The sequence below is a fragment of the Psammomys obesus genome, unplaced genomic scaffold (assembly GCF_907164565.1).
Source record: "Psammomys obesus unplaced genomic scaffold, mPsaObe1.curated_primary_1811, whole genome shotgun sequence".
Taxonomy (NCBI): Eukaryota; Metazoa; Chordata; class Mammalia; order Rodentia; family Muridae; genus Psammomys; species Psammomys obesus.
This window is the reverse complement of record NW_026592710.1, coordinates 61212-130147: the sequence shown is the minus strand read 5'-3', so window position 1 is coordinate 130147 and position 68936 is coordinate 61212. Positions and strand designations below refer to the sequence as shown.

The window sequence follows — 68936 nt, the reverse complement described above, 5'->3', positions numbered from 1 at the left end:
GAACTGGAGATACCCAGCTTCTCTGCTACTTCAATGCTGCAATGGCCTCTGCTAAGTAAAAAATCTTAATAGAGGTAACATATTATTATTGTTGTTTTAACATGTTTATTATTATTATTATTATTATTATTATTATTATTATTATTATTTGCGACAGGATCTCATGGTGTCTTGGGTTGGTCTTGAATTTACTATGTAGCCATACTACTTTTGATCCTCTTGCCTTCAGTTCCCAAGTGTTTGGATTACAGGATTACAGGTGTGCACCACCACACCAAGTTATATTATAATGGAGATAAAACTTAGGCTTTGTTCATGCTGCACAAGTACGTTATCAACTGAGCTACATCCTTAGTCTCTTAAGAGGTAACTTTATTTGTGGGTTTGGGTCTTTTGCCTTCCTGCATGTCTGTGTACCACATTCATGCAGTGCCCTCACAGGCCTTACCCCCATGGAATTGGAGTTACAGACAGCTGTTATGTCGGTGATAAGAATTGAACTCAGATCCCCTGGAAATGCAGCCAGTGTTTTTAACCACTCAGCCATCCCGCCTGGTTTTGTTCTTTGAGATAGGGTTTCACTCTGGCTTGGAACTCACTAGGTAGACCAAACTGTCTTTAAACTCACAGAGATCTCCCCACCAAATTAATTCTTTATTGTTGTTTGTTTGTTTGTTTTCTCTGTGTAGCCTTGGCTGTCCTGGAGCTTGCTCTGTAGACCAGGATAGCCTTAAACACACAGAGATCTACCTGTCTCTGTCTCCCCAGTGCTGGGATTAAAGGTGTGTGCCACCACTGCCAGCCAACTTTTTTGTGTTTTAAGAGATAACCTTTATGGTAAAAAATATTCCTCAAATCTTATCTTGGACTGATTGATTTTTAAGTACCATCTTGTGAGTTAACGTAAGTTTGTTGTAAAAGGGAGATGACTAAGTCATCTCTATAGTCAACACTATAGTTATAGTGTTCTTAGTTAGTGGTTAAGAACACTTATTTTTGCAAAGGACCCAAGCTGGGTCTCTAGCAACCACATGCCAGCTCATAATTATCTACAACTCCAATTCCATGGATCTGATGCCCTCTTCTAGCCTCTGTAGGCACCAAGCAAGCACACATGTGATATAGTTAAAACATTCATGTAAAATAAAATAATCTTTGAAAAAAATTAAAAGGGATGTGGACATAGTTCATGTGTTTACCTAGGATTCACAAAGCCTTGGGTTTTGTCCCTAGCCATGTATAAATCACAACATGAGCGAGATGGAGAGATGGCTCAGCAGTTAAGAGCATTGGCTGCTCTTTGAGAGGACCATGTTCTATTCACATGGCAGCTTGCTTCTGTAATTGTTACAGTCTATAACTCTAGTTCCAGTAGATCTGATTCTTTTCTGGTCTCTGCAGGTGCCAGGCATGCTCATGGTACACAGACATATATGAGGACAAACACCATGTATGTTAAAAAATATTTTTTTTGTTTTGTTTTCAAGACAAGGTTTTTCTGTGTAGCTCTAGATGGCCTAGAACTAACTCACTCTGTAGACTAGACTGAGTCTGCCCTGGAACCCAGAGATTCAACTGCCTCTTTCTCCTAAATGCTTGGATTAAAGGTGTGTGCCACCGTGATTGTTACTATACATTTATAAGCTTGGGTATTACTGTGGACCATGGTTTTACATGCTCTTGTTTTCCCAAGTTCATAAACACTGTATCACTGAGAATTCCCAGTGAACCCATGTCCACTCCTACCTTCTAGCTACCCACAAGGAAACCAAATCTTTTTTTTTTTTTTTTTAAGATTTATTTATTATTTATACAACATTCTGCCTGCACACTAGATCTTACTATAGATGGTTATGAGCCACCATGTGGTTGCTGGGAATTGAACTCAGTACCTTTGAAAGAACAGCGAATGTTCTTAACCACTGAGCCATCTCTCCAGCCCCTGTCAAATCTTGTTAGTAGTGCTTAAGATGTGATTAGGGGCCTTACTAGGACAAGTGTGTGTGTGCATCCTGGAAAATTAGAGGTACAGTGGTCTTGCTTTCAGAATCCTGACAACATGATGTTTTTGGCAGGAGCACAAGGTCATCCCTCTCAATCAAGGCTTTGCCCACTTGTCTTGATTCCTGAGTTTTGAGCCCTAAAACTAAGGTGTGCAGTGGTCAGGTCTCTGAGGTCCCCACAGTCCTGTCTCTTCTGACAACTGATCCCCCGGTGAGGAGCCTATATCTGTAGCTCTCATCCTGGAGGGACAGGTAAGGGTGCTTTGACTACATCATTGCTTCCCTGAAACATTGCCCCACCCTTTCCATTAAAGCCCTGCCCTCCCTCCCTTGATCCCTACCCTCCCAGTTATGCCTCTCTCAGCCCCACCCACCCTTACCAGTACCTTCTCCATGCACACTTTTCTGTCTTGCAGATCTCCCTGTCAGCTCCCCAGCATGGCAATGCAGTATCTCATGCTTTTGGCTGGTCTTCTGATGGGAGGTCTGAGCAAGTCTACAGAAAGCAAGGTGGGTAATCCTGTGCCCAGTGACAAGTTGAAGCCCCCTCAAAGACAATGGATCTTTACCCCATAAAAATCTCAGTCTTTGAACTTAAGGTCTACTGATGTTAGTCTAACCTGATAGAATCCCCTTGGAGTCTACTGCTAGGATTGGAGGTGTCTGAACTGTACCTATCACCTGCTTTGTTCTGCTTTCTAGAAGTTTCTTTGCCAGACCTACTTTTTGCTATAGCTGACCTAGAATCCCTGCAGAACCACTCTCCAGTGCTGCCTCAGTTGTTGCTTACTTTGGAGAGCTAATGACTGGTAGGCACACATGGTCAAACATACTAGTTCCCACCAGAAGTAGTTGAACATAGCCCATGACACTCCAGTAGGCTGAGCTTTGCTATATCAAATGGAGGTGCCATTACTCTGCTCTCCAAGCCAAGCAGGATGGGGCCTCATTATTTGGGGGTAATGGTATAGAGAATCCCTTACTGACTTGGCCAAGGATAATGAGAAGGATGGCTTGTGTACAGGGCCTTGATTCTTCCCATGGTGCTGTGGATACTCCCCTGTGTCCCTGTTACCCTTTAGACACTCCTTACTATTAACCAAGCTTAGATCATAAAAAAACAGAATTACCAGGCATGGTCATACAAACATGTAGCCTTTTCCCTCGGGAGGCTGAGACAGTAGGACTGAGTTATACAATGGATCCTTGTCCTTTTTCTTTTTTTCTTTCTTTTTCTTTTTTTTGAGATAGGGTTTTTCTGTCTGACCTGGAGTGGAGGTTGCTCTATAGATCAGGCTAGCCTCAAACTATAATAAACCAGGTTAGCCTCAAACTCAGAGTTCCAGAGTACTGGGATTTAAAGGTATGTACAACCACCTGGCTGGAGCCATGTGTTGTTTTTTTTTTTTTTTTTTTTTATTAATTTTTTTATATTAATCACAGGTTATTTACTTTATATCCCAGCCATAGAGCCATGTCTTAAAAACACAAATAAACAGGGTCAACAAGATAGCTCAGCAGGTGAGGGACACATACTGCCAAGCTTGATGGCCCCGTGTTTGGTCCCTGGAACCCACAGTTGAAGGACTCCCAAAAGTTGTCCTCTGAAGCTGGACGTGGTGGCGAAAGCCTGTAATTCTAGCATTCAGGGAGGCAGAAGCAGGCAGATGTCTGTGAGTTTGAGGCCAGCCTGGTCTACAAAGTGAGTCCAAGACAGCCAAGGCTTGGAAAAAAAAAAAAAAAAAGTTGTCCTTTGACTTCTGTGTACATACCCATACTCATATACACACAATAATAATAAATAAAAAAATCTGAGTATCATGGCACATGCCTTTGATCCTAGGACTTGGTAGGCAGAGACAGGTGGCGGCCTACACAGTGAGTTCCAGGCCAGCCAAAGCTACATGATGAAACTGTGCCTCACAATAAAACAAAAATAATAATAATAAATAAAATTTAGAAATTAAGAATAGGGAAAAGACAAACTAAATATAAGTTTTACATTTCTCGAGAATTTGTTTACCTAGGATGCACAAAGAAATAGGGACACATGTATATTTATTTATATTGGGTTTAGGGAAGAGGGGTGTTTCTAAAAAAGTGTGATTGGACAGAGGGTATAATCTGATGGTCATTAATTAGAGACCTAATCAGGCTGCTGTTCAGATTCTTGTTCCTGTAACTTCAGAGACAAGGACTTGCCCTTTCAATACAGGGAGGGCACTGCTCCATGAGGGCCTTAGCCTGTCCCTGTCCTCGCAGGTAACAGGCAAGAGATAGTCAAAGACTCCTTTTGGGCTCTCTCCAGAGTCTAAGTATTCAATTTTAGGGCAGTTTGTTCTGTGCCACACCATGCCATACTGTCCAAGGCCTAGGCCCCAGGCCAGTTCATGTAAGTTTATTAGTTCTTACCCTTCCTGGCATTTGAGGGACTAGGTAGCTAGTGTTGGACACACCTGGTCAGATTCTAGCCTTGTAACTTGGTGGCTTACTCACTCATCAAATGTTTACTGGCCACAGACTTTGCAGCTTAGACCCAGAACCAGTGGGAGAAGGACCTGTTGGGTAGTGATTCAAGTGATGTGACAGGAATCTAATCCAGATGGATAGGTAGATAGCCCCAGTTTGTATCAGTAACTCCCAGTTTTGATCTCTCTGTCTAGGGCTAGAATTTTCCCAGTGCTCTGCCAACATGGGCTGCAGTAGGAGTGGAGTGGGAATACTCACTTGTTGAAGGGATGTCACTTGACCCTAGAGAATTTGAAAGTTGTGGGTGATGAGAAAGATAAGGCCCTGTTATGACCAATGCTGTGCTTCATGAGCTAGGCACTTCCCACCTATCTCACTGATATCTCTCCTCCAGGCCCAGCAACTTGAGTGTTGTATGGATGTGGTAGACTTCAATACTACCTGCCCAAGCACAGGTCTGTGTGGCCCAGGTAAGCGTCACTGTTAGAAGTACATAGCAGACCAGTCACCCCGCCAGCCTCCCTAGATGTCTTTTACTCCTCAGTGGCAATATAGTTGAGAGAATGGTGGAACTTGGGATAGCGCAGACTGTGCCATTGTGCAAAGGAGGCCTACCTGGGCTTCCTTTCTAAGCAGCCTATCCATACCCTTGTCTAGTCCATGCAAGGACGCTTTGGAGGACATATTCTGTGAAGAGCTGAGGCACAGGAAGGAGAAGGTTCAGAGGAGGAGGGGGCATGGGGCTCAGAAAGAGACTAAGCCAGGATAGTGCTTCCAGGAACTCAGCAGCTTTTAAAGTATCTTTTAAAAGATTTATTTTTATATTATGTGTGAGTGTTTGCCTGTGTATTTATATAGATGGTGCATATATGTATATGTGTATGTATGTATGTATGTATGTATGTATGTATGTGTACCACATGCATACCTGGTACCCTCAGAATGCAGAAGAGGGTACAAGATTCTCTAGAATTAGAGTTATGGACGACTGTGAGCCTACATGTGGGTGCTGGGAACCAAACCCAGGTCTTCGTTAAGAATAGTAAATGTGGAGGCTGGAGAGATGGTTTGGTGGTTAAGAGGACTGCCTGTTCTTCTGAAGGACCTGGTTCAATTCCCAGCACCCACATGGCAGCTCACAACTGTCTGTAATGCCAATTCCAAGGAATCTGACACCTTCACACTAATACATTAAAAAAACAAACAGACAAGAAAAAAAAAAAAGAATAGCAGGTGTGCTTAACTACTGAGTCATCTCTCCAGAACCTCTTGCGGTATCTTGACCTTGGAATATCCAACAATGTCTGGAAGCATTTTTGGTCATCACAACTGGTGCTAAATGATTTGAGAAGGTCTAGCACCTGGAGGTGGAGGCCAGGGTGCTGTTGACTAGCCTCAATGCACTAGATGACTCTACCACAGAGGACAATCCAGCCTCAGTGTCAGCATACCAAAGGTGAGGTCCCTGATCCACAAAAGGTTCTAGGAGGCTATGAAGATAGGACTTTCTGAAAGCAGCTGACAGAGGTCAGGGCTGGTGAGAGAAGTCCAGCTGGTGAGGGGCATCCAGGAGAGGAAGACCAAAGTGAAATATCAGGACCATTCACTATTTTGGCCTGTCTTGAGGCAAGAAGTCTTTGTGGGAAAGAGATGACACAAACCCAGAGGGATTGTTAAGAGAAGCAAGTGGCCCAAAACATCGGTCGGGTACTATGGGAAGAGGACATGGACAAGATGTTGAGGCTGGAAGTGGGGCAGGGGTCAAGGTTGAGTGTGGTGACAAAGGGAAAAGGACATTTTTCTTTGGTGGGCAGAGAAAATCTGGTGATGCCAGAGGGCTGTCATCAGCCCTCTAATCTAAAGTTCTGGCAGCTGACCTTTCCTAGGTTTCTTCATATTAATGGAAATACCTGGGACCTTGCATCCCTTGGGGCTACAAACTGTCTTTGTCTCCCAAGGGCTGGATGAAGGCAAGCACTGCCTGTTCAGAATCTTTGTGTTAGGTTTTGTACTGAGGACTCCACGTTCCTTGGTCTTGCTTTTCGTAGACACCCATACCTCCAATGAGATCTACTCATGCCTTGAACTGATAAGAGGGGAAAAATTGGGCCACTGTAGGAGTCATTCCTCATTTTATGATTCCTGTTTGAGCAGTATTCTTCCACTGAAGTAGAACTGCGAAGTTGGACTTTGTTCCTGTGTGGTCGTTTGCCCACAGCATTGGCAGAGCTAGAATGCTGGCCCTCTTAGACCATTTATCCATTGCTGTTGGTACTATCTCTGCCACCACAGAAAAGTTTCCGTCTTACCTCAACCCTGTTCAAATCAGACATTAAAAACCATTGATTATTAAGGTTCAGTGACCCATGGTTTAGCTCTACATACTGCCCAATATTTGGCGTCTAGTACCCAGTCAACATATATATATAACATGTTTGCTTTTCTTCTGTGTTGGGGATGTTAGAAGTACAGGTATGCCCTGACCAGAGGGGAAACTATTCACTGCCAGTATAGGCTGGGTTACCCCAAGTATGTAGATGTGTCTTTGGTCAGTACCAATCTGGGATAGAAATTTGCCTTGATCCTGCTATAGAAACGCTAGGAAATGGCACAGGGACAACAGACAAACCTATGAGCACCTCCCCCCATGTAGAGGCCCAAGTGAGAGTACACTGCTATACTTATGACCTTGTATCCTGGAGGAAGTGATTCTGGTACATAGTCTAGACCTTCACATAGTACCTATTAATTTTAGGTTGGAATAGTCTCCTGAGGCATCCAGTAAAATGACTGCCTTAGTGACAGGCATCCACGGGAACTTGGTTGAGAGTGCTATGCTTCCTCTTGAGTTTACTTCTTTTTCTGGAATTGGAGCCTATGCCCTACAGACTTCCACAGCATGTTAGGGTTCTTGAGTTGAAAATTACCAATTCACTTCCAAAGTAAGGGGAACAAGGACTATTTCTAACAGGATCTCAAGGGCAGGCTCTTTGACCTCCCCCGCCCCCCAGGGGAGGAGCAGTCTGTTAGGCCACAGAGGAGGACTTTGCAGCCAGCCTTGAAGACACCTGATAAAACAGGGTCAAATGAAAGGGGAGGAGGTCCTCCCCTAACAGTAGACTTGGAAAGGGGCAGGGAGGAGACCAGGGAGGGAGTTGGGGAGGGGGAGGGAATGAGGGAGCGGGATACAGCTGGGACACAGAATTAACAAATTGTAACTAAAAAGAAAAATTAAAATTAAAAAAAAAAAGAAAGAAAAAGAAATTTAAAAAATGAGATAACTGTCAATTAACTAATCTTGACTATTGATGTGCCATGGAACTGGTGCAGGGATAAAACCCTTGTAATCCAAATTTTCTGTAACAATTCTTATTTCAAATATTCCTTGTAAATTATGAAAAAAATCTGTAACTTTAAGCTTTAAAAACAGTAATGGAAAGAAGCAAATAAAGGAAAAAGGTATGTGCCAGACACAGAGAAAAGAGTGAAATCAGAGGTCCAGGCAACAGTAAGGTATATCATGAAATCCAAAATATGTTTCTATGTACATAATGTTGAGTGTATATAACATGTTTTTCCCCAAGACAAAAATCATGTTAAGATTAAAAAAGAAAAAAAAAAGAAAATTACCAATTCACAATACAGAAAAGCTTGCAGAAGACAGAGCACCTTGACTTACTTTGGCTGAAAAACCCTGTCTTCTGGTACAGGTTGCTACAGGCACTGGAATGCAGATGGGAGTGCTAGCTGTGTCCGATGCTGGAATGGGACCCTCCCAACATACAATGGCTCTGAGTGCAGAAGTCGTATGTTTTTTCAAGCTCTCTTGCCCAGTTCCCTTATACTTCACAGGGGTCCTTATGTCCAATTTGGGGAGAAATCAAGGGAACCACTGTACTTGTCCACTCCAACGGCAAGGACAACACTCACCTTGCCCAGCTGTATTGTCTGTCAGTGAGCAGTCCCTTGGATTCCTCTCTGCGTGTCTGTTCACTGAGGACAGCTGTGGGTGAGAACTGCTCCTCGCTTTCTCATCTCTAACTAAGATGTCCCTTTAGGACATATGTGGAGGCCTCAGTAGGGTCTCAGGCATGGCCCAGGCCTCCCCTCAGTTCTGCTCTCCCACAGTCACTGGTCGGGGCATGCAGTTTCCCATGAACAGAAGCACAGGGACACCTGGACAGCCACATTTTGGTAAGTCTCTTAGCTCCTAAGTCCAGAACTGTGCCTGTGCCTGTGCCTGGGACCTGGGGCTGGGGCACATCATTAGAGTTGGTACTGGTACCAGTGTCTGTCCTGAAGTTAAATATTTTCTTCTAGGAACTCTGGTCAAGGAAAAGGTCTGTAGAGAGTCCAGTATCCCCTGGGGCTGGGGTCATTTGGCTTGGGTATGGGCATGTGTGGGGATGGCATGTGAGTAAGATACTTCATGGTCTCCAAAGAGCCTTAGTTAATAACAGCCCTCACTACTACCTAAGTATGCTTAGCCTTTGCCTCACTCCATGTCCACTCTGGCCCTCATTGCCCCATCCCAGCTGGCTGTTGTAAGATATAGGCCTCTGATGAGACTGCGAACACACAGGCCATATGTCCTGATCTGTTTTCAAGGAAGGGACAGGCCCTATCATCTGATGTTCATATCTCCAGAACCTTTAAGCCCACCTTAAATGAAGGCCTGGGGAGTAAAGGATGGAGGAATATGTCTGTGGTAGCAGTGTGGCCAGGCAAACAGGAGAGGGGACTGGGCCTGGTGCTGCCAGAGAGAGTATGTCCAAGGCAGAGGAACCCCATATGTCAGGGAGCTGGTCTGAGCTCCAGTACAGACTGCCTTTTCTGAGGTAACTGAGTCACTTTAGGGACACAATGCCCTGAGGTGAACACAACCTTCAACAGTGAAGGAGTCCTGGTTTTTTTGTTTTTGTTTTGTTTTGTTTTTCTTCTTCTTTCTGTTTTTTCAAAACAGCGTTTCTCTGTGTAGCTTTGGCTGACCTGGAACAAGTTCTGTAGACCAGGCTGGCCTGGAACTTAACGATCTGCCTCTGCCTCCTGAGTACTGGGATTAAAGGAATGCACTGCCACAACCCAGCTTAGAGGCCTATTCTGAGAGGGTTCAGTTCTTTCCCGGAGTCGTAGAACCCATTCCTCCTTTCAACCAGAAATTGCACTCCAAAAAGGTTCTGTTCTCAACAGTGGAAGCCAGTTGTACAGAACAGTGTTGTTTAGGGTGGGTTAGTATAGATAGGACCGTAACCATACCTTTTGCACAGTATCAATGAGATAGATCAAGGTCCACAGCATCTCAGTAAGAAAAATAGCTCCTATAGCTGGCAGTTAGACTGTTACGCCAACCACCAGCTCCCTAGTATGTGTTGACCACAAACAAATGAGATGAGCAGGAGGTGACTTCATGTATCAGAAGTGAGATGCAGCAAAAGTACCTGCTGCCAAGGCTGGAGGCCTTGACTTTTACTCCAGGCGGCTGAGCCAGTCTAATGGAGATAACCCAGGACCTGAAACTTCTAGAGCCTGAAATTAGCCTGGGTCAGGAAACTGGCTAATGTGTCCCTTATCTTGTGGCTAGATGTGTTGGGCTTGTGGAGGAGCCTGAGGGCACAGCCTTGCTCTGACCTATGGCTAGCACCTAGCAAATGCTCAGGTATGTTTGGGAAGTGGTGGGCACCAGGCTCTCCTGGCAGCTTTTGGTTTGTCTGCAGGGGGTCCTCATGTGGCAGCTTCCCTCTTCCTGGGGACACTCTTCATCAGCACAGGCCTCATCCTCTGTGTGGCTGGGTTCTTCTACCTCAAGCGCTCCAGTAAGCTTCCTGAGGTTTTCTACAGGAGAAACAGAGGTACTTTCTCCTGTGGCTGAATTTCCACCTGCCTAGCTTCAGGGCTGCTATCCAAAGTCTATCCCTATGCAGGGCCTTGGTGGTCCCCAGCAGGTACAGGGATTCCGCTGTGCCCATACCCACCAACACAGGGTGCCTTTGGGTGCTGTTGTAGCTGAAAATATGAGGTTGGGCCCTGCTGCTTAGAATTTCCCAGGTAAGAAATGTGGCTGTGCAGCTGTCCAGGCTCAGGGTGCTCAGGGCAGCACTCAGAGCTGAGGCAGCTGCTGAGCAGCAGAATGACATGGCCTTTTCTTCCCCAGCCCCTGTCTTGCAGACTGGTGAAACAGTAAGTAACCTGCCCAACTAGGCTGAATTGGGCTGAGGGTTGTGTGTACCTGTGCCACGCCAGCCAGATCTCACTCTGCCCTTTTCTTTTCAAGGCTTCAATGGTCCCCCTGCCACAGTCTTCAGGTACAAACTGCAGCATGTTATGGGAATTGGGTGGAAGGGTTTTACTGTGGGCCATCTTCAAAGCCTATTCTGTGGTTTATCCCCAGATATAAAGTTCCCTCTCTGGGACCTGACCTGCCTTCACACATTCTAAATAGACTGTCCCATAATACAGGGACAAGGACAAGTGCTCAGCAGGCTCTACTCTTCTTTCTCATCAACCCACATGGTTTCCATATGATCTCCCTTCCTTGGCATAGGGCTAGACTCCCTGCTTCTCCTGTAGCCATGTCTGGCTCTGCTTGAAAGCTGCAAGGAACAGGACAGTTTGTTCTTAAGCTGTTTTCTGCCAGGCCTATCTGAGCAGTTGTAACCTACTGTATAGAAGAGACCATGAGCAGAAAGGTTGACTGGCCCATGGTTACATAGCTACAAGTCCCAGAGAGGATATGCTTAACCTCTTTTCCCATCTCTTTGTTTTCACTGTGCAAAGGTCTAGAATAGAGAACCAGTGACAATGTTTCTCTCTTTTTGAAGATAAAGTAGTTCCTTGATGAAATTAGACATACCTTGTTCCAATTAATACCTGTCTCAAGTTCTCCAAAGCAGCCTTGTCCCCGAGGACCTTACAGGTGTTGTCAGTGACTTGTACCATACAACAAAATACACACACTGGCCTCTTGAAGAAAACTGTCCCTTGATAGTTCTTGGAGCCAGAAATTACGATGTGGGGGTGAGAGACATTCATTCCAAGTTCTGGTGGATGGGGAATCCCTCATGTCTCTTCCAGCTCTTAATATCTCATACCTCCTGTGGCTTGTCTCTCTTTTTCTGTAAAGAGGATACTAGTCATTGGTTTCAAAGTTCACCTGATTAATCTAGGATGATCTCACATCCTATCCTAATAGAATCACATCTGCACAGAGCTTTTTTCAAATGAAAAAAGGTTATGTTCATGGGCTTCAAAGCTCAGGGTATGGCCCTGTCTTTAGAGAGTGCCATCCAACTCGTTGTAGTGTATAATGCAGATATGGTTTGTGCTTTTGTCTTAAGGAATAGCTGGGCTTTGATCCAGGCCCAGGGCCTGAGGTGTGAGGTCTGGGGATCTAATAGGAAATAGGTGAGCTCATGGGAGCCTCCATCAGAAGAAACTGCCTTTGTACAAGTGGAGCATCACTTTCTTGTTAGAATAAACACCATACGTGGGCTTTGTGTCCTGTGGCTATTCACTATGCTCCTGAGAGCCAACAGCGCAGGCAAAGACCTGAACTTACCTATCTCTGACTCAACTTGTCTCTGACCCCATTTCAGTGAGGAAGCCAAGATACATCAGGCGCGAGCAGCACCCAGACAAGAATAGGAATCCTTCTGCCTTTTCCACAGTGGAGGCCCACATCAGCAACGTCTGACCTAGAGGTCAACTGAGACTTCACAGTACTGCAGTGGAGACCCAAGGCTCCCCTCCATTGAGCTCAATACACTAAGGGCCTGAGGCTTAAGATAGGCCAGAATTGGCTGTCAGTGACAGACACATACAAATGCTAGGGGGCTAACCTCCATGCCATGAGATTGTGGTAACAGGAGTAATCATCTGTTTGTGAGACCTGAGGACTCAAAAGCAAATTATGTGGGGTCTGGGCCCCTTAGGAGTCACAGCAAGGTTCCAGCATCTGTAACAGTTACAACACAGGCCTGATCCCAATGGTCAAAACTTCTGGAGGCCACCAACTGGAACCCATAGTAGACAGAACTCTCTCCATCACTACCAAGCTAAGAAGAGTGAAACCAAGCCCCTGAAGGTGGAGAAAACAACCTGGAAACTGGTACCAGAAATGGGTTGCTCCAGCATCTGCCTGCTAATTTAGCTCAAGACACACATTTCTGAGAGTTGAAAATTGAGTGTGCTGCATTTCCTGGTTCCAGACAAGCAGAACCTTGTCTCCCAGGGACAGACTCCCATCCAGCTACTTTTCAGGCTGGGCACACAAAAGTAATAGGTTTACCCATGGTGCCTCCATCTCTGAACCCTTCACCTTACTGTCTCATTGGGTGTGTAAAGATGCTGGTCAGTGGCTCCGTCTTTGCTGTTTCAAGCCCTCAGAAGCTATGCCTGTGAACTACTAGTGTGGCTGGTGGCATTGGCCATGTGCCTTCTGTAGAAGAGGGTGCCGTCCTAACAAATGCCAGCCTCCGTGTATGGGCCAAGGGTGTCTAGCATCTTCAGCATCAGGCACGCATCTGATATTACTAACAGTGGTATGAGCTTGCTTTCCTGCACTTGAACCAGTGGCTTGGGTAGCAGCAGTGATTTAAAGTTGGACCAGTTAAACTAGTCTAGATCTTCTTTCCTCTAGCCTTATTGTCCCAAGAGTCATCTATTCAGTGTGTGGGAGCCATCTACCCCATTGCCATATTCAGGGGACAGAGAGTCAGGTAGGTAAAGAGGAGCCCCTCAGCAGGATCCAGTACCATCTGTTGTCCAGTGGGACTGGCAGTGTAGCACAACCCATCCCCTTGTGCCTTTGGCCGGGACCTGTATCACATATAGCCCCTCCCATTTCAGGGCACTGTCTTGCATGGGACAACAACCCCAGCTCCTTAGTACCTGAGGTAGAAGGTGCCAATCAAGCACGGCATGGTCCTTCAGATAAGACTACAGATACATCACTAAGCATTGTGGGGCCCCTGACAATTTATGGGTCTCAGTCACCCTTGAGAAAAGCAGAGCCCTCTACCCTGGCCAGCTGAGTCCAGCTTAGTGGTCACACTCAAAGCCTGTATGGAGATGTTTGTCTGCTGATTAGTGGTGGAACTGGTTAAGGAGTGCAGAGAGCACAGGGATTCTGGAAGTCCCTGGTGGTTTGAATGAGAATGCCTCCCATAGGCTTATATACTTGAATGCTTAGTCATCAGGGAATGGCAGTACTTGAGAGGGATTTGAAGGTGTGGCCTTGTTGGAGGTGTGTCACTGGGAGTGGGCTTTGGGGTCTCAAAAGTTTAAGCCAGGCCTAGTGGCTTTCTCTTCCTGCTACCTACAGATCTGGATGTAGAACTCTAAGCTCCTCTTCCAGCATCATGTCTGCCTGTGTGCTACCATGCTGATAATGGACTAAACCTCTAAAACAGTAAGCAAGGACAAATTAAATGCTTTCTTTTTTATAAGACTTACTGAGGTCATAATGTCTCTTCTCAGCAATAGAGCACTTGCTTTGTAACTTCCATAGGTCTCTATGTACTGGCTAGAGGGCTGTGGCCCAAGACATCTGTGGAAATCTGAAATGAGTTTCTTGCCTGAGGCATCCGAAGGGCATGTGTCTGCCCTAGGCTATATTTTAGAAAAATGCTGGGGAATAAGATCCTGTCAGGTTAAGATGTAGGTTTCCAGGCCCAGATTCTTTATTCTGAGACCAAAGACCTTGCCCTAGAGACAGGATGTGGAGTAGCATAAGCAGCTTGACACTATTAAGTCCTATAGTAGGGTTGGGTGCCCTAGCCAACATGAAACATCTTAAGGTTTAGGGTTCCCTAGTATGCTGTCTAATGAAAAGTAGAAAGAGATGTTGACAGCTATGAGGGAAGGCAACATGAAAAAGTGGCTACCAGTCTGGCTCCCTGGGGTCTCAGATAGTTCCTTTGTCAACTTATTCTGAGTAGCCAGTGCTCAGGCACTCCAAGGTAGAAATTCTGGGTCACCCATTCCCCCATCTCTCCACTTTCTGTTCCTCGCACCCTCATTCCTTTGTGTGCTCAGTATTTTTCATTCCGTAGCACTGAAAGTGTTCCAAAGCCACCCCACTAAGGATGGGTGAGACAAGAAAGGACCAACACCAGTATTAGGTGGGTGAGGCCAAGGACCACAAGAGTGATAGGACAAGGGGTTGGGGCCTTGGTCATGAACACTGGAAGAACTGACACAAGAAAAACCCATAAACAAGTCATAAGTAAGAGGCTTTCATACAGGTCTTTGGGGACCTTGTCCTTACTGCTAGGTACAGAAGGATACCAGTGTTCAGGCCATCTTATATCCAGACAGTATAAGACCATGTTTACATCCAGGCCCAAAAGATGGGGCAAAATACTGAATATGGTGGCTCACATGCCTTTAATCCCAGCACTGGACGGCAGATGTATCTCTGTGAGTTTGAGGTCAGCCTGGTCTACAAAATCAATTCCAGTACAACCAGAGCTATTACAAATAGAAACTATCTGAAAAAAAAAAACAAAGGGAGGGGCAAAGAGCCCAAAATGCCAAACCCAGTGGCACCTTCTACTCCATCCTAGCACCCATTGTGGGAAAACCAGTTTATTTAGCTAGCAGCTGAGGCCTTAGGAAGAATTCTGGCCACAGGGCAACTACCAAATGAGAATGTGCATATCTAGCCTTTTATATCCATTGTTTGGGGGACAGCTCAATGGCCAGTAGAGGTGACCAGCACCAGGCACAGATAAGGGATTGGCCTAAGACTAAGAACCTAAGAAAAGTCCTGGTCCTAAAAGACTTCATGCACTAGCCATGTCTTGTCTCAGCAGCGCTTCATCAGAGATCTACAGCCAGGTCCACAGCCTTGGTAGTGAGGGCTGTAATCATGGTAGGTTTTGTGATACTACTGAGAGAGTGTGACTAGTTTGGTACAAGGATGGGGTCAGTTAGGGCCTCACCCATAGACATGGAGCTGGTAGAGCTGTGGGACCCAGAGTGAGAACATACTAACACAGCATACGTGTGCACAATGGTAGTCGTATGTTGATGTGCACACCCACATTCACTGCTTGACAGTTTTTGTCACTTTCCTGCTGTGCAGGTGCCCTTGTATTTGTGGCATAGATATTCAGGATTGTGATGTCCTCCCAGTGGATTTTTTCTTTAATGAGAATGAAGTGTCCCTCCCTATCTTTTTGATTAATTTTGATTGAAAGTCTTTGTTATTAGATATTAGGATGGCTACTCCAGCTTGCTTCTTGGGCTCCTTTGCTTGAAAAACCTTTTTCCAGCCCTTTACTCTGAGGTAGGGTCTATATTTGTTACAGAGGTATGTTTCTTGAATGCAGCAGAATGTTAGATCCTGTTTCCACAATCATTCTGTTAGTCTGTATCTTTTTATTGGAGCATTGAGTCCAATGATGTTTATAGATAGGGTCAAGATGGACCCCACTTACTGTCCTAGACAGTGTAGTCCAAGTTCTTCCTATACTAGTTGGGGCTCCTCCAAGTCCTGGTCCCTCTGCCAGCTGGGAGTTGACTTCCCCTGAGGTCAGGACTGGAAGAAGGCCAGGACTGTGTGAGGCCTGGTAGATTCCTCAGTCCTCACAGCACATTTGCCTCTGGACATTGACTGTTCACTGGGTAGCCTTGGTGACATCAGAGCTTGGATATTTCCAGGAGCCCTCTGAAGATTGTTCCTCAGAACTCTGGGACTCTAGCTTCCTAGAGGTAGCATGTGACACAGAGTCATACTCTATACAGATCACTTGGGCTGGGCCCTCAGCAGCATTCCCTCCTTAGCACCCTCATGTCTTCTCTAATTCTAGACCCATCAATATCCCTTCTTATACCTTTAGTTACCCATCTCCTCTCTAGGTCTTCATTTTTCCTCAAGCCTCTATTTCGCTGGGCCCCATTTTTTGGTTCTTAGTACTCATGGAATTAGGCTCCTCATACTCACAGAATTAGGCAGGGGACTCTTTATCCTTCCAGAGCTCAGGCCCCTTCCTCTGATAGGACATTGTCCCCAGGTTCCCACAATCCCCCATATGTTACTCCCTTGAAAGTTGGCATTGAGCATAAGGATATCTAGGAGCAAAATTGTGGCAGCTTCTGGGGATCTGAACCATTGGATAGTTGAGTGTCTAAGGCCATTCCTCCCACCAAAATGAGGCTCCTAGCAGCATACCCTCCCCACAGGCCTGTGTGTGAGCTCCTATCTCAGAACCCTACAATTCAGTGTGCCAGAAGACAGCCACTCCAGAAAGATAGGAAAGAACCTAGCCTGACCAAAGTGGGAGGGGAAGAGAAATATCCTCTGGGGTTATTGAGTCTAGTCAGCAAGGATATCTCAGATCAGTGGGCCTGGGGAAGACCAGGGGCTGCCTATGCACAGTCCCAGTCCAACCCATTCCAGTGTGGCACTCCCTGCCCAATGTTAGATATTCCTTGACCACCAACCCTTTTGAACAATACTGTTACCTGGTCAAAGCTTTTGAGACCCCCCATCTTTCCAAGCACACCTGAAGGTAGGGGCTTCCTGAAGTATGGAACAAATGGTACCCAAGCAGATACTCAATGTATTATGGCCAGCCTGGGTCCCTAATATTCTTAACTGACCCAATATCTAGGCTGTACCCCAGGCCTGCCTAGCCCTGACCTTGCACCCCTTCTTCCAGGACTCCAGGGCAAGGAATTTCCCTAAAGCTGTAGGGTGCTGAAGCAGCAGCAGATGAGGGTTTTGCATTAAGCAATTGTGAGAATGCAGGTTCGATGAAAGAAGGAACAGGACATTGATGGGCACAGATAGAGATAGGGAGAAGGGGGCAAACTGGTTTGTGTCTGGGAGTGTGCAAGGCTAAGTGAAGGATCCCTGCTGAGCATACTTGGGACCAGTTGAGCACACTTCCTTTCCAAAGGGAGGTTTTTGAGTATGTGAGCATCTGTTCTCAGTCTGGAGTCCCAAGACCAGAGACCTGTGTTGATACTAGATCCATCCTGACTCTAACCCTTCCTGTGGATCCCCACCCTTTCTGAGCCTACCAAAGAAGAGACCAGCCAATCTCTGATGTTCAGGGCATTCAGGGCCACACCCCCAGCCATCATGACCTGGAGGGTATAAATAAACCTGTTTCAAAGCTCATGGCCTGAGAATTCACACGTGTCTCAGTCAGCCAGCTCCTGGGTGAAGAACACAGGTATCATACCTCCCATTCCCACATACGCACAGAAGAGGTGTGCCAGCCAGACCGGTACCACAAGAAGGCTGTTGGCTGCTAGCCTGTGGAGGAACACCTGCCAGGTGGAGCAGAGGTTAGGCTGGACCTGGAGGAGGGGGAACAAGCTCTTACTGAGCTGGTCAGCCTAGACACACAGAGCTTTGCTGTGGCCAGTGGAGAGGATCATGTCCAGGAACTGCTGACCCCCAGCTACCAGGTAAGGCCAGCTCAGTCTGTTGTCACCTTTCACCTATGCTGTCTCAGAGTGAGGCCCTTTCATGAAATGTGAGGCCTAGTACCAAGGAACCAGTCCTATGAGCAGCACAGGTTAGGGGAGGGTAGACCCAAGGTCCTATCAGACCTTGCCAAGACCACTGCTGCTTCCAGGAAGTGGTGGCATTGAATGTTGGGGCCCTCATGATGTCATGGTGATGATTCAGCAGTCTTTCAGCCATTCAGCTCACTCACTTGGAGCTGACCAGTGAGAAGGATAATCTCTGTTGTACTGCTGGCCTCCATGGGTTATAAGGCTAAGACTTTCATGGTTAATATTCTTCTCTGCTCTGAATGTTTGTGGCTCCTGAGGTATAGTCCTGGCCGAGGGGAGGTTAGCAAACAGTACTTAGTGGTCAGTGTGTTTCTAGGATTCCTCTCAGGGAAGTAGGGTGAGCTATCAAAAAAGAAGGCCTGGATCTTCTACATTCCACCTTCTCCTTGACAGGCAGCTGTGTGACTAATCTGGTAGAACAGGGTAGGGGTGTTCTCTGGACAGTGGCTAAGGAGCATTTTTAATCCTTGGCCTCAGGCACTTGTCCTTATCCCTAACAAACAAGCTGGCCCCAGATTCCAGGTGTCAAATGTTCAAAAACTTCTTGGGCCTCAACTAAGGCCCTCACTTTCTCAGAGCTTTATGGGCCCAGCTGCTCTCCCAGAGACCCCAGATTTTTCACACAGCTGCTGGCAACTGAGATGTATGCCATACAAATCAGAGACACACTGGGACCAAGTTCAAACCCCTTCCACACAGCTCAAAGCCACCAGTAGCTCATGGGCCTATCAGGGCCCAGCTTCCAATTGACTCTGGTCCGGAAGACCCTAGTTAAGTCACTCTAGCTTAGAGCTGCCTTCTCTATATGGAGAAGCTGTTATGATTATTCTGTGGCATGGGTTCAGCCTTACAGAGCCTTAAATAGTAGCTGCAGTAGGCCATTCTCATCAGCACATTGAAGGATGGACAATAGGTGTCCAGCTATCAGTGTTGACAACTCCTAGCACATAGGCTTTATTCTTGAAGTCTGTCTGTACTGTCCATGCCTGGAGCATGGGACTTTTGACCTTGTAATAAATGTGATAGGTTACAGTTTGGACATGGGTGGAATTTTGTGGCTACTTGTAGATAGTGTTCTTTATTGGAATTTTTGGGTCTGATACTGGGTAAGAAAAGAGGGGGTGTGACAGGCTTTTTAGAAAAAGGGTATCTCATAGTGTCCTATCTCTATTCCACAGCTCAGAATCATGTCAACAGGCCGGCAGATATGGCATACACCCATGCCACCCCGCCAGAGCAGCTCCACAACCACAGTGCCCAGGTCCCCTGGCTCAGTTGGCAGTCCCAGGTCCCCTAGTACTCCTGGCTCAGAGAAGGTAGCTTCTCCACTGGAGTGTTCCATCTGCTTCTCAGGCTATGACAATATCTTCAAGACACCTAAGGAACTTTCCTGTTCTCATGTCTTCTGCCTTGAATGTTTGGCTAGACTGGCAGCTGCCCAGCCTGCAGGCCATCCTGGCAGAGAAGCTGTGCCTTGTCCATTCTGCCGGCAGCCCACAACTGTGCCTGCTGCTGGGGCTCCTGCACTACGCACTAGTCGTCAGCTGCAGGCCAAGATGCCAGTGCACCTACAGAAGGAGGAGCCTGTATGGCTTGAGGGCACCAAATTGTGTTGCCGCCCCTTGCCCACCACTTCTGACCAAGAGGCCAGTGGCTTTGTGTGTGTGGATGTAAGCCTGAACAAACCAGCTGAGCCCAACTTACCGCCACCTATCCAGGAACCTGCACCCAACCGAGGCTGTCTGGCCCGCTGTTGGGCACGCTTTGGGGACTGGCGTCGTGTAGCTCTGGTTTCTGTACTGTTGCTAGTGCTGTTTTGTGTGGTACTCTGGCCCGTGCAATGTGCACTCAAAACTGGAAATCTGCGCTGCATTAACCGGCCACTTGTCGCCACTGCCACTTTCACTGCCACCACCGATGCCCTCTCCCTTGGGCCCTTAGCCAACAACTAGGGTCACCACGTTGGCCAGGCTAGCTATTCTACCAGATCCATGGATGGGTCTCTGACCCCCTGAGGTTAAGAACACAGCAGCTTCGGAAGTTAGTTGATCCCCTAGAACCCAATATAGGACACATATGTGTCCCCCACTCTCCAGGACTAGGTGCCACTGGGGACTAAAGTCCTCAAAGCCTTTAAGAACTACAGGCTTCTAAAGGTCTTAGAAACTGTCCTGGGACCCTGTCATGAGGAAAGAAACCCAGGAATGGCTAGCCAGGCCCCTGGCCTCCCTGAATTGTCAAAACAGCAGAAGTTTGCCATCCTTGCTTTCTTAAGACATTTTATCAGGGTCCTCCCCAGTTCCTTTCTCTAGGAAGGGCTAGACCCTTCCACTTGGTGGGAATGCTAAGCAGCTAGTTCTCTAATTAAGAGTGAAAGTAAAAAGGCAGGACACCTGCTCATGCCACATCAAGAACTTGCTAGCTCTCCCTGGCTGTTATGAATGGTACCTTTTAAAATAAATTATTTTGTATAAATATTGTTTCTTTGTGTAACCCTTCTCCATCCCCCACCATTCAATTTGACCTGTTAGAAAGTCTCCCATCTCCCATTCCCACAATCTAGCCTTTACTCAGGTAACCTGACTGGACCACAGTGAGAGGGGGAGAGGGCAGGAACCACTCATCCTTCCTGGCTTCACAAGGGCAGTAACAACTCTTGACTTGGCTGTTTACCAACACCATGAAGCTGGGAACAGTAGGTAGCCTGAAAACCTACAGACCATAGGACCATTCCAACATCCCCAGTACTCTCTGGACCAGCCTGGATACTGAAACAGCAATGTTTAGTGTCACGAGGGCCAAGCAGAGCCCTGCCACCTCATAGTCACCCAGGTTCTGCCGCTAGCCCTAGGAATCCTGTACTACTAGGTGAGTATGGCCAGGAGAGCCCAGGCCAGTTCCAGCTTGGGCAGGTTTCAGCCTCCTCACCTCTGACTGACTGCAAAGTCCAGGTACTTCCTGTTCTAACGAACTGTGCCTTTGGCCAGGGCAAGGGAGTTGGTGTAGGGAGGTGCTAGATCCAGCTTTGGGGGACCCTCCCACACTTCTGGCCTCAGTGCCAGTAGACACAGAACTAAGAACTTTACTGAAGGTACCACAAAGCCACAGACCACCTGTGATGGGGAAAGGATTCTTCTATGTCCCATAAGCTAGTGACATTGCACCCTGTCACACATAGTGATGAATACATGTGGAGCCACACCCATGTCACTGGCAGGGCCAGGCATGTGAGAATGCCTACATGGTCACATGAACATGTCACATATGCCTTCATTCCATTCCACAAGCCTTATCCATGGTGACCAAGACAATGCTGAATCATCACAAGGACCAGATTCCAGATACCGCTGAAGTGGGCAGGGTTAAATTGACAGGGCACAGGGAGCTGGGCTAAAGTACAGGTCAAGTCAGGCTCAGACTATCCTTATTCTTTTGGTCATGGTGTTTGATCACAGAAATAGAAGCCAAAATAAGATACCAATGTTCTCAACTTCAGACCCAGATCTCTGCTCCATGGCTCCAAAGCAGCTTCAGCTATACTCCTACCCTGCCCTTCCTGTCCCAAAGCAGCTTTGTTACCCTTTTTCTATACAGATGAGAAAAGGAACCCAGGGATGTCTGGCCAGGCCCCTGGCCTCCCTGAATTGCCAGAACAGCAGAAGTTTGCCATCCTCCCTTAAGACATTTTATCAGGGTCCTCCCAGTTCCTTATTCTCCCCTATCCTAGACAGGGTTGCTAAGGTCGTACACAGGATCATACAGTGTCTGGGTTTGTGGCATGTACAGGTTCACATGTAGTCACTTGTCACAATCCAACAACCACATTTCAGCTGGATGCCAGGAACCAGGCCAGGACACTGGGGTCTCCAAATGCCCCTTCCATTGCTGGAACCCAGGTGAATCTAGACTGAGGAGCAGACCCCTGGACGACTTCCACAACTCCAGTCATGGTCAGTCAGTAAGAGGCCCTTCAAGGAGACAAAAGGAGAGGCTCTTCTGCACCCTGGGGTCCACTGTCTGGAGAGCCAGATTCTTCTGGTATCTGGTTGAGAATTCCCAGGCCCCCAAGATGTCACTGGCTGTAGGTACTGCTCAGGTCAGGAGCTGTGTCTGGTCCCAGAAGGGACCTGGTGCTTGCACACCTTTGCACACTGGTACTGCCTTACCCCACCCATTGGAGCAGTCGAAGCTTCTGGATAACTGCTTCTGCGTTAGGATGCATTCCTTCCTACACTGGCCTCAATCTGAACAGGTGGCCAGCTCCTACAGTACTGTGGTGGTGATGGCGGCTCAACACCAACTGAATCATTATTCTGGAGGTCGATATCTTAGTCCAACCTTAGCGAATAAAGCATTGAGGGGCAAGGGCAGGCTAGGTGATCGTGATCTAACTGGTGAGGCGCAGATCAGTGGACCAAAAGGGAGCCTGGGGTGGACTAGTTGCTGGGGTGGGATTGGGGAGGAGGCAGAACCCAGAGAGAAAGCTAGCTTTTGGGGAAAAGGTGAGCGGGCAAAGGTGAGTCTGGAAGTGGATTCATAGAGTGGAAGAGGGGACCAGCCTCTGATTAGTGAGGCTCACACGTCTATGGATGCAGTTAACCAGAACATTGATCTCGATAATGATGTTGGTACGTCTGATAACCCACCCCAAGAGGGCCACTAGTGGCTTTTTGTTCCTATATGGTTCCCGGTGGCCCCATCCCCTCTGGCCACACCTGAGATACACTACATCTGCCTCTGGCTAACCACTCTGAACCAGGTTCACCTTGTCCAAGAAACTTAAGGATGTCAGCGGGCTCTAGCTAGACTTCTCCAGCCATAGTAGAGCCCGCTAAAGTACTATTGTCAGTGCTTCAAGGTACCAAGGCAGTGATCTGGAGGCCCCTACATGGTTGTGGAGTTCACAGGTGAGAAACACACGCATTTCTGGGAACCTTGTGTGCAGAAACAAAGATGAGCCAGAAGTGACCACGTGGCAAGACGGGGGATGGAGCAGAGCCAAACAGGAGGAGAGGCAAGGACATACTTGGGGTGGGACAGAGACCCCAAGTGTCTTAGGTGCCCAGAGGAGAAAAGGAAGGACAAGATTGGTAACACTGAGTTCTATTTGGGAAAAGCCACCTTTAGGGACTTCTAAGGAACAAGTTTCCCCTGCTTCCACTCACAGCTGCAGGCAGATAGAATCCGTGTCTGGGAAAGAAATGGTATCACTGAATGAAAAAGATTTCAAAGCTGCTCTGTTTCGGGAAGGGCATGAGTGGGAGGACAGCTGAAGCTGCTCTGGAGCCATGGAATAGGCCTGGGTCTGAGGCTGAGAACACTGGGGTCTTATTTTGGCTTCTATTTCAAACGCTGTGGCCAAAAGCAACTTGGAGAGGAAAGGGTTTATTTCAGTTTACAGCTTATGGTGCATTATGAAGGGAAGTCAGGGCAGAAACTCAAGGCAGGAACAGAAGCACAGACTGTGGAGGAATGCTGCTTACTGGCTTGCTCCTAATGACTTGCTCAGCCTGCTTTCTCATGTCACTGTTGAGAAGCAGCACCACGCAGTGACCTGGGCTCTTCCACATCAACTATTAATCAGGAAAATGAATCTGAATGGGAGCTATAAGGTAAAGGGGCTCCCTACTGTTGGGATACTTTTCCCTCAGAGCTGTGACACGAATACTTCCTATATGACTGTAGCTTGAGGCAATTTGACAAAAAAAAATAATAATAAAAAATTAAATTAAATTAAAAAAGTAGCCAACACAGATGGCTTCTGTGAACTGAGCCTAGAACTACACTGTGCAAAATATGTTAAAGGAAATGGGAACCACCAAATTCAGTGGCGTTGGACTAGGGACTCTTAGCTTAGGGTTTTCTTGTTCTCAACGTAGACTTGGAGACTCTGATCATGCCAACCTGTAACTGTTACCCACCGGGATCACCTGGTTGTTGCTATATTTCAGTTCTTTCTGAGCCCTGGGTCTGGTGCTCAGCCATGTTGCCTTCAGCAAGTTGCAGTCTGGTCGTTATTAGAAGCACTTATTCTAGGGAACAAACTTTACATCAGCTGGTCCACATGTTCTACAGAGCTTACACATGCACATGTAGCCACTCATTTCTCGGCCCTCCTTTAGCCCAGTGTTCCACAGCTGTCTACAGCTGCTTCTAGAGGCAAGGAGGAAGGAACACTGGCATTCTTTCTACCATAGTGTCTGAACAGATGCAAACTTCAGCATGGCCCCATTCATACCTCACCTCCTTCTAGCCAACATTCTTGGGCCCCTGTCCCAACCTCAGAGGATACGAGGCCAAGGTAGACACTGTGTGACCATCTCCAATTTTCTTCTGCAGCCTCATGTGGCCTTCCCATTAAGGTCCTTAGGCTGACTGAGCTCCTTCATACTTCATGGCTTTAAGAGGCTAGCAGAAGATTGTACAAGCTAGAAAAGCTTTGACAGCACCCTTCCCAGGGATGAGAAAAATAAAAATTATTAATTCCTGAGGTGAACCCAGAGTCCTGTGTCCCTGCCTACTGTTACCCTCTTTCCCGGCTCCTGTGCTGCTCACTGCTGCAATGGCCAAGACAAGTAGCACCTGTAAATGAGAACTCCTGGAAAGAAGCTGTGTCTACAGAGACTGACTGACTGATTAGAACTGCAGTATTAGGAAGAAACTGGAATGTTGTAGGTCTAGAAATGTTTTATCTAGTTCTCTGGAACAGCCATTCTCTGTCCACTTCTGTTTGGTAACTAACGTCTTGTGACTAATAGATGAAAACCTTTTAGCAGACTCTAGCTTCCATCAACTCAAAAGCTCAGTTATTATCTTAGGCCTATAGAAAAGCTTCTCCCACTACACTTGCTTTAACTGCTTCTCTGTTGTACCAGTGTTGCAGTCTCCTAGGATGTGGGCTGTAGACAACCCTAGGAGAAAGGAGCAGTCCTTCTTAAAGGTACCAGACCTTGTTTTCCACATTGGCCAAGTTGACCTGACCTTTCTTCACTGGAAACTATGTTGGCAGGAGGTGCTCATTCGTGCACACACACGCACAGACTTGAAATGGGTTAATACTTGAGAACATGAAGAATTCAGAAAGTGTTTGGCAACATTATGTCTCTTTACTTTAAAAAATGATTTATTTTTATTTTATGTGCATTGGTGTTTTATCTGCATGTATGTCTGTGTAGGGTGTAGAATCCCTTGGACCCAAGTTACAAACAGTGTGAGATTCATGTGGATTTTGGAAATTAAACCTGTGTCCTTTGGAAGAACAGTCAGTGTTCTTAACCACTGAGCCATCTCTCCAGCCCCCCCCCCCCATATTTCTTTACTTAATCATAAGTTTTTGTTTCTGTTTTGAGACAGGGTGTCTCTAAGTAGTCCTGGCTGTCCTAGAGCTCCCTATTTAGGATGACTTAAGATGTGCTGCCTCTGCCTCCCAAATGCTGGGACTAAAGTTGTGTGCCATCACACCCAGCTTTTTTTTTTTTTTTTTTTTTAAGATGGGGACAGCACTACAGATCAGCACTGTCACTTGGCCTTTCTTTTTTTAAGATTTATTTATTATGTATACAATGTTCTGTCTGCATGTACACTTGCATGTCAGAAGAGGGCACCGGATCTCTTGATGAGTGGTTGTGAGCCACTATGTGGTTGCTGGGAATTGAACTCAGGACCTCTAGAAGAGCAACCAGTGCTCTTAACAGCTGAGCCATCTCTCCAGCCCCCACACCCAGCCTCTTAATCTTAGATCAATATATAGACACTATCATTGAGTATAATCACATTTCCAGAAGAGTGAACATTAGATGCTGAGAACTGTCAGAGAATAGAAAATTCTAAAATGAAATGTAGGTGTTAGTTCTTAACTATTTTATTTACCTTTCTTATGTCACTATCTCCCTTCTCCACCCCAATCCCTTCCAAAACCTGAGGTTAAATGCAATTCCTTTCTCAGGCACAACCCCTGATCTACATGTGGCCACATGATTTTGGAAAACTGCATGAGATAAGGCCTAGAAGGAACGTCCTTCAGGGTAAAACGAGACCATAATGTCAGGGAACTGTGGAAGAAAAACAGAGTCAAAGAAACTGTTCAAGCTCTGCTTGTAAGGCTATCTCTAGTAACTAGCTAAAAAAATATATATATAAAAAGCAATGAGAATAATAAAAATAGTTCACTTTAAAGTTCTCAAATAAGTGGCTTTATATTATCACAGAATTTACAAAACAGTAACATAAATCCACCTTTAAAAATAACATATAAGCCAGAGTGATGGCACATGCCTTTAATTCTAACCCCAAGCTGGTGGATCTCTGAGTTCTAGGCCAGCCTTGTCTACAGAGTGAGTTCCAGAACGGCCAGGGCTATATAGAGAAACCGTCTGGAAAACAAAACAAACATATAAAGCTATATAGCAGGATAGCACAAAATAGTTCAGAGAGGTTCAGGAGTCACCTTTAATAATTAAAATGGAAATGGTAAAAAAAAAAAAAAAAAAAAAAAAAAAAAAAAGGATGGAATAAAATTCCCAACTTACTTTTCTACTTAAGATGTCATGTAGCAGCTGGGCATGGTGGTGCAGGCCTTTAATCCTAGCACTTGGGAGGCAGAGGCAGGCTGTGAGTTTGAGGCCAACCTGGTCTACAAAGTGAGTCCAGGACAGTCAAGGTTACACAGATAAACTCTATCTCAAAACACAACAAAACAAAAACCAAAACAAAACAGAAATCGTGTAGCTAGGTAACAGTTATTAAAGGCATGGTTGTGCCTGCCTTTAATCTCAGCACTTGGAATGCAGAAGCAAGATAGCCTTATCTACATAGAGAGAGTACCAGGGTAACCAAGGCTACATAGTGAGACCCTGTCTTGAAAAAAAAATGTCACATAATAATATTTTTACAATGTCCTATGAGTTGATGCATGCATGTGTGTATATGCATGTAGGTCTACATATATGATACATTCTCTTTCCTATACATATACATACACAGATAATTATTTTCACATCAAGTTAGGACAGTTCTAATGTGCTACTCCATAAAGTTGTTTGAATTACATTTGAACCTGCTTTCTTTACAAAATAGGGGAGAGCAGGGACTAAAAAGGTTGGTTTGGTGTGGCTGAAACTCCCTTTCTTTTCTGTTTTTTGAGAAAGGGTTTCTCTGGTTATCTCTGACTGTCCTGAAACTTACTCTGTAGACCAGGCTGGCCTCACACTCAGAAATCCACTTGCCTCTGCCTCCCAAGTGCTGGAACTAAAGTCATGCCACCATACCTTTTTAACTGTCCACTGATGAGCAGTTTTCTTCTGTAATAGTGCTGTGAAGGGCTGATTCACAGATAGTTTTCTTTTTCTTTTTTTTTTTTAAAGATTTATTTTTTATTGTGTATACAGTGTTCTGTCTGCATGTACACCTGCAAGCCAGAAGAGGTCACTGTATTATAGATGGCTGTGAGCCACCATGTGGGTGCTGGAAATTGAACTCAGGACCTTTGGAAGAACAGCCAGTGCTCTTAACTGCTGAGCCATCTCTCCAGCCCTCACAGTAGTTTTCATGAGGAGACTTGGTAATATGTCATATATCCATGGTTATGCTGGGGCCAAACAAATTTTTTTTTTTTAAGACAGGATTTCTCTGTGTAGCCTTTGCTGGCCTGGACTCACTTTGTAGACCAGGCTGGCCTTGAATACACTGGATGGGGAAATAATTCTTACTCTGAAAAGGATTTAAGAAATCCCCCTTCTCCCATTCCCTGTTCCTGTCCCCATCCCCAGATGGGTGTGGTGGCACACACCTTTAATGGCAGAGATCTCTGGGAGTGTCTGGAAAACAACAACAACAAAAACCAAAACAACAACAACAAAAAACCCTTCTGAAAAACAAAAATTGTGGCAGTGGAAAAGGAGTCTTCAGAGCCCACAGGCAGGTCTTATGGGAAGTTGCTTTTTTAAAGTGGACTAAATTGGAAGATGGCCCAAAATAAGCACTACAGTGGAGAATGATGAAACTATATTCTTCCCCACTGCATCTCAGCCCCCAGGTTGCAAGCACAAAGGTTGTGCCTGCTGAGCCACTGGGTGGCTGGCACCCATGACAAGAAGTGCATTAGCCTGGAGCTCCTGCAGAAACATTTCATTACTGAATGGGGCTGGTCCTAGGCCCACTGGCTGAACTCCAGCAGGGAGCTGCTGCTGCTGCTGCCCACACTGCTTGTCCTGCTGGAGACTGAAAGCATATAGAGCAGTACTGATGTCCTCAGGCTGCAGACCCAGAGATCATGCCCAGTGAGATGTGCAGCAGCCTGAAGCTCACATGGAACCGGCCTCTGGTGCCCTGCCTAACTCACTCTGACTCTGGGCAACAGCAGGATATCCAAGACAAGTCTTGGCGAAGGTCCAGGATTCATGGTGCTTCAGAAATCTTGAACCAGACCAACAACTCCTTGCAATGAATGTTTGCATGTAAAGATGTTTGGGCCAAAAAATATACTGTGTGACACACTGCAGTTTTCAGTGCCACTAAGAACAACTATGTAGTGGAGAAGTGGAGAAGATGAAAGAACAGAGCTGTATGTGTGTGGTGGAAAGGGGTGGAATTAGAGATGTGACATGAGAGAAGGTTGTGGTGGCTAGGGGAGCAAGTTGTTGCCAAGTAGGTCCAGCAGGGCGGTAAGTAGCAGCCTAGAGCTTTTGCAGGCTCAGACATGCTGCCCAGGCACACTATTGATCACCCTAGCTCTGAACAGCAAAAGGATGTCCCAGTTGAAAAACGGTTCATTTTCTGGATTGGACTTCCTCAGGGTTAGACCTTGATGGTCCATGCTGCCCCCTGGAGGCCGTATTGGTACTTGTGGTCTGATCTGTTGCCTCATGCTAAGTTGAATGATGGGAAAAGTTCATGTGGATGTTGATGGCCTGGAGTACTGCCACCTAAAGCCATGTCAATGTCTGTGGCTGCTGCTGCCACTGAGGACCAGAGTCCATGCTATAGCTGAGGGCCATGTTAATATTTGTGGCCTGTGCTACCACTTAAATCCTTTTAGACATCTGTGGCCTGTGCTTGTTACAGGTGGTCATGTTTGTGTTCATGGTCCGTGTTGCTACCAGAGGCCATGTTGATGTCCGTAGCCTGTGCTGCCACTGAGGACCATGAAGGTGTCTGTGGTCTGTACTGCAGCCTGAAGCCATGTTGATGTCCATGGGTTGGGCTGCTGGCAGGACCCACACTGGTGTCCATGGCCTGTGTTGTCCTGGATGCCATGTTGACGTCGATGGCCCATGCTGCTGCTGAGGGCTATGATGGTGTTTGCGGCCATGCTATCACAGAGGGCTGTGCTGATGTCCTGTCCGTGGTGTGTACTGCTATAGAAGACCATGCTGAGGTCTGTGGCACATGCTGACACTGGAGGCCATGCAGAAGTCCCCATCTGTGTTCCCACTGACTATAAAGGGCAAGGAAACTTCTTTTGCAGTAGTATTCACTGCAGACTCAGAGTTGAGAAAAAGAGACATAGGTTTCTGTGTAAACCCCCCCCCCCCAAAAAAAAGCAACAGCCTAGACAGGAAGCAATTGAAGAGAATACTGGAAAATTGTAATATGGATGTTGAGGTGTACAACTGATGGCTTCTGGCAGGGGTGGGGAGGGACTCAGTTTTTTCTAAGGGGCTGACCCCTGAGAATTTGACATGGGCAACACAAATTGGATGGACCTGTTATTAGGGGGGGCGGTCACATGGTTGGGGGCCTACCTGAGAGGACTGGGAAGTGTGATAGGAGTGCATTACGTGAAACTCCCAATAATTAATAAAAATATTGTTGGGAAAAAAAAAACATTTTCCCTCATTTCAATATTGCCCCTTGGTTACTCAGTATCACATTATTTGTAGGATTCTTGGAAATACTGTCCATGTCTCCTGACTTTCAAGAGCCACGCATATGATGGGACTCCATGCTTTCTAATCCACCCATGAGACCATCGAACCCAAAAGGAAAATTAGATGTTAGGCCCAGAAGGTACTGCATTCATTAAAGTATATATGTTATCTCTGGAGTTAATTGATTCCTCTGCGCTAAGCATGATGGGTGTTCCTTGTGGCCCTGTACACCCTGGAAGACCTACTTAATTCCCAGGAGACACTGAGGAGTATGGTATTAAATTGTCATTTGTTGAGTTTGGCCAAGATTTACCACCATCTAGGCCCATGTTCATTCCATGCATTCCAAGGTCACCTAAAGTATTCAGCACAGGTCTCATTTCATCTCCATAGTTCTGTAGCCCTAGAGGCACCATTCCTCTTGCAGGAGTCATCTTCTGCCTTTACCCACACACACGTTTGAATGTCCTTGTAGTTATGTGGGTCCATTCTGCTGGGGAGCAAGAGCTGAAGTCCTGGGACACCTCCAAGCACCTAATTAGTTACCCTCAAAGGGGACCCTAGACCTCCAGGGTACGTAGGTGACATAAAAGGCTGAAAGAACCCTGGTGGATTACTGGTATGCCATCTCCTAGAGGCATGTTTCCTTGCATGAGGCTGGGAGCTTCTGCAGCACTATAATTGTAGAAAGCTTTTGCTTTGTTTGGGTGTTCTTAGCAGTCTCTAGAGCTGCATAATAGAGATCGCAGGATACACACCACCAAGCATGTAAGAATCCTGGTGGTTTCCCCAATGTGATTTTTTTTTTCCTCATCTTATTTCTGATTAAAATGTATGGACCTATTTCGGAGCTCTTGTATGGAGCAGAAATTAGCACAGTAGTGTGCTAACTTCTCCCAGGCCTGATTGTTGGATGGTACAACAGTGATGCCTTTGCTGTGTGTGCTTCGGCAAAGAGCATCTCCCACTGCCACTCACCTGTCAAACCACCACAGCTTCCCTTGTTCATTCTTGATGTGAACCTAGGGTCTACCATTGTCTTTTCAGGTCCCTATGGTGCCCACAGATGTGCTGGCTGCAATACTGGTGTTTATCATAGTAATAGAAACTGGTACCGGAATTGTGGTATACTGCTGTAATAGACCTGATCTCATGTTTTTGAGAGGATTGTGGAAGAACTTCTAGAATAGCCGTTGTGTTTTCAGAAGTCAATGAGCTGTTGTGAAAACTTAGAGATAATGCTGAGAGTAGTGCAGATGCTGGAGGCCTGTCAAGTAATATTTTGAATTAAGAATTTGTTGGTCTGGTCAGTTGGGACTAAAGAATCAGGCGTGATTAACTAGAGACCAGCACCACTGGAGTAAAACCTTTGCTTTTCTGAGCTAATAAATGCTGGTCAGCTGGGACTGGAGAATCAGCTATGATTAACAAGAGACCAACACCACTGAGGCAGAATCTTCTGGAAAATGTATCTCAGGATCAGCACATGGAGGCTGTGGTCCAGAGACAGCCAATGCTATATCTTATGCTGGTAATGAGGAAGAGTCTCCAAGGGGGTATTGGTTTTGAAGGCATGAGGGAAGGGGTCAGGGAGAATAGTAGAGGCTTGGCACTGTGTGGGAGGGCTGGAGTCCTTGAAGAGAGCTCATGGGAGGCTATTAGTAAAAGAACAGCCCAGTTGCAGCAGAAAACTCTGGCATTTTTGAGATGCCAGTACCCTGGGATACCCACCAAAGATAACAGGCTGGAGTGAAGCTGGTGTGCTATGGATGGCAGGCCTGAGAAGTAGAGCTAGCTGCTCAGGCCCTTTGGAGCCCATGAGTGGGCCCCTGAAGTCAGGCACTGAACTCAACACTATTCAAGTTTGGCTTTGCTTTAATTTGATTGTGGCTGTACTCTGGTTCTTTCTTCTTGAAGTAAGAAAATATTAAACTTATTTTATAGAAGTCCACAGTTGAGACACTGAGTTTTTAAGAATTTTTTTAAGTTTTACAGGGATTTTGGAGTTTTAGCAACTTTGGATATTTAGAGATTGAACTTTTAAAGACTGTGAGACTTTTATAAGTTTGAATGTTATATTCAAACTTACAAACTTAGAGGCCAGAAGAGAACATCCAATCATCTGGAGCTGTAGTAACAGGTGGCTATAAGCCCTCTGATATGGGTGCTGGACACAACTCCAGTCCTCTGGAAGAACAGCAAATACTCATAACCACTGAGCCATCTTTCCACCTACCCCTATTTTTGTTTGTTTTAAACAGGGTCTCATTATGTAGCTCTGGCTGTCCTGGAACTTACTTTGCAGACCAGGCTAGCCTTGAACTCTCAGAACTCTGCCTGCCTGTCTCCTAAATGCTGGGGTTATTTGTTGAGTGTTTTTGTTGCATGTACATATGTATACCACATGCATGCCTGGTGTCCTGAATGTCTGAAGAGTGCAGTCGATCATCTGAAACTGGAGTTAAGGAAGACTGTGAGCCACCATCTGGGTGCTAGGAACCAAACCCTGGTCCTGTGCAAGAGCGACAAATGCTCTTAACTTCCTCACCCTCAACCCCTTTTTGGGGGACATGTTTTTATTATATAGCCCTGAATGGCCTGAAACTTCATATATTACAGACCAGGCTGGCCTTGAACCAGCAGAGATCTGCTTACCTCTGGCTCTGTGAGGTGTTTGGAATCAGAGGTATTTGGCTCCAACTTTTGAATAAAGAGAGGTATACAGGTTCCCAGTCTTAAGAGAGTGAAGACACTAGTGGACTCTACATCTGGAATGACCCTTAACCTGCTCACCACCTCCCTTGCACAATAAGCTTGATGAACATAGATTCCCCCCACCCCTCATATTTGAGGCTCCTCCTGTAATTGTTAACCTCTCATAGTCCTGCTACCAGCTTCAGATCTTACATCCCCACACAATCATGGAGAGTAAATTCCTTGCTGTTATATCTTTCTCTCTTAGAAATCACTTAGGGCCTGGGGAAGCAAGAGCTGGAGAGATGACTCAGCAGTTAATGCTGGATGCTTCCAGAAAACCCAGGTTCAATCCAGCACCCATATGGCAGCTTACAATTATCTGTAACTCCTGTTCCAGGGATTCTGACACCCTCACACAGGCATACATGAAGGCAAAGCACCAATGCACATTTAAAAAAAAGAAAAAAAAAAAAAAAAAAAAAAAAAAAAAAAAGGCCAGGCATGGTAGTGCATGCCTTTAATCCCATTACTCAGAGAGAGAAGCATCTTTGTGAGTTTGAGGCCAATCTGGCCTACAAAACCAGTTCCAGGACAGCCAACGTTATTACACAGAGACACCTTGTCTCGAAAAAACAAAACAAAACCAAAAATGGAAGAAAAAAAAATCACCTGGAGTCATGTCACACTCAAAGAAACCTGCAAATTCACCAACCATAGTGACATTTCTTAGAGAACATCTCCTTTCCTAGCCTTCTAGGCTAGCTTTTCCTTCTAGTCTCCTTTACTTCCCAGCACACTATGAATGCGTGTATACTCTCCAACCCCTGCTTCCAACCTGCTCACTACCTTCTGAAGCCTGTACCCCACCTTGCCATACCTCAGGGTCCCTCCTCAAGTAGTTTTCCCAGCAGTCTAGCCTAGATGTACTACCCGACTTGCCCAAGACTCCTGTCTAAACAGCAGGGCACTGACTCATGTTGTTCTTGGCGGAGGGACCTCGGGTCTATTGTATTCTGGTAGGGGCTGAACCAAACTTCAGTTCTCTAACTTGCAAAAGATTAAGACAGTCAAGTGCCCTGATCTATACTGCAACCTGATGCTCTTAGCACTTGCTATAGTAGTGGCCTTTCTGCCCATTCTGAGTTTCTGACACTGGCTGCAATGCCAAGGACACTTGATGAGGGAACAGGACTGTGAATATTCACAGACTCATGGATTTATAGGCTCCTGAGTGAGTTTACAACTATTTTTTGTTTGTTGTTATATGTTTTGAGATAAGTTCTCATTGTTCAGCTATAGCTGGCCTGGAATTTGCTATTTAGTTCAGGCTGGCCTCAAATTCAAAGATCTGCCTGTCTTTATCTCCTGAGATTAAAAATGTATGTCACCATGTCTAGCTATATAGGAGGTTTGTTTCAGTTATTATTATTATTAGTATTGTGTGTGTGTGTGTGTGTGTGTGTGTGTGTGTGTATGTGTGTGTACACCTCTGCCCCATGTGATAAAAGAACAACTTTATAGAGTTGTTTCTCTCTGTCCACTTTTAGGTATGTTCTAGGTGTTAAATTTAGGCTGTCAGGATTGCATGACAAGCACTTTTACCCGTTGAGTCATTTCACTGGCCTCCAGTTTTTTGTGATAGTGGTGAATAAGAATGAAGAACAACCAGCCAGCCAGTGGAGGTGGTGCATGCCTGTAATTTCAGCACTCACAAGGCAGAGGCAGGCAGATCTTTGTGAGTCCAAGCCAGCCTGGTCTACAAAGTGATTCCAGGACAGCTAAGGCTACACAGAGAAACACTCTCGAAAAACCAAAAGAAGAAAAAAAAAAAAAAAAAAAAAAAAAAAAAAGAAAAGCCAGAGAATGAAGAATGACCACCACAGGCACATAAATTTGAATGCTTAGTTATCAGGGACAGGAACTGTTTGAGAAGAATTGGAAGGTGTGGCCTTGTTGGAAGAAGTGTATCATATCACTGGAAATGGGATTTGAGGTTTCATAAGCCCAAGGCAAGCCCAGTGCCTCTCTCTTCCTAATGTCTGAGTCCAGATGTAGAACTCTCAGCTCCCTCTCCAGCACGTCTGCCTACATGCCACCATACTCGCCACCATGATGATAATGGACTAAACTTCTGAAACTGTAAGCCAGCCCCAATTAATTGCTTTTTCTTGTAGAAGTTGCTCTGGCTGGGTGCTAGTGGTGCACACATTTAACCCCAGTCCTCAGGAGGCAGATCTCTGAGTTTGAGGCGAGTCTGGTCTACAGAGCAAATAGGCCCATAGAGAGTGGCACTATTAGAAGGTATGGTCTTGTTGGAGTTGGAGGTATGTCACTAGGGCAGGTTTTGAGGTCTCAGATGTTTAAGCCCAGGCCTAGTGTGACTGCCTCTTCCTACTTCCTGTGTATCAAGATATAGAACTCTTAGTTCCTTCTCCAATACCCTGTTTGTCTGCATGCCACCATGCTTCCTGGCATGATGATAATGGACTCTGAAACTGTAAGTCAGTCCCGATTAAATGTTTTTCTTTATAAGAGTTGCTGTGGTCATGGTGTTTCTTCATAGCAATAGAAACCCTAACTAAGACATCTCTTATAGCAATAAAAACCCTAAGACACTGTGGTCATAGTGTCTTTTCACAGCAACAGAACACTGACTAAGGCAGATTTTACTAACACAAATTCAGAATAGCATACTTTTAAATATAAGTCACAAGGAACCACTGAGCCAACTGTACAACCTTTTTTTTTCCCTGTTCTTAGGGGGAGCCTCAATATCTTTCAGAGTTTCTACTAATACATTTTTGGAGATGCCAGTGATTGTTTATAATTTCCTTCTCAGGGCTTCCTAGTTAGTGTCTCCCACCGTACACATCTGAGCCAGATAAAGGGGCTGCCTGCCTACTATTTTGGCTCATATATTTCCACCAAGGCATTCTCATCCCATTCACCTGGTTTTATCCCCAGTGCAATCACTATCTTTCTTCCTTATATTCAGATTCATATATGCAACAGAGACACACTGCAGCTTTGTCGTCCAAGGATAGTACTTTCTGAGTTAGCTTTCGCGCCCCTGCCCTGTTTCTAGCAGTGTGCATGTTCAACACATAAGGCATCTCAGCCAAAATGAGCTAATTCCTAGTTCAGATTCTACTTTCTCCACCCAGAAACAGGAGAGCTTAAAGTTTGTGGCTCATGAATCTGAGCAAGAAGCCACCAGGCTGGTAAGTACAAACATGGTCTCTGTTTTAAGGTTTTCAGACTTTATTTCATGGTATTTGACATGGACACATACTGGAGTTAGTAACAAGACACCATGCAGCTCCCTCCAGCCTTGGACCACCAAAGCGGGAAGAAGGTCAGGCTCTTCCCACCCCAGATTTGTCTAGTCTGTCTCCCCAGATGATTGTGCTGGATATTAACGACAGGGAGCGGAGAAACAGATGGTTGCTGCAGTTTAAGGCATTTTTGACTCTATAGACACCTCTGCCACTCCTGTAACTTCCTTTGGCTGGATAATGGACAGAAACTGTCACTCAGACAAGGATGACCACTATTACAATGGACCAACTGAGTGTTGTCCTCACATTAGACCAATTAAGGGTTGCTGTGAGTTAAAACAGGAATGACCACACTTCCACATCAGAAATCCAGTAAAATCAATGCTTAAAGAATATGGTTAGGAGTCTGGCTTAGATATCCTGTGAGAGACAAATGCAGCTGGCTGCTCAGGCAGATAAGTAGCAGAGGTCAATCACATTCCATAGTGACCCACTTCCTCTTAGGGGCTCCTGAATGGCCTGGTGTTTGGAGAAAGGCTGACTTTGTCCAGGGTGGCTGGGTAGGTGGATAAGGCCGGCTGAGGGTCAGTCAGGATAACTTAGATGGTGCCTGGCTTTTGTTTCTAGCCCCTTGGGACAGGCAGACACATTTGGGGAAATAAAATGATGCCCCAATATTTTCAATTTTTCTAAATCACAGTATTGGCACAGGGAGCACTAGGGGTCCAGGCTAGCCTGGGTGTGGCTGGTCCTCGGCACTTGTAGGAGAGCAGTTCAAGTGGGAACCTCCAAAGGACCCAATGGTACTTGCTGTAATGAAGGGTCCCTTCAACTCCAACAGCCCCCTCCTACTCAGGGACACAGTTCTCATCCAATAACAAATTAATAACACGTGAACAGGGCTTGCCAATGGGCCAGGAGACCCAAAGGACCAATACAAATGGACAGGTAGGGAGGGACATACAGTGCAAGGGGCTGAGGCATGACACCTTAGGTAGAGGAGTGTGTCCTAAGGCTGCCTTCAAAACCCAGGGCTCTAGGGTGCCATGGTCTACATAAGAGTCCCTCAGCACCACTTTGTCTTTGCAGCACAGCTGCCTGGACGGAAGGGGGGCCAGGCCAGCAGTCCTTCTGGCCATCGTGCAGGCAAGAAAATCATATAAAAATGCAACAAGTTTACAAAAATAGAAAATAATTACAGTAGGAGGGTGGTAGCTCTGGTGGCAGCTCAGGGAGTGGGGCAGGGCCTTAGCTCTGGTTTGGTGACAGCGTCCTCCAGCAGGTGCAGCTGCCGATGGCCCACAACCACGTCGCGCAGACAGCCCACAAAACCTGTGCCATAGGCCTTGGGTAGAGCCTGGCCCACAGGAAGCTTCTGCAGACCTCCTACAGAACAGACAGCAGATAAGCAGGCAGTGACACCAACATAAGAGGCCCACCAGCACCTGAATACCAGTGGGTGTGCTACACATGTGCACAGATTCCTGTGGCCTAAGATCTTGAGGGCTAATGAAGAAGAGGATGCTGTCCTGCCCTGCCCATCTGCTATCCAGATGGGGCAGCTTCAGGTGTCAGCTCTAGGATAGTCTATCCATCAGATAGTTTGAGACCCTTAGACGTCCCCTCCTCTGGCCAGCTCCAAACACTCACCAAGCCACAGGGCTCCATCTGTGTCCAGTTGTGTGGAACCCAACGGAGAAGAGCCAGTCACAGGGGCTTCATTGCCCACCTGAAGGGAACCTTCCCTCTGCTCCCTAGGGGACAGGTAGAACAAAGCTGTCAAGAACTTCCTCCCTACCTCTTCTAGGACCTAGGCCCCACAATTCCTTATGTGCCTTGTAGGTACTACACCCTGGGAATACTATATGTTATCCTGGGGGCCAGTGATGATTGTTTCTCCTGTGTCTTCTTGCTGCTTCCTCTTCCCTTTCTCACTAACAGACCTTGAGTCAGGCTGCTAGTGACCATGAGTGACTGGGTATGACCCAGGTAATAAGCTCTGCCGCTACCTACTACTGTTCTCAATGGGCTCCACTGACCTGTGAGCCCTGACTTGAAGCCAGCGGTTGGTGTTGACCTTCACAGTGGAGCGCAGCACAACTGGCTGGGAACCTAGGTCATAGCTCAGCTGCAGGTGTCCATCCACAATGGCCAGAGCCATGTAGTCTGCACGTTCTGTGGCCTTGCCGATCCACAGCACTAGCCCCTGAGTGGCCTCAGTGCGTAAGCTCAGTTCAAAGTGGTTGCTCTGTAGTGCCTTCTCACTGGAAAATGAAAGGATGGTTCAAGGGTGTCCAGGTTGGTAGGTAATGGAGTTGGGTAGGGGTGGGTGTTGTTACAGCACGAAAGCTTGAGCAGCTATCATAGAGACCAGAAGCTGGTGATCAGACCCAAGCATCTGGGTGGGCAGGGGCAACACCAACAGTGGAACAAAGGAGAGATGGTCAATAGATAGAGCTGATCAAAGAAGTGGCAGACAAGAGGCAGGCACATGGCAAGGTAATGTTCGGATTTCTCAGGTACTGCCATGTGCTTACCTGAAAAGCGCCCGGGAATCCAGAGTTTCAGGGCTTAGAAGCAGAAGAGAGGGAAGCAGTAAGCAGGAGACAAGACAGGCTGAATGCAGGCCAAAATCCCCTTTGTCAGAATGTGTAGATGAGAGGAAGAGCAAGCATAACTCCAGAGTATCAATGCCCTTCCCACAAAGGGCTTTTGGCAGTGAACCCTATAACACATATGTTGGGGATCTGCCCTGGTGGGTAGTTCAAGGAGGCATTGGTGATATGGAATGGCTCTTCTGATGGCAGCAACCCTGGAGATGCCCTAGCACATACATGACCTTGTCAGTATACACACACACCTGCATACGTGTACACACATCTACACAAACTGCATGTTGCATGCACATAGGGGCATATGTAGAGATAATACATACACATATACCCACAAATCAGATACACACCTAAGCACATACCTACACACAGAAACACGTATACATAAGCACAAATCACACTTGCAATGGAACCTCAGTGGTGTGGGTGATGGCCCTTGGCAGGTGTATCCGGGAAGAGGACTGACCACTTCCAAGGTAGGAAGCTGAGCCTGACGGTATATAAACAGGCCCCAACCCCATCCTGCATCCAGGGTAGAGATTCCTTCTTTAGTAGGGCTCAAGACTGTAATGCTAGGAGCAAAGCATGGACATGAGTGAGTGCTAAGGTTTGAGCAGAGCCGAGGGCCTACTTACGCTGGGATCTCATTGGTCAGCTCGCTTGCAAACAAAAAGACAGAGATAGTGAGAATGAAGGGGGTAGGGCAGATTCCAGGCCTTCCCTCCTGGCCAGAGAGGGATAAGGAAAATCTACACCCATACTCTGCATGGCATGCACAGACAGGACCAGACAAGACAGCTGAGGGGAGAGGGAGTGTCTGGCTCCTGACTGCATGTTACCTCTCAATCACGGCATTGAGGTATTCGATGTAGGTCCGCCCATCAAAGGCCAGTGTTTCTAGGTCCCCCACTGACTTCTCAACTAGCCCTGGGAGACAGATGGGATGAAATGGGCCTCAGGTGAGATCTCCAGGTCACGTCAAGTCTCAGCCCTGGGCTGACAGTGCTCACCCTTCTCGCAGTGCAGCCCCGAGAAGCCCCCGGGACACTGGCATTCATAAGTGGCTTCCCTCGGGACACAGGAGCCCCCATTAAGGCAGGGGTTGCCCGAGGCCTGGGCACAAGGGTGGTCTGCAAAGGGTGAGACATCCACTGCCCGCAACACATGCTCTTGAGTCAGCAGCTGGTGGCCTCTCAGAGAAACCTGAGGAGAGAGAAGACAGCAGCTTAGTCACACTGCTATCTTCTCTGAAGAGACACCCTCACCTGGGACAGAGTACCCACATATAATGGCCCTTCTCCACCCTGCTTGGTGTCTGACCCCCTACCAGCTGAATGGCACCGTTGAAGCCAGAGGACACTGCAGCCCCTCGGGCCAGCTTGCTGAAGTCAGGAGCTCCCCCAACATAGAGGGGCTCCTTGAGGTTGAGCATGGTGTGCGGCACCTATGGGAGGCACGGAGGAAAAGGTCACATATGATAGCACTGAGCCAGGTCAATACGCCCAATTGTTTGATGACCCACATCCACCCCTCACTATCTAGGAGGCAGCATTAATCACATAGAAATGGCAGACATGGGCCTTAGTGGGAAAGGGCTACTCTAGGAATGGGTACAAGAGATGATAAGTTGAATTGGGTAAGAAGCCAACAACAATACCTTGCGGGATTTCTGACATCCGGAGAGCAGGTGGGGGGGTTGCAGAGCAAGAGCCAGAGAGCAGTGGGGGCAGAAAGGAGACAGACCGAGGCACGGGGCAGAGAAAACAGTTCTGTGAGAGGTGGCTATCAGGGTCTATGAAGCCCCCAGGGAAGAGGAAGGGAAGTGGTGGGAATAGGGTAGGGGAGGTCTTCCTGGAACTTCCTCATGCCCTGGACACTCACCGGAGACTCCCCTAGCACACGGGGCCCATCACCCACTCGAAGGGCACCCTTTCGGCCATTTCGTTCCAGGAATACCCTGATCCAGGTACCCAGGGCTATGGGCTCCTTGCTCCTGCAAAAAGGTATAAGTAGGCTCTGGGCTCTGCTCACCCCAAATGACACTGTCATATACCCCTGGCATATACACTGTCATCCCAAACTCAGGGTAGTCCTTCAGGTCCTTATTTTCTATGCAAAATGTCTAGAGCCCTGGTTAATCCCCAGTCTAGCTCCCATATGCCCACCTGATGATTGCAGCCCCCTTGCCAAGGTCATAGCGGAACTCCAAGTGCTGGTTATGCAGGGCCAGGGACACAAAGTCCCCCTTGCCATCTGTCTTTTGCCCATTGTAGAGGAGTAAGCCGCTTGGCCCACGAGCCAAGAACACCATCTCCAGTGCCATCTTCTCCCTGGGATCATGTGGGGTTGTGGGAATATGTCATTGTCTCCCCATCAGGCTGGCTCCCTTCCCTTAATCCTCCTGTTCTACTAACCCTAGGTCTCTCTCGAAGGTGTGCAAGCCTTTTAGTTCCAGGTAGGAGAAGCCATTAAAGTCAGCCAGGAAGGGCCGGGAGCCAGCAGTCTCCAGGACTATGAAGGGCCAAACAAATGTCAAATAGAATTGCAGGCCCTGGTTCTCTACTACTATGTCTAAAGATAAAATACAACCCTAACTAGATATATACCAGACTCCCCAGCAGTTCTTTGACCCTACCTGTCTGGCAGAAGGTACCACTGCGTCCCAGAGGGCACTCACACTTGGCCCCGCCCCTAGAAAGCACACGGCAGGGGGCTGCCCCATGGCAGGGGTTCGGCTGGCAGGGGCTCTTTTCATCTGCACAAGTCGGGCCTGAGAGGAAATCAGGTAGGGGTTCCAGGAAACATGAGACTCTTCCCACAATACCTAGATTCCTTCCCAGTCACCAGGCTAGTTCTCACCATAGCGGCCAGGTGGGCACTGACAGAGGAACATGCCAGCCTCCAGTGCCTGGCACAGGGCCCCACCATGGCAGGGGCTAGGCAAGCAGGGATGGTCTCCACATTCTCCCACACCAGAGCTCTGGACCACAGCCCCCTGCCAGTTGCTAAGCTCCAGCTGCTGGTTGTTGATGTCCAGCATGCGAATGCATCCTTTCAGGCCGATACCCACAGAGGTCCGATCAAGCACCCTGATACCAGGAGGGGTCAGAGTCAGAGGCATCCTCTCACAATCAGTTGTATTACTAACATGGCCCATAAACTAGGGCTAGGAATCAAGGGTGCCCCTGTTGTGTTCACAGGGTGGCCAGTTCAATAACAAGACAGAATCAAATGATGGGGATGAGGTTCAAGGTCCTGGGTTGAAGGTCAGGGATAGCCATCTTCAGAGGTTCCATCAAAGGCATGCTACCACAGATAGCACAGCAAAAAGGGTCAGAGGCTGGGTTGAGGTCAAAGTTAAAGCTGCCACCCACACCCATTCCCCTATTACCCATCATTTGTTACCCAGCGTCAGAGACCAGTGCCCAGCTAGTCCCAGCCTATTCTTGCTTACATGGCAACCTGTTCTTCTGGGACACCACCCACATAGAGGTTCATGTCCAAGTTGAGTCCATCGGTGCCGCTGGGACTTTCACCCACAACAGGAGTCTCGCCATCCACAGAAAGTGTGCCCTGCCGCCAATGCCGTGACAGTTCTAGGCGATGCCACCGTCCTGGTTGCACTGGCACTAAGCTGGTTAGCACTGCAGGCCCTGAGCCTGTGTCGAACCTAGACATGGTAGCAGGTGCTTAGGAGGTTGGTCCAGGCCTACCACAAACCAGGCCTACCTCACCTCACCCATGGCCCATCACGGTCTTCACCCCTTAACTTCAGAAGGTCTGGTTGGTCTCTGCCACCATACAGTCCATCTGACCTACACAAGCCATGCCCATGTACTACCCCATCCCCAATGCCCACCTGAACTGTACATGTCCATCCAGCAGAGCCAGAGCCAGGAAGTCCTTGCCACGTGTATTGCCATTATAGAGCAGCAATCCCTCTGTCCCCAGTGTTCGGAATTCCAGTGCCAGACGCAGCGTGTGATAGGCCCGGAGGGTGGGGAAGACCAAGAAGGAGTGGCCCTCAAAAGCCGGCACAGCGGGGAGTTGTACTGCAGGAAACCAAACAGACAGATCTGAGGTAGAGGAGTGCCTGTGACCCTGCTATAACCTCTGGCTAAATCCCCAAACCCTCCAGCATTGAGTCACCTTACCTTCCTCACAGACAGTGCCACCCCTGCCTGCAGTGCAGCTGCAGGTGAAGCCCTTGCCCGAATCCTGGTCCTGGCAGGTACCTCCATGGAGGCAAGGTTGGGAATCACAGGGCTTTGGGGTCTGAGGACGGTCAATGCTGGGGGCAGTGGTGGGTGGCCGGCGTGTAGTTAGTGGTGCTGTAGTTCTGCCAACAGGCCGGCTGGTGTGACTGGGGTAGGCTCGTACGGTGACAGAAGAGGCAGGCAGTCGGCTCACAGTGGTGGCTCTGGCTGTTGCCACAGCAGCTGTAGCTCCTGTTGCAGCTCCCGTAAAGAAAGTGGGAAACCAGTCTGCAGGGAAGAGTAACTGTTAGGTATGCAAGGCACAGGGCATGCAAAATATTCTTGAGGTATGGAGGCTAGGGAACGGAGGACAGGCAAGATGAGGCCTAACCTGGCACTCACCAAAGTCCAAGAATCGCACATGCTCCTGCAGAGGCCTCCTCACAGCCAGGGCCCATGGCCTGGATACCTGGATCTGTCGGAGCAGAGCCCGGCTCACATCCAGGGCCTGGAAGGCTGTGACTGGAGAGGAGAGGGTCCTAAGTATGACCTGGCCCCATGTAGTCTATACCCATCATCTCCCATGAGGGGCACAGGAGCTTACTAGGGTCGAAGTGAACATCCACAATGGCACGGACTAATTTGCCAGGCCCCAGTTCCCGTAGATGGACACTCCAGAAGTCCTTCTTAACATCTGAATTCCGGAATAGGTCATCCAGCTGTGGGCAGGTAAGGGGTTAGGGCACAAGGTACTGTCTAAACTCAGTTAAGATTGATTCGCTTGAGTCAGTCATTTGGGTCTATCCTAAACAGACACTCCACAAAACCTCATACCGTGCTTTCAATGCTCCTTGCAGTCTCCCCAAACAACTCAGACTTGGGGTCAGCCATCTCAGGTGTGTAGAATAGTTCCTGTCCCTCGACTCCCTCAAGCTCCAGCACGCCCTGGAATGCCTTGGTAGCTGTGGGGGAGGGGCAGTGAGGCCCTGCCAATGCCATCTAGCCTCCTAGGCAGCCACAGAAGCAAGACCCACAGCAAGCCATGTGGGGTGCAGGGCAGGGGATGTTAGTCAGATGATCATGGGGTTAGTAAGTGGGAACCCCAGGGTAGGGCTGGCGTCAGTTACCAGGCAATTCCTAGGAGCAGGTGCCCCAAGCTGGCTTGCAAGGAGAAAGATGGGTTAGGTATAGGGTCCTTGGCACACATGCAATTCAATGGCTGAGACCAGAGTGCATGTGTGTGCCAAATCTCTAAACCCCTACACATTTAAGTGCTGGAGCCAGAGTACCATAACTTTATACCAACCTGCTGCCACAGGGTGAAGACAGTACTCCTGACATGTCTACGCTGTTCCTCAAGTTTATCCCTTTCCCTGCTGTCCACTTACCAGGACAGTTGGAGCCTTCTGAGTCCAGTGAAGGTGTCTTGCCATCTGAGCAGCAGCCCAAAGGTGAGTTGTAGCAGGAAGCCCTCTCGATGGGTGGCCCATGGGTCACCACAATGCTGCCCACAGGGGGCTCAAGTCCTGGGGAAATGTAGTCTAAGCATAGCCCTGGGTAGGAGCCACTCTTGGGCTCTGCCCCCACATCACCCTCAGACCTGCCCACATGTCCCTGAGGCCCTGCTCACCCCCAGACCCGCCCCCACTGGCCTCCTCATCTCCGCTCAGCTCCTCATCGCCACTCCCATCGCTGCTGCCAGATTCGCTGAAGATTGATGTGGCAAGACTGGTTACATCAGAGGGTGCTGTTGGAGGGACAGTCAGCACAGGCCATGCCGTGCTCCTGGGGGTGCTGACTGTGGTCTGAGGTGATGTGGGTAGTGGGGTGGGCCAATCATGAGCGGTACTGCTGGGAGCCAGAGGAAAGCTGTTGTGGGGGAACGGAGGAGCCTTGCTCAGGACATGCCTTGGAGTGGTCATGGATGCAGATGTTGGAGAAGCCCCAGGAACAACAATCTCTGCAAAAAGGATGTTAGGGGCTCGAGTCAGGACAGGGTCAGGGTTCTTCTGCTTTGTTCTAGGTGGTTGATCCAGGTCCTTACCTTGGCACGGGCCAACACTCTGAGTGGAGATGTCCAGACCCTGGCGGCAGGCAATGGTCTTCAGCTGGCATTCATTGCCATATGTGATACCATCTGAGCCACAGACCTGGGATACAGGGAAAGAATGCTTGGGAAAAGGCCTCCTTACCCCTATCACTCTCTACTTACTTCACTCCTTACCTTGGTAGAGTTAACCTCTGGACATGTGAGAGTTGGGCAGACACAGTGGGCAAAACCAGCCTCCTCTACGCAGGAGGCACCAAATTCACAGTGTAGCTCCGCACAAGTCATAGGTGTCATGGGATCTGGGGTGGGCATAAAAATCCCAGCCAACTCAGTTACTCCCAGCCTCAGCACAGGGAGTCCAAATGTCAGCAGCAGCCCTTGCCCTCACCTGTTTCACAGCCAGCATGGCCCAGGGCTTGACCATCTGGACACTGCCCACACTTGGGACCAGCCACACCAGGCCTACAGGAACACAGTCCAGTCATCTGCTCACAGTCATCTCTCACGGCACCCCGAGGGTCACAGCTACAGGCTGGGGGAGTGGGAGAAAAGAATCTATGGTTTGTACCTGCACAGGTTTGCCTACCTGCCCCAGAGCCCTACCAGGTATTGCTCAGACCAAGACATGAGCAGTGATGGGGTGGCCAGGCAGGAGTGCTTGGAGCCCCATTACTCACGAGTACAACCACTATGTCCATCAGTGACAATGCCACGGAAGTTCCAAAAGCCAGGCTCACAGCGATCACATCTGAGGCCTCCCACGCCTGGTCGGCAGGAGCACTGGCTTGTGGCTGGGTCACAAGTGCCACTGTAGGAGCCATGTGGGTTGCAAAGGCAGGTGCCTACAAGAGGAGAAAGTGCCGGTCATGGGAGCTGCACAGCTCTACTAGATCATGGTCAGGGCTGGGTTCAGGTACTCACTGGGACAGCCAGCCAAGCCCACACCCTGAGCAGCAGTGACATTGTCCTGGCAGCATCCATATGGAGTTTGAGCACAGTGTGGGAGGGCCATAGGCAGAAGTGGAGCCAAAGTAGGGCCTGAGGAGAGGTGCACAGAAATTCATATTTGACGTAGTGCTAGTTGTTTATTCTAAGCCCAATATATCACATATAAAGATATATAGTAAATGCAGAACCCAAAACCCACAAAACATACAATGCCACATACACAGGGACAAACATCCACATAGTACTGGAACCACAGACGACATACCCACAGATTAAATGTACACAAATATATGATGACACTCTTACATGCATTCACTCACATTCCTACAAAACATTACTTATTCCTATACAGGAACCTCTGTGTACATGCACAAACAGATATATCAGCACAATTTCTTTCCTTTCTTTCTTTTTTTCAAGACGGTTTCTCTGTGTAGCCCTAGAACTAGCTCTGTAGGCAGGCCTTAAACTCAAAGATCCACCTGCCTCTGAGATTAAAGGCATGCACCACCACACCCAGCCTATCATTAAAAAAAAAAAAAATCACTTCTACAAGAGTGAAAGTACCTAGTGGCTAGCTCTCATGTTCCTTGTTGCCTCTAAATGTAAACATGATCTGGCTCATAGAAAGTGAGCGTTTGGGCACACCTTTAATTCTAGCACTCAAGAGGCAGAAGCAGGAGGATCTATGAGTTCGAGACCAGACTGGTCTACTCCACATAGCTAGTTTCAGAAAACCCTGCCTCAAAAGAAATAAAAGAACAACAACAAGAAAAAAGCAAAATAAATAAATAAAACATAAAAAAAGACAAAGCTACCATCACCATCATCAACAATAAGAAGAACAAGTACACAGAACATGCCACCACATGCTGGATGTGCTCTGTACAGCCACTCACCACGGCAGGCTCCCTGAGCAGCAACATATAGTTCTTGCTGTGATTCACACCTAGCCTTCTTCAGCTCACACTCAGCGCCGTAGGTGATCCCATCTGAGCCACACACCTGGAAGAGTGGAGGTCAATGTGGGCATCTTGATCCCCTCCTCAGTATATCCACCCTGGAGCCATGGAAAAGTTGGGGTACTTACTGGGCTTCTAAGGACACTCTGGCAGCTAAAGTCACAGACACATGGTCCATCTTCTGAGTCCTCATCCCAGACACCACCATGCTGCCGACATAGCTCCTGTTCACATGCATTGTCTTCCCCAGAACCAGAGCCCCCTGAGCCACACTCAGCTGCAGGAAAAGAGAGCAGTCACCATGAGGTCTCCCTCAGAGACTGGGATCTAGGGGCTCACACCAGTTACTGAGCTTACCCTGCTCACATGGCCCTGCATGGGCCTCCTCAATTTGTACCTGCTGTTGACAGGCAGCTTCTCGTAGCTCACAAGCACTGAGGTAGGTGACACCATCACTGCCACACACAGGGCCAAGTGGAGGATGCTCACAACGAGGACATACACACTGTCCAGCTGAGCACACAGCCCCAAAGGTGCAAACTGTGTCTCCACAGGTCTCTACAGGAGATGGTAAGAAGCGGGAATAAGCATGATTTCCTAACTGAGGGAATCATGGGAGCCTATCCCTTCTGGTCCCACTCACGGCAGTGTCCAGCTGAGGCCACATGTAGGCTGATCTGGTGTGTACAGGCATGGACATGGAGCTCGCATTCACTAGCATATGTGTGCCCATCAGAACCACATACGGGCTGGGCTGAGGCCACACATTCAGAGGGGCACACACAGCGTCCAGTTTCCACCTCGCACAGGGATCCAAAACGGCACTGCCCACATTGGTCTGGGGAGGAAGCTCCATTACCATGTTGACCAGAAACCTCCTCCCAACCCAACCCACTTGCCCACCACTGACCACAGGGTCCTCTGCGGGCCACTCGGATTTCCCGCCCAAGGGCACAGGCCATGGATTCCAGCTCGCACACACTGCCATAAGTGACACCATCATTGCCGCACACAGGATCATAGATTCCTGAGCACACCCGCTGGCACTCGCACACAGCTTTCCCATTCTTCACTGTGCATGTTGCTCCAAATGAACACTGCACTCCATGGCACGGGGATGGGGTATGGTCTGGGGAGGATGTGGTACTCAGTCCATATTCTCCTCCAGCTGTGGACAAAGCCCACTCCCATGCAATAGCCCCTCTCCAGGGTGGGAATGGTGGAGAAAAAGCTGGATGCACAGGACACAGCAGAGAAAGGGACAGACACATAACAGTGGTGGGTGGGGACACATGAGTATCTGACTGCCCGTAGCAGGTCCCTGACCCTGGACCACCAGCAGCCCTGGGATATCATGCACATGGGGGTTGAAACTTTCTCCTTGTGGATAGGAAAACTCTATACCCCACAATCACAGACTACACAAGGAATAAGGTGTCTGTCAACTTGCTCAGAGGACCAGAAGGCCAGGCAGTAGCAAGCCACTCCCCCCAGCCGCGCCGGGGGCAGACCTCGGGCTGTGGGCTCCTGGCGGGCAGGCGCGGCACCTCATCCTGCCAGCAGGTCAGGCTGGAAGACACAAGAGTCGGAGCCGAGAGGGAAGGAAGGACCAAGAAGTAACAGACAGATGCAGAAAGAAAGATGGATAGCAGACTGACCAAGACATACAGCAGAGGCAGGCAGGGCCATAGAGGCCCACAGCCCCAAAGGGCACCTGCTGGCCACTGCCCCATTTCCTCCACCCTCTCACCTGGTCCCTAAAATCCCAAGTTACAATCTACCTCTAAGAGGCTTGGGACTACACTGTGTTCCTAGGGCAAGGAAACTCCAGCATCACATCCATTCCTGCCCACCCAAAGTAGTGTGTGCCCCCTGCAGTACAGAGACTGATGACAATAGACCAGAGGACCTGCTGGGGTAGCAAGGCCAAGTGCAAACTGCCTTTGTTTCATTTTCCAGGCTACCCAGTTCCTCTTCTCACAGCTTCCACATACCAGCACCCTCCCCAGGTGACCCCGGCCCAGGACCCCAGGAGATATATGACAAGAAATGGAGATGGTATGTGATAGGGACAAGGAATGATGCAAGACCAGCTATTACTCTCAGCTGAATCCCAGGCTGCTCACCACACGGGCCCTGGTGCTTTGGAGGAATGGCCTGCTGTTGTCGACACTCAGCCTGCTGGCGCCAACAGTCATTGTCATATGTGTGCCCATCCTGGGCACACACAGGCCTGTAAGCCCCATCACAGGTGACACGATCACAGGAGCAGCGAGGACGGCCACGGCGGGACAGGCATACAGAGTTGAACTGGCAGGTCTCCAGGCACTGGTCTGGGAGCAGGCAAGGAGATCAGACAGGCAGGGTATCACACCAATGTCTACCATGTACAGGGTACTCGTGGGCACCTGGAATAGTGAGTGGGGATACAAGGTATGCAGGAATAGGGTCCAATGAGCCATGGTGGCAGGGCTGGATCCATCCTCTAGAAGCACCAACCTCGAGTTTGGCATTGGCCAGAGCGCACTTTCTGGAGAAGCAGGCCACGGGTTGCACCAATTCGGCTCATGGCACAGTCATTTTCGTAGGTGACCCCATCATCTCCACAGACTGGTGTGTGCTGGGCAGGGCAGTTCTCTGGTCGCAGAAGCATTTCTGGGTGCCGTGTACGTGGATTCACACGGCAGATGTGATTTAGGTCTAATGTGCTGCCCTGGCAGGGGTCTAGGGTTGGAAAATAGAAATCAGGGGCTGTTGTCAGTGCACATTAAAGAGCCACGTACGAGAGAAGCCACAGAGAATACTTGCTTACCACAAGGACCATTGAACTTCTTGAAGATGTGCTCCTGGCGGGCACAGGCATGACGCAGCAGCTGGCATTCATTGGGGTAGTCAATACCATCACTGCCACACACAGTGCCCTCAGGGGCCCCAAAGCAGGTGGTTGGACACAGGCATGAGGCAGTCTGTCCATCAGCAGAGGGTGCACAGGTGCTACCGAAACTGCACGTCACATTGGCACAGGGGTCCCGGGACCCTATGGGTGTGCAAGTGGGGTCATGCTAATTGTCCCCTGGGCCCCCCACCCACCCATACTCACTTACCACATGGCCCTTGGCGAAGTAAGCGAATGCGCCGTTGCTGGCTGCACTGTGCACGCTGTAGCTCGCACTCATTGCTATAGGTAGAAGCATCCGAGCCACACACAGGAGCCACCATGGCAGGGCAGACATTCTTCTTGCACACACAGGAGGCCCGGCCTGGATCCTCAACACTGGGTTCACACACAGCACCAAAGCCACATAACATTCCCCTGCATACTGAGTTTAGACCAGAGAAAGGGTATTCAGATGCAGGCTACCAGGGATCTGTTTCTAGGTCCACACACACATAAGCCCTTGCATCACATTCTGTTTGTGCCTGAATTTCATGGGGAGATCCATGAAATTATATGACTAAGCTCAAACCTAAATACATAAGCACCTACATCTTACAACTGACACAATGCATATGTGTTGCAAACAGCAATATCCAGAGGAAGAGCCAGGTATTGTTCACTAAGTCCACAAGCAGACATTGCTGTATTTAAATTTTAGATACCCAATGGGGAAGTTTTCCTAAGCATAGCATTGGGGCTGACACCCTCTGAGATAAACCTCGAGTTGGGTGGGCCCCTAAGGAAATACAGTTACTTAGATCTACTAAATGTTTAACTGGGTGTAATTATCATCACCTCATTTCTGGCTAAGAAATAAGCCAGAAGAAGTCTTGGACATTTCCTAGGAGGGCAGGGAGCACTAGGGGCTGGAGCCATCCACTGCCATAGCAATGGTCTACCCAGCCTCCTTCCCTTGTTTGTTTGTCTGGGTAGCCTTGCCACTGAAGAAGTCCAAAATTATAAAAACATCTACCTGCCTTACATATGACCTGCTTGTGTTTGTGTTTACTCTCCTCAGCTCCTAGAACCAGGTGCTCCCACACTGCCTTGAGGTACCCTTCCCTTTCTATAAATGGAGACACTAAATACCTACTCCCAGAACTATGGGTTCACTACTGTACTGGGTAGAACATAAAATAGTAGGATTGTTAGCACCAACACCTTCCCGTCGTGGCTCAAAACAAACATACATTATGTCCACCAGTGGTCTCTCTTCCTGCCTGGTCAACACCCCTCTCCCATTTAGCATTCTCTCTCCCAGTCATATAACCCTCACATTTGGCCTTCTCTTACCCAACCCCTGAAGGTCTCGTACCAAATTCAACAAGCACTTTCTGAGGCCAAGCTGATGCTTGCTGGCTACACTCTTTGGCTGTTGACCAAAGTGTCCCCTAGGTCAAATTTTTGGATCTGCACCCTAGTACTCAGTTCTTTGGCTGACTGATGGTGTCTATGCTTCTTGGGTCCCTCAATTTGATTACCTAGCCTAGCCAACCTCCCCCAGGTCTCAAACCCATAACCAAAGAAGCTATTCATTCTTTCACCTATTAATACCCATACATCTAAGCCAGTATAGCTCTACAAATCTAAGATTCTGTCTCAACAAAACAACAAAAGACCTGTACTGAAGTTCTGTGGCAAATTCAAGGTTTAAAGAACCTTGACCCATCCTGATTCTGTCCCTGGTTTGGCAATCAAGTTACTTATTAAGAGTTAACTTGTGCCTGGCAAGGTGGCAGGCACTCACTACCAAGCCTAACCATCTGAGTTTGATTCTCAAGACCCACATAGTAGGAGAGATCTGATTCCAACATGTTGCCTCTGATCTCCACATGTTGTGTCATGGTATGTGTGAGCATGCACACATATACATACACAAATAAATGCTTGAAAAAAAAGAGAGAAAGAGAGAAACTTGGGAACTATTTATCACCTCTAGTAAACTCTTGCCTTACATACTCACATCATTAAACTGATGAAGAATGATCCTTTAAACCATGGTGATCCCTGTTTTAACAAAGTTTACATGTATCCCTTCCCCACAGACCCATGAGATCACAAAAGCTCAAGGCAAAAATCTTTCTTTCTTCTTTGTTTTTTTGAGACACAGCTTCTCTGTATAGTCTTGGCTGTCCTGGAATTCACTCTGTAGACCAGGCTGGCCTCAAACTCTGAGATCTGCCTGCCTCTGCCTCCCGAGTGCTGGGATTAAATATGCTCACCACCACTGCCATACTATCTATGTAACCAAGGGCTGCTTCCTAGAAAGAGAACAGGGTCTGTTCTCCAAATGACACCTACAACCTCAATCCTAGGATTTCCTGATATCCCCGCAACCCATATCCTGGTCAAAACAGAAACCATGGCTGGGCAATGTGGCATACAACTTAAATCCCAGCACTTGGGAGGGATAGGCAGAACAACCTCTGTGAGTTTGAGGCCAGCCTGGTCTACATAGTGAGTTCTAGGACAACCAAGGCTATATAGAGACCCTGTTTCAACCCCTAGTTCCCAAACAAAAAAAATCCAGAACCCATGACTTTGTCCCACATGAGATAACTCTAAACATGAATTCTATACAACTAGTCAGGTGCCCAGGCAACAGAATTGATAGGGTAGTAGGTTCCAAGAACAGAGCTGGGAACTACCCCAATTGCTGTGAGGAGCCAGGCTGGGTTAGCAAAGATACAGTCTATGCCCAGTCTTTGCTTTTTTTTTTTTTTTTTTTTTGTAACACCATCAGTTCCTCTTCTCTTTATCATTAAATTAGTTACAGAAGCCTACACACTAGCAGGCCTTCTGGGAGTGTTGGCCCAGCCCAGGTTAGCCTGTCCTTTTCATCATTTGCTTCCTCCCTGACCTCAGGGGCAGACCTAGGCCCTTCAGCCCTCAGACAGCTGTCACTAGCTTTACTAGGCCCTCCCCCCCCCACTACCCAGCCCACTTTCCCTTCAGTGTTTCTGTCGTTTCCAGCCCCACCCTTTCCTGAACAGGGAAAAAGACAAAGAAAAAGAATCCCTCTACAAACAGACTGACTTCAGTGCTCCAGCCAAACCTCACTCAAACCCTCTGATGTCATCTCCCAGATTGTAGGTTCTAAGACTGGTCTTGCTCAGGAGTATTGGCCAGCACCTAAAGACCCCTGTGAACTCCCTGGAAGGGATCCAAACTCCCTTGTCCAGCCTCCTAATCCAAATACACCTGGTGTACACACTACAAAACACCCCCAATCCTGGATAACCCTGACCATTTTCACCCTATTATCAGTGTACCAACCACCTGCCCCAACCACCACACTCACCATCAGGAGGCATAGGAGGCGCTGCTGTGAAGTGGATTCCAGGTTTGTCTAGAGGGGAAAAAAAGTTAGGCCCCTTTGAGCAGGTACTTTGCCACTTATACCCATTCCTCAAGAGGCCAGTTACAATCAGCAAGGCTAGAGGCAGGACAGACAGAGAAGGCCCTGGCCTTTTCTCTGCCCCTCCAACTTCATAGCCTGTTTTCTTCTCCAACCGTTTTCTCGGTTAAGTCCAGATCTGTCCCTGCTCCCAATCCCAGCACTGATTCACCCTTGCCAATTCTCACAGTTTTCTGGAGCTCAGAATGAAGGTCTGCACCATTAGGAACCAAAGAATAGGTCATAACAGGCCAAGGAATCTAATGTGACCTATCCAATACCCAGAAGGAAAAGGTGCCCCATTCCACAACAACCCCTGGATTGATATGGCTCTGCCTGCCCTGAAATCCTTGGTAACTGAGATGAGAAACTCAATGAACAGAACAGAGGTACAACCAGCAGCCACGCACAGTTGCTGAGGAAAAGCAGCACCGCCAAGCCCAACGTGGAAGTAGCCAACAGGATCAAGCAGATGTTGCAGGGGATCATGAAGTACCGAACCAGCATGGAGGCACCAGGCTGCTGCCTGAGTCTGTGTTCCAGTGGCAGAGGAGGCATGATACAGCTTCAGCCCACTTCCTGGGTGTGGGGGTTCTCATGGAGTGCCCTTAGGCCTCTTCGGAGCTACTCCCCCCATGCTGGGTGCCCAGGAGCAGCAGATGGCAACTGTGATCTCAAAGTTTAGCCAGTTATGGCTGGGGAAGCACCAGGCCCTCCCCAGACCTCCAGGCTCATGGTAGAAGATAAGCAGAATTCTCTCCAAGTAGAAATCCCAAATGTGAGCTCAGAAGCAGGCAAAGGATGATGGAGAGCCAAGGCAACTCCTGTTGACTACAATTCTTCTACCCACTAGCCAGTGCTGTCCTCTGTAGCCCTTGGAGTCTGCACTGCAGGAAAGGCCCTAGAGACCAGGGGCGCCGATGCAGGGCCTGTCTGCTCCTGCCTAGCAGAGGCGGGAGCACGATGGCAGCAGCGGGAGGAGCAACGGCTTTGGAGAGAGAATAAAGAAAGAACCGCGGAGGCGCCTGCCCACCTCTAGTAGCAGTGTAGCAGGGGCGGCGGCGGCGGCGGCGGCGGCGGCGGCGGCGGCGGCGGCGACTGCGACAAGCAGTATAGCTCTTCTTGTTCGATGGGCTGGGGCAGTGAGTGAGGGGTGAAGGAAGCCGAGAGAGGGCGGGGTGGTGTTGGTGAGGGCGGGGTGGTGGTGGTGGTGGCGGCGGCGCCGGAGAGCAGAGACAAAGAAAGATGTCTCTGGGGACTCAAGCGTCCAGGGGGAGTCGCAGTTGGGAGCAAAGAGGCTGGGTGGATTAAGACCAGGACGCAAGGTGTACAAAAGGGGCAGAGCAGCTCTGGGTAGAGGTAGGGCGTGGGAGAGTGCTGTTAGAGGGCAGGGACCAAGGGAGGGGCAAGGGATGGCAGGACAATGGGGCTGGAAATTGGAGGACAAGGGAGAAGTAGGAGTGGGCTAAGTGCTGTCATAGGGAAACAGAGATTGGGCCTGGAGAGGAGGCTCAGCCCCCACCCTTCGGAGACTGGAGAAAGATGGGGCAGGAGGCAGCTAAGTGGGAGGGTCAGTAGAGGCTGCTATGAGGGCAGAGGCAATCCTTCCTTATTATCACTCTTAATGCCTGGCTGGGCTGAAAGTTTCCTGAGGTACCTACCACCACAGGGGACTTGGATCTGCAGGAAGGACTAAATTCTGGGATTTGGTCTGCTTATGCTTATGCATGCCATTGTGCCAGTGCCTGTATTGTTTCTGTTCCTGCAGGCTCTGCCTTGGTGTGGAGGGGGGTCCCCAGCTGGCATGTAAGATGCTCAATTAGGTACAAGCGGAATAGTACGGTGATGGGCTCAGAAACCACCCACCTACCTTTCCCATTGTAATTGAAAAATAACACCCTAAGCTACCCATTCAACTCAACTCCCCAGCAACGAGAAAACGTGCAAATAAGCCCATGCAAATAGCTGTGCAACTCCAGCTATCCTGAGCCTGAGCCTGGAGCACACTTCTGCCCCCATGCAACTTTGCCAACTCTGGCAGAGCCATGCGGCAAAGGGTTTGGGATGGAGGCACAGTCTACCTAGGTCCAGTGAAGGGGCTTCTTTCCTGGCTTCTGCTGAGAAAGACTGCTCAACCCCCACCCTCCCTGTCCCACACCTGTCCACAAGCCTGGAGAGTATGCAGGTTCTATACCACCCCACGTGATATAGCCACCCTCCTACTAAGTCTTCATCTCAGCTGCGATCACACAAGCAGCCCCCATACCACACACTTCGGTGATACTAACAGGTACACAGTGCTCACAACTCAAGACTCTAGTCAGGCTTCTGTATCTGCTGTCAGCAAGTCCAACTTGCCAGCCACTTATGGTTACTCTCAAACTTCATCTTAGTCTATCTTGAGAAGGCCATATCTCTCTCTAACAGAAGCCCTTGGCTTGTCTGTGAGGCTCCTCTATTCCGTCCTTCAACCAGCCCTTCTGGGGCCCTGAGACCCTACACTCACTACATGTTGACAGGAAATGGCTCCACTTCCATTATTACTTACAGTTGAAACCTCTCCAAGGCCTCTCTGGCCAGACACTTGGTACCCTCACTGTGCCAACTTCCTTTTGATCTGTCAGACAGGTTTCTCTACCCCAGTTGATAATTATTTATCTTCTCTGTATCCTTCTATCCCCTGGCCAGGCACAAAGTGCCACCCTCCACTAGGTCATTCATTCACCACCCATGATAAGAGGTTTTCCATCTTTTGTGGCCCCAAATTCACTCTTCTAATGAAATCTTGCAGGAAACTCCAAAATAAATCTGGGTTTCTGAGCTTTAAGCCTGCAGTCTAGGATAGCATCAGATGTACCTACTGGAAAACTCCACTCACAGATGGCCTCACCCTCTCCTCAGGAGAGCTCTGGCCCTAAATGCTTCCTACTCAACCTTGGCACTGCCTGTGGCACAGAAGTAATCTCCCCCCATTACCATGAATAAAGTCTGAGTTCTTAGCTCCCAGGGCAAGGTTTGGCCTAGAAGGTCAAGAGAACTTAGAATTGGGGAGCCCAACACAGGACATACACATCTTCTGTTTGCCTCACTGCCCCAACAGACAGTACCAGAGAATAAGTACCCTAGGCATTACCCAGCAGGCCACATGATACTATCAGATACGTTGTTTCAGTCCTGGAATGTCCCAGTGTACTCTACAGAAAGCACAAGAACCAGGTTCTCAGAAGACTGAGCCACACTGATGGTGGGAACCCTGGGCAAGAGCCAGCAGAAGAAGCCTCCAGGGATCTTGGGAAATTTGCTGTGGCCTTTGCTTACCACCTTTCACCAAGCAAAAACCCTGAAATCTGCCACTGCAGCGGTCTCAATAGACTATTTTTTTCAGTGCTCATATGGAGCTCTAGTCAGCGCTGGGCAACACTGGAATGGGGCTTGAGGTCTATTGGGCCTTGCCATGGGAAAGGGAACTAGGCAGGCAGCCTGGCCCCACCAAACCCCAGTCAGTGTCTGAGCCCCCTGCAGGGGCAGGATGCCTTCAAAAAACAAAGAGCCTTTGAGGCTCCAGGCCAGTGGGGGGAGGGGAGCACAGGCTACTGAAGTTATTTTGGGATCTTTAGACAAAATTATTCAGCCCAGACTGCCCCAGCAGGCTCATGCCCAAGAATGAAAGGGATGCTGATCCAGGCTTACCCCTCTGGGCTCACACCCTACCAACATGCAACCACACATGAGCCATGACATCAAGTACTCCTGCTTTCCAGCAGTCTCAAGTTTGCAGGCATTGTATCTCCCACCTTACAAGATACACTAGACATTCTTTGTGCAGCACAAGCGTGTCCCTCACTCCCAGGCCTAATGGGTGTGGCCCTATGCTCTGGTTCTTCTCAGGACCAGAGGAGGTTGGAGGCTGGGGCCTGGAGAAGGTACAGAGCACAGCTACTGTTAGCCCCCCTGGTCCCATTCTCATGCAGATGACACTTCTCCCATTCTAGATAGCCTTCAGCTCCCTTAGAAAGAAGGTAAAGAGTTAAGGGTTAGATGACAGAGAGGAGCCCATGGAAAAGGCAGCCTTTCCGGACCCTCAGCACACACTAAATTCCCCAATAGGTCTCACCCCACCCTCTGACTTCTAGTCAAGCCAGGGTAATGCCCACTTGTTCTCTTTGGTGGTGGGGATTTCTAGGCTCAGGTTAATAAAGGTGCCTGATGGACTCAGTTTGGGCTGCCCTGGTCAGGACAGGACAGTATTATCCTGGACCTCAGATTTCTGGTCTCAAACTGCGCCTTGCCTTTTTTCTCTCCCCGACTCCCTTCAGCCTTAGACATAAGTACTTAACAGCTGGACAGAAGTACTCAGCCCTCCTGATCAACTGCCAGCTTGAAGGGATCTCCAGAATTCCTCTTGCCAGCTTCAGGCCAAAGTAAGATCTGAGTACACTCACCTGCCCACTTGGATAGTTATCCTGATCTGAAGGATGGCTGGATTAAATTAAAATCTGGGATACAGGGCTGGAGATATGGCTTAGTGGTTAAGAGCACTGGCTGCTCTTCCAGATCCCAGCACCCACATGGCAGCTCACAACTGTCTGTAATTCTAGTTGCAGGGAATTCAACACCCCCACACAGAAAGACATGCAGGCAAAACATCAATGCATGTAAAATAATAATAATAATAATAACTGGCATACAAATTGGGCAGGAGGCAGAGGCAAGTGAATCTCTGAGTTCCAGCCTGGTCTACAGAGTGAATTTCAAGACAGCCAGGGCTACACAGAGAAACTCCGTCTCAAAAAACAAACAAGACAAAACAAAACAACAACAAAAAATTGTGATACAAAAGGACTATCTTTTAGGGCCGCCCATAGCTGCCAGATTATCTCTTCTCACTTCCTTGGCTGGCTAGGCTTCTCAATTTAGGGCTATTCCCACAAACTAATCAACTAGTCTGAAAAGCTATAGTATGTCTGTTTGGCCTTCAGAAGACATATGGCAGTTTCAGATAAAGTCAGACGGGTGGAGTGAAATTTGTAGATCAACCAAGTGATAAGTAGGGCCAGAGCTGCCACAGGGTCAGTCTTTACTACAGATTCTCAATCTTTTGAATTTGGGGAGTTCCACCATGGACCTGGGCATTTTCCAGAATGATCAAGAGCTACCAGATGAACAGGTACAAGTGAAAAGGCAGTGAGGGCAACGACATTCATGCTGCCACTTCTGCCCCTTAGGTGAACCCAAACCCAGCTTTGCCTATCTCCAGGAGGAAACAAGCTTATTTCCAGAGGGCTTCAGTAGCCAAGTATTAGGATGAGAAGGACAGGCTGGAAAGAGGACAGAGGACCAGAGATGGCAGGAAGCAGAGACAGACGCAGAGAGGAAAGTGGCTAGGATAAGCAAGGAGGAACTTTCCTACTAGAGGAGTTCGTGGAATCAGAAAATAGGTAGGAAGACCAGCCCAGAAAGGGATTAGATTGCTTTCTCAGCCAGGAGTACAGGCTACTGGAGAAAGGTTTCTAGTACTTTCCTTGCCTCATACTCAAAGCATCTTATCTACCCTTTCTCAGGTAGCAACAACCACCTACTGTTCCTTTCATTCCCCTTTATCTCCTTGAGAAGCCACCAAAACACCAGCAGGATTCTACTGAGGTGGCAGCAACAGTATATTTCCCATGAACTCTATATGGAATGGCCTTAGAGTGGTGGTGATTGGACATATTCGAGAAGGAACTGATAGAATTAATGATGGATGACACCACAAGCAACTCCTTATACCTGATGGCTTCCTTCCCAGAGCAGGGGACAAATCCTTCTACCAATATAGTATTTGTGCTCTGTTCTTCCATGTGTGCTGGAACCTCACTTGTAGGTATAGGGGCCTGCACGGGTATAATGCTAGCCTACATCTTCTGGGACCTAGGATATGATGGGAGCTCTCTAACTTATTTCAGGCTAGCAACAGATAGGGGTCAGAGAGGAGGGAGGGGGTTGTGTCATCCTCAGGGTCTCGAAGTTTTGTAAAGGTCAGTGACCCAGTTCCCTGGTCTTCTGTCTTCACAGCAGCTCACAAAACACATCCCTGATTTTAAATGTTTACAATTCACCTCACTCATTTCTAAAGGCAGAGCTCACAAATGGTACCCTTGCCTTTCTAGCAGATAATGAGCCCAACTGGACCCAACAGAACCAACAGCAAACAAATGCCAAGACCTGACCGTTTAAATAAAAACCCAGAAAAATCAAGATATGAGAACTACCACGCCCCCAACTACAGGTATAGGCATACATAGCTATGTAAAGTTCATACAGCTGGAAACATCCCTGGCCTGTGAGGACGGAGCCTCCGGACTTCCCTGACTCCTGGAAAGAGGCCATCTCTAGTCCCTGGGGGACCTTCCTCAAAGGAAATTCTCAGGATTGGTGCTGAGGAGGGGAGGGGTGAGATCCCCTTATCCCCCATCCTCCACCACAGATCTTAACAACAACTCTCCCAGCTTCCAAAATAGTCACACATGGGCCTACTCCTGAGCCTCAGAAGGCGGTACAGGGTCACAGAGCCCTCTTCTTGATGGTAAATATCCCATATGAGCAGGATTGCTATGACAACTGTTGTGGTAGCTCCTAGTCTAACCAAGAGGTTCAGTGGCTTGGGGCTCTATCTCCTCCCTGAGGTAAACAGCTGACCTGAGTCTCACAAAAGGAAGAAAAGACAGCTGTTTTCCACCCTCTTGTAACTTCTGCCTCTTGTGCATAGCAACCAGGCATAGGAAGCAATAGAGGGTGCTTACCAATCAGGGATACAGGACCCTCCTGAACCTGTGGTCCTGAGTGTGTCCTCCACCTCTTCTCTAAATATTTCCATCCTATTCTCTCCTACTTTAGCTTGTAGGAACTGGTGAGTAGCCACAGACCTGGACTGGGTTGTGGGTTGCCTCAGACCTAGGTCGGTGTTCTAATCACCCAATTCCTCAGGGGTCCCATGCCCACAGGACTACTATGAGAGCTCAAGCATGTGGGAGCAGAATTTGCTTTGTCCAGATAGATCCACGTAGACAAAAGTGGTTTCAAAACACCCTTCTTCATTTCTGACAGACAGTGGAGAGCATTTTCTCTGGAATGGAAAAGTAGGATCAGTATAGAAAAGGCCAAAAGTAACTTCCACCTGCTCAGTCTTGCCTATTGCCTGCCTAAAGGGAGACCACTCCCATAGAACCAATAGTATCCTGCCTGTCACTCACCTATAAGCGAGTACTCTTTGATTCCAGCAAGCAAAGCCCACCCTCTAAGGCTGCTTCAGTGAGCCCAAAGATGAGACAAGTCCATTCCTGCAGCCAACTTCCTATCAAAACTCCCTGGCATGGAAGAGAGGCCCTTCCCTACCTGAGCAGGCTCTTCTCTGGGCAAAAAGCAGTGGGGGATACCAAGCAGCCGCCAGCCTGAACCTGCGTGTGGGGAGGGCCCCTCAAAGGACTCTGGGTGAGGTTGTAGAGTGGTAGAGAACCTGGAGTCCAAAGGAAGAGCCACCTCCCCCTTCAGCAGAAGGAATGTGGGGGAGGTGTGAGGAAAGGACAAGGCAATGGGAGTCTAGCCTAGAGGGCAGTTCTCCCAACAGTCTAGGGACCTTCAAAACATCCTAGGCAACCCCAGTGCCAGAAGCCATCCTTAGGCGTCAGGCTGCTACCATCCACTGCCTTGAGACCTGGAGCGCCTCTGTTCTGAAATCCCTGCATAGCTGACCTAGCAAAGAGGACCTATCTGCTCACCTTAGGCCTGGAAGTATAGTCACCAAGACCCCAGTTCATAGTTGGGAGGGGCTGGGGTGGTCAGGTGCCAGGCTCACTCAACCCTGGCCCCCTGCCCTGTCCTTGTGCCAGGTGCTGGCTGGAACAGACAACAGTTCCTTTCTCTGCTCCTGGCTCTTACTAGGGAAGTGTAGGTCACCAAGCCAGGCTTGTGTCTCTCCTGGAGGTTTCAGGGAGGGGCCAATTCAATCTTCCCTAGAGATGGGGTGAGGACAGCAGTGGGCCTATGCACAGTACCCTTAAGTGAAGAGGATTCTCCCCTTCCCTGACAAAACTGTCAGAGTGAAGGGTCCCTTTCCACAAGGAGCAACAGTCACTCTGCCCAAAGGTGATGCAAAGGGAAGGGCACATACCTGGCCCAGTTATGCCAGGAATGTGGCTCCCCAGGCAGAGGACCGGAGGAGCTTTTTTTTTTTTTTTTTTTGGTGGGCGGGGGAGGGGCTAGCTGGCTGGAGGTGCTCTTAGACTGAACAAGAGGTCAGGAGTGGCCCAGATTTCACCCAGTTTCCAGTGTAGGTGGGGCAGAGTAGGGGACCTAGAGGCAGAATGGGAAGTCACACTGGAGGGACGGGTTTGTTTCAAGTGTGAGGACCTAGGATGAAGTTCAAAAGCCTCATCACCTACAGTTAAGGAAATGGACCCAGCTTCAGGGCAGTGGGCAAGAAGATGTCAAGAGCATATCTCATTTCCATCCTAGACCCTAAGCCCTGATGGCTCCTTGGGTGTTCTGACTTTGTCTTAGCACACAACTTACCCTGTTGCACTCTAGTCTGCTTTCAAAACAGATCTAATCATTTGAAGCTTCCTACAGTGGTGTTGGGGCTCCTTGCCCTGCCCCACCCCACCTTTTACACACCTTAAGGCATCTCCTCAGCCTTCCTGGCTCTCCCACCTAGGAGTCTTCAGTCTCATATCTGTCTGTCCACTGTCGTTATGCTCCCCCTGTCCCTCCAGCTACTCCTGGGCTCTCTGCTGGTAAAATGCTGGTCTGTGAATCTTGGGAGCTAAGTACCCCTAAGTGTTAGCCATATATAAGTGCAGAGCAAGGGAGGCCTTCTTTCCATGATTCTTCTTCCTAGCTGTACTGCTCCAAACTGGGCTCTACCAGCACCAAAGCCAGGGTGTAACATGGGCATAGATGGCTTTGGTGAGATGCTAAACCTTGTTTTGTCCAGAGTAAACTCCCTACCATGACCTCTGATCTCAAGGGAAGTCCTCAGTTACTGAGTCATGGACCCTAGATCCACCCGGCTATTAATGATTCACTCTTGATCTTGTGGGGACAAGAGACTGGCTACTCTTCAGCCCCCTTCTCAACCCAAAGTTGGCATATCCTCCCTGCCTTTCCTGCTCCAATTTCTCAAAGGACAAATTTCCATAGCAGTGCTAGAATCTCTGGTTCGATAGGGTCTCAGAGTCCAGAAGCTGGCTGAGAGGCCACAGGGCTTTCCATTCTGGCCCTGCTCCTCCTACACTGGTTCCCCAAGGCCAGCATTGGTTCTAGACACCACCCAAGAGCCAACAAGCATCAAAGCAGAAAGACAGACAGGAAGGAGATAAGTCTTCTGGGCTGGCAAACATATCACATCAGAGGACCAGAAGTCATGACCCTTGACACTACCGTGAGAAGAAAATTTCTGTTCCCAGCCCTTCAACCCTTTGCAGCCAGCCAATATGGAACAGACAGGATATACTAGCGATGTGAGAAAAAAAAAAAAAAACAAAAACAAAAAAAAAAAAAAAAAATTTGTATCATATTTACACCTAAGGATTTCCATCACCAACTGAGGCTGTCTTGAGGAGGAGAGAGGGGAGAGCTGGATGGTCATGTGATTTTGGTCACCTTCTAGAGGATGGCAGCTTAACTGTTCTACAAAATGTGGGCCTCTGGAACACATACGAAAGTTCCCCACCTTCCAATCCCCTGTGCCTAACCACAGGGGTTTATTCAAATATATGGGTCCAATCCAGGCACATGTTTAGACTGCTGTAGGGATAAGACAAGTGGTGTTTATTTACCTGGTCCCAACTTCTGCAGAAAAGGGTTTTTCAAGGGGGACTGTGGAGTGCTGAGGAAAAAGGGGGAAAAAGCAGAGACACCTGTCTCTTTGCAGGGCAGCAGTTTGTTTATGGCTCCAAGACCAAACAAAGACAGCTACTATCAGAGCTTGGGGTGTCTAATCTGTGTGGATGAAGATGAAGCCAGGAGCAGTGATGCTGAATCACAGGTAGACAACAGGATGGTTCACTCTCCTGCTTGTGGCAAGCTGTCCTCTGTACCCCACCCTCAGATCCCATAAAATTTCTGTCATTATCAGCAAGCCACTGGCCCTTTAAGGAACACCCTCACCACGCACCTTCCACACAGAACTCCACCTCTTCCAGGTTCCGCAAAGTGATCCGCATAAGGCTGGAGTTGAGCATCAGCTCATTCTTGTGGGCTGGCCACAGGTAGGGTGGCGCTGGGTTCACAAAAAAGATTCTAGTGTCCCCAGTGGACACCTGGTTGTCGCAGATGAGGGGGTCTCCAAAGCCACCAATTACCACCTTGTTGCCACCATCCAGCAGACTCTCCTGGGCCACCACATCTTTGCCTTTCAAGTACCGCCACACTCGAACCTGAGTGGACACGGAGGTAAAAGTAAAAAGGGATAGGGTTCCAGACTAGACACTTGGGCCCTGTCCCCTCTCTGGTCTCACTAGGTCAAGCCAGTGTTCACAGTGGACTCCAGCCATGGGCAGAGATGTTCAAAGTTCTGTGAGTCTGCCCCTCAGCAAAGGCTGCAGTGAAGTAGACATCTGCTGGATATGAGATGACACACCAAAAGGTATACCACCTAATTGTGCTCCCATCCCCAGCCTAACCAGCCTAAGTCCCACCATAAGGGTCCATCTCAGCTAGGACTTACCACTCAGGACCAGACAGCTTAGGTGAAGGGACTTAAGAGTAAGATCCTAGCTGGGATCTTCACAACCCTGTGTGTGGGCTAACACCTCTGCCAGGAAGTAAAGACCCACTTCTTTTCTCCATAGTCTGCCTGAGTCTGTGCAGCTAAGGCAGTTCTGAACAACAAAGTCAAGTTTGGGCAATGCAAGTCGGCCCCACCCTCCACCTTTTCCTTTGGGGCCCGGAGGGCACCCACTCTGACAGACATGGATGGAGGCAGTAACCTGCAGTGCCCACAGGACAAGTCCAGGAGCCCAGACACTTTTTGGAAAGGAGTTCAAGGAAGGGGCCCCTTTCCCCTTCTTCAGGTGCTCTGGGGGTTTGGACTCTTGGAATGGAAGGAGCAAAAAAAGACAATGGGCAGCTTGTCTATCTGCCTAGCTCCTGCAGTACCTAAAGGACTTGGAGAACCTCATCTACTTTGCCCCCCCCCCAACTATTGTGGGAGATAACCCAAACGGGGGACGCTCACAATTTTCACACCTCCCCCACCCCAGCCACACCCAGGAGCAGCAGGGAGGAAGTCGGGAAAATCCTGCAGGGACTTGGCAAAGTGCCTTGGCAGGGAGAGGAGGGGGCCCAGCGGGGGGATCCCATGAACACACACTACTCTGAAAGAAGTCACCATCTTTCTCATGCCCAAGAGCAAGAAAAATCCTATTTCTAGTGAAGTGATTTGAGGGGCTAGGAGAACCAGCAATGGGGCTGAAGGTACCCGCCATACCTATTCCAAGGTGTTCTCAAATTCAGCTTTAGTTGAAGCAGAGCTGACTCTCCTACAGTATGGTAGGGAAACAGTTCTTCCAGGACTAGTACGGAACACCTGCCCCTGTCCTCATGCACGGTAGACTCTAAGTCATAGTCCTCTGCTCCCGCTCCCCGACGCCCAGTCCCTGCAGCACCTTACGCAGGCTCCTCAGACTTGCGGATTAGACCACACACCCCTTCCTCTCTGCAGACTACCTTCTTGTCCTGGTAAAGGCCTCACCACCGTCCGAGTCCATTCCCACCTCACACCTCCCGAAACCCTATTCCTTTTCTTTGGCGAGGATGTACACTTGTTTCCAACAAGACACAGGTTTTGGACGGGGGGGGGGGGGGGGGGGGGGGGCAGCCACTACTGCAACTGGGGCCTGGGCACAGTGAGAGGAACCACAGCGGCACCGCAGTAACTTTCGCCCTGAGCTTCAGAGTTTTCCGGGACCTGGTGCCCCACCCGGAGGCTTGGCGGTTGCCAAGGGAGCTCGAACTGGGGCTACAGAAAGCGTTTCGGGCTCGTTCCCACGGCTTGGGGCCAGGGTCCCAGCAGGGTGGCCAGCACCCGAAGGGCGGGCCTCAGACATGGGAACCACCGGAAAAAGGGCCCCGGGCTGGGATTCCAGAGGGCTGAGGTCTCGTGGGGTCCTGTCGGGGCCCACCTTGCATGAGTACGTGTGCTGCACTGGGTCCACGTTGAGGATCTCCTCCACTGTGCCGGTGAGCACCACATTCGCCTCCTCCTCGCGCCGTTCCAGGGCGCGCTCCGGGCACGTCCCGCTGGCGCCGGGCAGGGTGCGCGCGGCTACCACCAGGAGCAGCAGCAGTAGTAGCAGCGGGGTCGGGAAACACCGCCGCAGACTGGCCATGGCGGAAGGCGGCCAGGAGAGCGCGCCGGCCAGACTGTTCAGGGGGCAGGACAGAACTGGACCGCAGCTAGGCGGAGAAGGTGGGAGGGCGGACGGCGTGGGGGCGGGCCAGGGGCGGGAATTAGGCAGCACCGCCCCTCCCCCGGGAGCTCAGCCCGCCCCCGCTCCCTGCGACCCGCGCGGGCGGCGAACAAAGCCCGGAGACTGCGTCGCAGAACTGGGGCGGGAGCCTCGGCCCGGTGGGTGGCGGGCCGCCTTGGGGGAGGGGAAGGCGTGGCGCCGGGCGCCCCTCCCCCGTCCGCCTAAACTGTCCTCCCACCAGGAAATGCAGCTGAAATAAGGTTAATGTATAATCTAGGGCGACGTGCTGGGACTTCCAAGGGGCTCTCCAGGGAGCCGAGAGCTGCAGAGCTCTGTGGACAGGCGAAGCTAACGAAGCTGGACCTCTCATCCCTCCGCCCTTTAGGTCCGCCTGGTGCTAGGACTGCTCACAGAGCTCCCTGCAGCAGTGCCCGGCCCGCCATAGGCTCTAAGGCGACCCAGCAAGGCCACGCCCCCTGCAGGTGACCGGTCTGTGGTGACTAGTCTGAATTGCGCTCAGACCCGCCTACCAGCTACCCCATAGCTCTGTAGTACATCGGATGCCCCTAGGTTGATCGTTGCCTGCCTTCTCAGTTGTGCTGTGAAACCTACCACGTCCCCGACCCACCTCTCTATTTGTGGACCAACCCAATTTGGCCTGGCTAGGTGCAGGGTATAAACTGAGACCCAGGGGAGGCAAGCTAGCGCTGGATCTACAGAAGGTGGAAGGGAAGAGAAGACTGAGGTTGCTGTGTATGGGCCACAGGCTTTTCAACCAGAAGCCAGAGTGGATTGTGAAAGGCAGAAGCCCTTCCTCCTGAGAAAGTCTCCACCCCCAGGACTCTGGCAGGCTTCAGGGAAGGGAGTGGTCAATGAAGATTTGAGGTCACATCCACACAGTGGGCACCAACATTACTAGATCTGGGGTCACCTGATACAGGTAAGTACAAACACACCAACCAGAGGGTGTCTCCACTGAAATTCTCTTAAAGGTGCCTTAGGCCACTCAAAGCCTGAGCAAGTTGATAGAAAAGACAAGAGAAAGAACCATCAGGCAGGAAGGGGGTGAAGCTTTTCCAAATTGGATGCCTCCTATCTGAGATATGATTTCCTTTGTAGACAGGTGAGACCCCCTACCTGCCACTAGTGGCCTCTCTATAGCCCTGATGAGGTATACTTGCTAACCACCACCTCCTAAACAGCAGCTGACTGATGTTAGTGGTGAGACCCTGTCCCACCCTCTGTGGACTAGGACAAGTGGGACTAGGAACACCCACAAAAGAATGCACAGCCTACTCAGGCAGATCCAAGAACTTCCCTTCACTGTTTTCAAAGAATCTGAAGAGCAACTGGTCTCATTAGGAGCCTCATCCTGTTACTGTAAGGACCTGCCCTGCCCTGTCCCTGAGCCATAAGTAGAGATGGGAAACAGTTGTTGAGGGGCTGGCTGAGGCTCAGGACTGGGTCCCAGCAAAAGTGTCTTTCTCTAGAAGTGAATTAATTACCCAAAGAGTTTGGAAGGGGAATTTCCTCGCTAGGCTTTAACTATGAAGTCCTTGTCTCTTAACTTAGCAACCCAGAACCTTGCCACCATGGATGGATAGGCATTTCTGAAGGAGTACAAGCAAATAGGAGGCAGAACTTTTTATCCCAGTCTCTTTTATTACCAACATTGCTCTGGATAGGGGCCTTAGGCATACTTGTCCCCCCCGCCCCTCAGGCGCAAATGCATGATCACCGTGCACTGGGGCTTTAGGCCATATTCTCCCAGTGGCTGTTTGTCCTCCATGGGTCTTCCCTCAAAGCTCAGCCAGAATTGGTCTTCTTGTACTTGCTCCTTCTGGGACACATGCCTCTTAAGCACTTCTACAGTCTGTGTCAGGCAGACATCATAGATACTGCTGCGGCCCTTTTCATTCCTCACCAGGATGCTCAGAGGATTGCTGCAGTTCTGTACCATTAGCACAACTGTGCTGCCAGGACCCAGGCCCTGGCTAATAAGGGTAACACTGTCTTGCAGCATCTCACCAGAAGCCATGTGGGCCAGGCGCTGCTGGAAAGCTGGCACACCAGTTTTCTGGGCAATCTGCTTCTTCAGTTCTGACACCATCATGGAGTTAGTCAGGGATACCAGGAACTCATCACCCCCCAGCATCTTCACCTTTAGGTCCCAGGCCTGCAAGCATCACATGGGTTTAGCATTGGTTCTCATTCTTCCTAATGCTTCAGACTCTAATATAATGCTGCAACCCTTTAATACAGTTCCTTGAGTTGAAGTGAGCATAACCATAAAATAATAATTATTATTATTTGTTATTTTTTTTTTTTGAGGTAGTGTTTTTCTATGTAGCTTTTGCTGTCCTGAACTCACTTTGTAGACCAGGCTGACCTCAAACTCGGAGATCTGCCTGCCTCTGCCTCTCAGTGCTGGGATTGCAGGTGTGTGCCACCACGCCCAGTTCATAAATTATTTTCATTGCTACTTCATAATTGTAATTTTGCTACAGTTATGAATCATAATGTAAATATCTGACATGCAGTATATCTGATATGTGACCCCTGTGAAAGGATTACTTGACCTCCAAAGGATTTGTGATCCACAGGTTGAGAACCACTGGTTTAGAGATTTCTTTAGCTACTTGCAAAACACTGGTCATAGGGTCGGGCTCCCATGTCCCACCCCCATCCTCTCCTCCCTCAGAGGAAACCATCCAGGTATGTGGATGATACAAAGGAGTCAGTTCTAAAGGATCAGCCTCCCACAACCATCACATTGTTTCAGTTCACTCACCAAGATATCCTTCTGGGTCCAGCCCTAAGGGAATCAAGGACTCGTAGCTAAGCAGACTAGGAACCTAGTCCCTCCATAGAAGTGAGCTTTGAGCAACTATACTCTGTTCCCACACTGTGACTATTCTGCCTCTGGAAGACCCTATCAAGGAACAGAGGAAAGTCAGTTAGAATGGAACCCACCTGCCTCAGCGTCAAATTGTACTCACCATGGCTGTAGGCTTTAGCACTAGGTCCGTTGCAGGAAATGAGGAGTTTGCAGGTCTCAGCTTCTGGCTCTCAGCTCTCATAGCCAGAGACTGGGTCAGCTCTTTTAAGTGTGAGCTGTGACTGTCAAGAGGCGGAGTCTACAGAAACCAGAGTTGCCTTCTGTTTCAGTTTCCTTTTCCCTTTTTCAATGAATGGGAAAAACAAAACTGAATGAAAAGAAACCCTGTCTGGGAAGGAAAGGGACTGGCTATCAAGGGTCAAGCCCACACAACTTGGCCTGTGAGCTCTGAAACTCCCTAAACATCTAGCACTTCAAGTCCTTTACTAGGCATGTGGAAGTCAGAACAGAACCTAATTAAAAAAAAAAAAAAAAAAAAAAAAAAATTAGTTTTCATTTGAAAACTTGGAAACTAGTTATCTTGAAAAATGTCACAATAATTAATTCAGAGACTGTATAGTGACAATCAGAATTGCCCAAAGACAACTACTATTGGTTATTAGTTTAGGACAATAGTTATCAGATTTCGGGTAGAGGGAAGC

General features: G+C 48.7%; 4 protein-coding genes and 1 pseudogene across 14 annotated transcripts in view; 2 read left to right on the top strand and 3 right to left on the bottom strand.

Moving 5' to 3' along the window:
- Positions 1-12166, top strand: part of CUNH1orf159 (chromosome unknown C1orf159 homolog) — a 17372-nt gene extending 5206 nt beyond the window's left edge. Inside the window, exons 2-12 of one of the 3 annotated variants that reach the window (XM_055615142.1) lie at positions 1-74; positions 1402-1450; positions 2076-2255; positions 2420-2513; positions 4867-4942; positions 8183-8278; positions 8601-8666; positions 10187-10321; positions 10624-10649; positions 10744-10774; positions 12065-12166. The exon at positions 1-74 is cut by the window's left edge and continues 36 nt beyond it. In XM_055615142.1, the coding sequence (XP_055471117.1) occupies positions 2442-2513; positions 4867-4942; positions 8183-8278; positions 8601-8666; positions 10187-10321; positions 10624-10649; positions 10744-10774; positions 12065-12162 (600 nt within the window). In that variant the 5' untranslated portion in view covers positions 1-74; positions 1402-1450; positions 2076-2255; positions 2420-2441 and the 3' untranslated portion in view covers positions 12163-12166. The remainder of the gene's footprint in view (positions 75-1401; positions 1451-2075; positions 2256-2419; positions 2514-4866; positions 4943-8182; positions 8279-8600; positions 8667-10186; positions 10322-10623; positions 10650-10743; positions 10775-12064) is intronic. The other 2 variants (XM_055615143.1, XM_055615144.1) reach the window with 2 other exon arrangements.
- Positions 12167-12184: 18 nt separating this feature from the next.
- On the top strand, positions 12185-20463 carry Rnf223 (ring finger protein 223). 2 transcript variants are annotated; one of them, XM_055615141.1, is made up of 3 exons: positions 12185-13186; positions 13792-17891; positions 19181-20463. In XM_055615141.1, exon 3 carries the CDS (start codon positions 19190-19192, stop codon positions 19952-19954), a length of 765 nt encoding a protein of 254 aa, XP_055471116.1. In that variant the 5' UTR covers positions 12185-13186; positions 13792-17891; positions 19181-19189; the 3' UTR covers positions 19955-20463. The 2 variants fall into 2 exon arrangements, with proteins under 2 accessions (XP_055471116.1, XP_055471115.1); XM_055615140.1 differs by having other exon boundaries at positions 12185-17891.
- Positions 20464-29834: 9371 nt separating this feature from the next.
- LOC129682631 (single-stranded DNA-binding protein 2-like) lies at positions 29835-33441 on the bottom strand (annotated as a pseudogene).
- Positions 33442-35809: 2368 nt separating this feature from the next.
- Positions 35810-65361, bottom strand: Agrn (agrin). Of its 8 annotated transcripts, none has more exons than XM_055615343.1 (39): positions 65109-65361; positions 63101-63362; positions 52852-52899; positions 49717-49932; positions 49425-49649; positions 49112-49336; positions 48739-48945; positions 47523-47741; positions 47256-47450; positions 46970-47170; positions 46741-46889; positions 46550-46655; positions 45624-45740; positions 45380-45544; positions 45091-45234; positions 44877-45001; positions 44697-44802; positions 44283-44612; positions 44041-44178; positions 43487-43614; positions 43257-43371; positions 43055-43174; positions 42611-42940; positions 42316-42532; positions 41911-42126; positions 41316-41545; positions 41092-41226; positions 40871-40967; positions 40622-40786; positions 40338-40449; positions 40114-40125; positions 39784-39900; positions 39467-39659; positions 39296-39383; positions 39092-39115; positions 38382-38414; positions 37884-38108; positions 37495-37598; positions 35810-37230 (listed from the first exon to the last, which is right to left on the bottom strand). In XM_055615343.1, exons 1-39 carry the CDS (start codon positions 65313-65315, stop codon positions 37073-37075), a joined length of 6204 nt encoding a protein of 2067 aa, XP_055471318.1. In that variant the 5' UTR covers positions 65316-65361; the 3' UTR covers positions 35810-37072. The 8 variants fall into 8 exon arrangements, with proteins under 8 accessions (XP_055471318.1, XP_055471320.1, XP_055471321.1 ...); XM_055615345.1 differs by having other exon boundaries at positions 42316-42508; XM_055615346.1 differs by lacking the exon at positions 38382-38414.
- A 1674-nt stretch (positions 65362-67035) lies between these two features.
- Positions 67036-68519, bottom strand: Isg15 (ISG15 ubiquitin like modifier). Its single transcript, XM_055615324.1, has 2 exons — positions 68396-68519; positions 67036-67572 (listed from the first exon to the last, which is right to left on the bottom strand). The coding sequence occupies exons 1-2, from the start codon at positions 68474-68476 to the stop codon at positions 67087-67089; spliced, it is 567 nt and encodes a 188-aa protein (XP_055471299.1). The 5' UTR covers positions 68477-68519; the 3' UTR covers positions 67036-67086.
- Between the last annotated feature and the right edge of the window lie 417 nt (positions 68520-68936).

Coding starts and splice junctions, on each gene's coding strand:
- Rnf223 (XM_055615141.1), top strand. CDS start 19,190: ATGTCAACAGGCCGGCAGATATGGCATACACCCATGCCACCCCGCCAG.
- Agrn (XM_055615343.1), bottom strand. CDS start 65,315: ATGGCCAGTCTGCGGCGGTGTTTCCCGACCCCGCTGCTACTACTGCTG. Junction 43,615..44,040: donor AGAAGGCTCCAACTGTCCTG/GTAAGTGGACAG, acceptor CCTCCCCCACAG/CTACCAAGGCATTCCAGGGC. Junction 41,227..41,315: donor GTGCCCACCTGGCCGCTATG/GTGAGAACTAGC, acceptor ATTTCCTCTCAG/GCCCGACTTGTGCAGATGAA.
- Isg15 (XM_055615324.1), bottom strand. CDS start 68,476: ATGAGAGCTGAGAGCCAGAAGCTGAGACCTGCAAACTCCTCATTTCCT. Junction 67,573..68,395: donor TGCTAAAGCCTACAGCCATG/GTGAGTACAATT, acceptor TGATGCTTGCAG/GCCTGGGACCTAAAGGTGAA.